At 41.5% G+C, this 71,113-nt stretch overlaps 6 protein-coding genes across 6 annotated transcripts; all 6 read right to left on the bottom strand.

The window, feature by feature from the left end:
• Window positions 1-15,180: 15,180 nt before the first annotated feature.
• Window positions 15,181-17,646, bottom strand: LOC146552998 (uncharacterized). The gene is made up of 2 exons (XM_085255581.1): window positions 17,389-17,646; window positions 15,181-16,686 (listed from the first exon to the last, which is right to left on the bottom strand). Exons 1-2 carry the CDS (start codon window positions 17,636-17,638, stop codon window positions 15,758-15,760), a joined length of 1,179 nt encoding a protein of 392 aa, XP_085111707.1. The 5' UTR covers window positions 17,639-17,646; the 3' UTR covers window positions 15,181-15,757.
• Window positions 17,647-19,756: 2,110 nt separating this feature from the next.
• On the bottom strand, window positions 19,757-22,114 carry LOC146552997 (tripartite motif-containing protein 16-like). The gene has a single exon (XM_085255447.1). The coding sequence runs from the start codon at window positions 22,102-22,104 to the stop codon at window positions 20,434-20,436; it is 1,671 nt and encodes a 556-aa protein (XP_085111573.1). The 5' UTR covers window positions 22,105-22,114; the 3' UTR covers window positions 19,757-20,433.
• Window positions 22,115-37,368: 15,254 nt separating this feature from the next.
• LOC146552996 (uncharacterized) lies at window positions 37,369-39,469 on the bottom strand. Its single transcript, XM_085255588.1, has 2 exons — window positions 39,212-39,469; window positions 37,369-38,509 (listed from the first exon to the last, which is right to left on the bottom strand). The coding sequence occupies exons 1-2, from the start codon at window positions 39,459-39,461 to the stop codon at window positions 37,665-37,667; spliced, it is 1,095 nt and encodes a 364-aa protein (XP_085111714.1). The 5' UTR covers window positions 39,462-39,469; the 3' UTR covers window positions 37,369-37,664.
• Window positions 39,470-42,256: 2,787 nt separating this feature from the next.
• Window positions 42,257-45,644, bottom strand: LOC146552995 (tripartite motif-containing protein 16-like). Its single transcript, XM_085255526.1, has 2 exons — window positions 44,111-45,644; window positions 42,257-42,393 (listed from the first exon to the last, which is right to left on the bottom strand). Exons 1-2 carry the CDS (start codon window positions 45,642-45,644, stop codon window positions 42,257-42,259), a joined length of 1,671 nt encoding a protein of 556 aa, XP_085111652.1.
• A 17,494-nt stretch (window positions 45,645-63,138) lies between these two features.
• On the bottom strand, window positions 63,139-65,605 carry LOC146552994 (uncharacterized). Its single transcript, XM_085255565.1, has 2 exons — window positions 65,348-65,605; window positions 63,139-64,645 (listed from the first exon to the last, which is right to left on the bottom strand). Exons 1-2 carry the CDS (start codon window positions 65,595-65,597, stop codon window positions 63,717-63,719), a joined length of 1,179 nt encoding a protein of 392 aa, XP_085111691.1. The 5' UTR covers window positions 65,598-65,605; the 3' UTR covers window positions 63,139-63,716.
• Window positions 65,606-67,715: 2,110 nt separating this feature from the next.
• On the bottom strand, window positions 67,716-70,831 carry LOC146552993 (tripartite motif-containing protein 16-like). The gene has a single exon (XM_085255427.1). The coding sequence runs from the start codon at window positions 70,070-70,072 to the stop codon at window positions 68,393-68,395; it is 1,680 nt and encodes a 559-aa protein (XP_085111553.1). The 5' UTR covers window positions 70,073-70,831; the 3' UTR covers window positions 67,716-68,392.
• Between the last annotated feature and the right edge of the window lie 282 nt (window positions 70,832-71,113).

The following is a 71,113-nucleotide window of genomic DNA, read 5'->3' as shown; positions in this document are numbered from 1 at the left end:
AAAAAAAAAACAATTTATATCCAGTGGTGGGAGTACACATTCGCTCAGGCTTAAGTCCGGAGACCCTGAGAACATCGCTTAACCCTCACAACCCGACCAGACACAGTTCAACCAGATATATCCTTCAAGAGGAAGTGGGTGAGGGAAACAATCAATAACAAGCCTAATACAAAACACCACAGAGAAACAACCATTCTAGAAGCATTTAAACAAGAGAAAGACGATAATGTTCGTCACCCTCACGATCAGAGTTTTCATCATCCGTTGGCGAGGAGGTAACCGTGTCTCGTTTCTTTCTAAATGGATCGGGCGTGGGCAAAACTGGAGAGGAAGTGGTGGGCAAGACCCTAGGGGCTACATTTGTCAGATTGGGACTGTCAGAAGGGGGCGAAGCTTTTGAACTTGAAGGTGTCAGAAGTGTCGGGGGCCCTTCACAGATCAGGATTATGCCAATGGGAATGAGACCCAGGGCCAGGAAGCAAACAAAGACGCAACATCTTTGCCTGCCTGTCATTTCAGGGGGAAAGGGCCAAGACATGTTTACTTAGCTTGGATGTCTTCTAATAGAGGATGATGGGGCAGAGAAAGGTGGTCCAGTTCCCCCCACCTCGCCAAGGGCGTGTTCTAGGAGTTAAAGAGCAACAACCTGCAATCTGTACCAAAAAATCTTCATAGTCCCACCGGAAAATCATAAGAGTAATAAACGATTCAGCTCAACAGACAAGTATCATGTTCAGGTTTCTCCAATCATTAAATCACTATTATTGCCACAATTTGCTTTATTCACCCTTTGGGCAATGTTATTCCAAGAGAGAGAGAGAGAGAGAGAGAGAGAGAGAGAGAGAGAGAGAGAGAGAGAGAGAGAGAGAGAGAGAGCCCCTAATGGCCAGTTAGTGGGCTCTAGGTCAAACTGTCCCCAAATTTGTTATTTGTTATTATTACTTGTTTTCATGTCACTTGTCTGTTTTCTACTGCACCCCTCTCACCAAAGCAAAGCAAACATTAGCAGCACATTGACCGTAGTCAGGCATCCTCATTCCATAGGTGCTATAAAACATTTCCTGTAAAAGAATCACAGTTTTCAAGACAGGGTGTGTCTCCCCCAACACTCTCACCAGAATACAGTGTAATAGCATCCCCAACTCCTAACCCATAAACACCGTTTCTTCACACATCCGCCCAGAAATCCTGTAATAGAAAAACATTAAAACTGTAACCCTGTAGGGAAGAAAATGTAAATGGTAACGCTGCGCAGTTACCTCTGTAAGCAACACAAGACACAAAAATGGCATTTACAGGTTCACTCATCCTCGAATATTTTGTCATCCTTCTACTCCTGTAAAAGAAACCCACATAAATTCATCCACCCTTTTATCCTATCTAGGTGGAGGTGGTTAACCTTGAGTCATGGTCAAGTCTTGTCATCTTTTACCAGTCAGTCCGTTTGTTTTTATTCCCAGTCTTTCATCCATTCATCCGTTCTTTGCTGATAGTGAAACCTGTCGTCGCATCTAGTTTCCACACTCAGCAAAATGACGTCATCTCAAAAAGAAACAAGAACTTGAGTTTGGATTACCTCGCTGAATCCTTTTTTAAACAGGGATTCTCGTTTCTAATTGTCCCCACAAGTGTTTCCTCCAGAACCCATTTCAATGCGGAGAAACTCACTTACAACAATTTTCTCGCCGACGTGTAATGCTTGTAATTTCCGATGTGCAGATCTGCTTAAAGAAAAGATTCACAAACAAAAATCAGTAAATATAAAACAAAATAAAATGAAAAATAACAAAAACAAAATGCAGACGCCCGGGTCTTAGGACTTGTCACTGAATATTCTTCCCATCAATAAAAATACCAACCTAAACCTACACAGAGTCAAATCAACACCACCTCAACCTTTTCATATTCATAAACCTATATGTTTTGCGTTCGTGAAACAAAATTGAACCATTAAGTAAGTTGAGCTCTTGAAATGTTTTAATTCTCTTAATTCTGCCAGTTTATTTCAACACTTATTCAATGACTTTTATTCAACTGCTACTTGGTCACTCGACTTTTACCTGTTCAAATTGCCTAGGGTTCAACAAAGTCTAGATCCCCGTTATCATGAAACTTGAACGGTGTACGATGATTTACTTACAGTAATTTAGAATCATCACTCAACCTAGCTCTACTACTGGCACTGCGTGACTTTTCTCACACTGGAAACCAGAATTTAGTACAGAACTTTAATGCCTCAGGCAATCGCGTTCAAGGGCTGCCCCCCCTTCTCTTCTTCTTTGTCCGTGTGTTCCTCCTTTATTAAATCTCCATCACAATGACGTGGCGCTCTGAAATAAAACTCACACTGTTAATTCCTCGTTTTCACTCTGCACCACTGCTCAGAGTGTTTTCTTTTCTTTTTAGTGTAGAGTAAACAATTAAGTCGAGGCCTTAAGCCCCAGATATCTCGCACGGGCATCATTTTCATAACCAAACCGCTCCGGACTCTGCTCCCCAGACCACACAAATGCCCTCTGGGCTTATTATTATAGCAAATTCTGTATTTGACTTTGTTGTGTGCAGCATTGAGCCTTTGTCAGTAAAGCATTCTTCATTGCAGCAGCTGGAGCATTGTGTGTCACTTCTTAGTGAATTGAATCAACATTTTGATTTTAGTGCATGGGTATGTATCAGTTTTTACTCCCTCAACAAGTGCATAAGTGTTCATGTGTGTGTTTCCCTTCATTCTAAGTAGGCGCATGCAGAAGTGTGTGTTCGTGTGTTGGTATATGTTTGTGTTCATCACCTTCCTGTTCTGTAGTTTAGGTAAACCAGCGGCCTGACGCATGGCCTAGGGTCCTCCCCTCCTCTTTGGGTCTGTTTTCATCCGTTGTTGCAGCTGCCTGCATCTTCTCCTTGTACCTTGACCCTTTTGCTTCTGTATGGTCTTTCAGGGTTTACTCCTGCTGTTGGAGCTTTGCGTCAAGTCTGACGACCTCCTGCTCCAGCAAGCTTCCGCCTGATTACAAGTCCTGTACGTGAAGCTCCAAGTCTGACTGATGAGTTCCATTAGCAGCCAGCTCCTCCGGAGCCATGCTCAGTTTCTGCTCTGATGCCTTAAGCTCTTACTGAGGGCAAAAACCTCAGAGTCTTTCCTTCCACGTCAGATTGGAGTCTGTTTATGTTGTCCTTACTTTGCTCCACGGCCTTCTGCAGCTCTGCTGTTCGGCTCTTCTCAGAGGTCAGCATCCTTCTGCTCACCGTCCCTTTTCCTCCGGGCTTAATGCGCGTCTCGTCACAGCTCTGTCAGCTGACGCAGCCTGGGAATTTCCCCCGTGTAGTGAAACGGGCTTTAGGTTTAGTGCTCTCCGTCTCTGCTGCATGAGATCACTCTTTTGCAGCACTGTTGACATCCTCAAGTTGTTGTTGTGAGTCCAGCTGCTGTGGCCTTCAGGGGTCAAAGGGTCAAAGATGGTCGCGGAGAGGGCAACGATGGTAGAGGGGAGGGTAGGAGTCCAGGTCAGCTTCGGCTCTCAGAAAAAACAAAAACAAAACAAAACAGGCGAACAGGAAAATGATGTTGTGTTGGCTGTGCTGTGTTGGCTGTGTTATCCCGAGAGGGGAGAAACAACGAGATCTCGTCTCCCCCCTTTTTTGTTTTTGTTTTTTTTTTTTCACCATATAATCAACTCATAACCCCTCAAGTTGACAGGACAACACAGGTACGTGTTAAAATTCTTAAGATCCTGTTTAGAAACCTAAAAAGGAATTTCCTATCATTCAGTAGTCATTTGTCTTAAACAATCAACAAAAACATGTCCCAAGTCGACCCTTTTAACCACTAAATTTGTCGTGTCCTCACTTAATCCTCAGACCAGTGTCTTTGTCTTTTGACGTTACGTTGTTGTCCTGCAACCCAAAGCGTTTAATTGTCAGTAATGTATAAACTATATCATTTAAAAACAGGTGTATGTTAAGTGTCGCTACTTTAACCTTGCATGTACGTGCACATGTATGTAAGCTGTTTCTTCATTGCATGTATGGGTGCGTCTGTATATGGGTTACTTTAACTTTTTCTCAAACGAGGCATTTCTCTAACACGCACATGTGTCTGTTCCTCACCCTTCTCATATCTTTCTCTGGTTGTGTGTGGTTTTATTTGTTTCAGTGATTTACCAGGAACATCTTTTCCTTTTCTCCATGTCTTCCGCCAGAGGTTAACACTGGTGAGATTCAGGGACACAGCACCCAGAGCAGTTCAGCGAGAAAAACCTGCCTCAAACTACATTCTCTCTTTTTTGTTTTACCGGGAGGGGTGAGGACAACTCTGGTGTCCAGCCGTGAATTTTAGCCAAAGCTTGGCCTGTCTTCTGCTGCCGTACTCAGGCTTCCAGGTTAAGAAAAAACACCTGTATGAAGACACTAAACATACATTTAGTATTTGTATAAACATAACTGCCTAAATCATTGAACTCTTGAGGAGGGTGTATTTCAGAATCAGAATCAAAATCAAAAACTTTATTGTCATTGTCATGAGACCGACGACATTAAGAATGGTCCCCGATCATTGCATCATCCCTAGTAATATCAAATATAAAAAACAATAAAATTCAATCAATAAAATAGATAGAATACTTAAAATACTAAGTATTCCCACCGTCATGCTTCAGACCGTGCATAGATTAACACAAGAGTGGCATGGTGGACATTTTTGTAGTATTCAGATGTGTTATTGCAGTTGGATAACAGCTGTGTTTGAGTCTATTAGTCCTTGCTCTGATTGCCCTGTACCGTCTGCCTTAGGGCAACAGTTCGAACAGGGAGTGGCCAGGATGTGAGGTGTCTTTTATGATGTTTTGGGCCTTTTTAAAACAGTGGGCGTTGTTTGACTCTTTACTAACTTTAAAACCCCACCATAACAATTTCTCACTGACAAACTTCTATGCATCCATTTAAACATGCGAAGCCAGCACAAAATCACACACATACCCCTACAGCAAAGCTTTAACATAACCACAATGCAACTCCTCCCTTAAACGGGAGAAATCACCCTGAATCAACCAACTCTATATAAAACGTCAAACAAAGATAAACCACAAACATTTCTACACTTCTGTGTCTTCCACGCAGCACAATAGGCAGAAAAATACCGATTACTCACAGTCTACAACAAAAGAAAAACCTGCTCTTTTCACAACTCTCACAGCTAAAGTCAAAACTCTTACCCAGTGCCTCTGAAATAATAAAAAAATCACCAAATACTCGATTACTCTTTTCACTCGCTCCCTCTCACTCCCTTCTTCCTCATACAGCATACACGCTCGCTCCCGCGGACCCGCTCGGCCCCGCGGGCTCACTCGGCCCCCACCTTTTTCCTCTCACAGAGACAGAGAGAGAGACCCTTTTCCTTTTTTTTATTTCTCCAGCACACATACACACACAGAATCCCAACTGAGAGAAAGAGGGAGAGAAGAGAAAAGAGTTGTAGAGAGGAAGTTTTTTAGCAGGAGTTTCAGATCTAACAGATTTATACAACTTATTTACACACACCGGTAATTTATGTTCTATTTATTGATTTTAAAGGAGAATTTGGGCCAGCTGGGTTTCTGCCTCTGTTAGGCACTAACAGCTGGGGCGCTGCTTTAAAGGTGAGTCAGCACTGAAATATCCCTTCAGGTGTTACCAGGCTTCTACCAAACCGGAGTCTGGCGGGTAACCTTGCCTAGAGCTTCCTGATAGGGGTGCTAGTTGGTTGTCACCTTGTTCACACGTCTCATTCACACTTCATACATTACCTGCAGTCACTCATTACCCTCCTTATGTATGTAATAAATGTGTAAAAAAAATTCTATGTGTGGTGTATTATTTTAACCAAAAGAGGAACCTAGTTCCTTTAATTGTGTAATCTGTGAACAACGGAGAACCAAACTGTCCTGCCCAGTGTTCCACAGCAAGCATTCAGCGTGTATTTATGTGTGTCCAATATCAAACAGAACATCAAAACATTTAAAACACTAAAATCATCGGGGTTTTAAGAAGAGATCCGTTTTCTCCTATTGATCAAAGGGACCCCTCCTTTGGACTCCAACCAGTACTTCTCCTTTTTAAGTTTTAGAGGATCTTTTCTAATAAAGTCCTCTGGGCCTTCCTAACCCTTCTGTAGTTTAGAGAATATTACTAAAAAATATTCTCAAGGCCTTTAACCTTTTAATTTGTTTAGAAAGGCGTTACTAATAAACCCTTTCAAGGTCCCAGACCTGCACTGAGGTATGTATCCGACACCGGAGAGCAACCCGTCGGCTGCAACCGTGGTCAGACCTCAGTTCACTCTTATCTTTATTCACTTATTCACTTATTTCTTATTCACTTATCTCTTATTCACTTGTCTGATTCTCAACAAGCCTTAAGTAAGCCAGACAATTTTGGTTATGAATTACTAGGAGTTTGGACACTAAGTATTTTTATAATGTTCAATATAGCAGAAATAAAAGGTCTGCTTACCTTGTTTTTGTGTGCACACAGCTTTTGTCCAAACTCCGTTCACTCAGACCACGGCCGATTTCCTCCCATCCGTTCCAGTTGACCTGGAGCGCATCCTGTTCGTGACGCCAATTGAAGGATATAAAAAAAACAACAACAGCAATAGAATAATATTAAACACAAAGTGAACCCGTCTTCCTTCATTAAATAGGTTCTTTTAGATGTTAAGGAGGAATTGACTTAACCAGGCTGGCGGAGAATGAAGACAACCGGACACCTGCGGCAGATGGGGAATCAGTGAACTTTTATTGAGACAGAGACAACCTCTCAACACAGCTCACATCAGGAGATTCCTCATATTTGCTGTGAGGATGGGTATATATTCTCTAAAACTTACAGGAGGGGGTTGTGAGGAAAGTGCTGCATTAGCAGAAAAACAACTCCATAAAAGGAAAGCGGCCTTGGGTGTTCTAGTCTCTTCGCTTGCAGATATCTTTCACCTGCAGGATGAGGCGATCGCTTCTTATCGCTCTCAAGGCCAAAGTCGTGAGCACATTTTTATTACACAGTTGCACAGTAACTTTAAAGCTGAACAATATTTAAAGCTGAATAATGTTTGATCAGATTATATTTTCTTCAGTTTGTAAGCAAGTCTGAGACCAGAAGTTTTGGTCTAAGTTAGCTGATAAATCCGCTTCCCATTTTGCAATAGGAAGTGATATTGATTCATCTGTTTTAGAAAGCATTCTGTATATTTTGGAAAGTAATTTGGGGGTTTTAAGAGTAAGAAATTGAACCACACTTGGTGGTGTTTGTAGTTCAACTTGACCCGGTTTAAATTTCTTTTTTACTATGGATTTAATTTGTTGATATTCTAAAAATCTTTTCTTGTTGATCCCATATTGTGTAACTAGTCCGTCAAATGAAATAAATTCTGTTCCTTCTAGTATATGTTCTAAATATTTGATTCCTTTACCACTCCAATCTGAAAAGTTTATCATATTATTGTTTTGTAATATGTCAGGGTTGTTCCAGATAGGTGTACGTTTGCATGGGATTAATGAAGACTCCGTGAATTTTAGAAACTCCCACCATGCTGTCAGAGAAGAGCTGATGTTGACGCTTTTAAAGCATTCATGTCGTTGGATGTTTGAGCTGATAAATGGTAGATCTGAAATCTCTAGATTATTGCAAAGTGCTTGTTCTACATCTAGCCAAGGTTCATCTAAGACGGTATGTTTTAGCCATCCTGAGATAAACTGAAGCCTGTTGGCTAAGAAGTAGTGCTGAAAGTTAGGTAGTTCTAATCCTCCTTTATCCTTGGTCTTTTGTAGTGTTTTTAAGCTTATACGTGGGGGTTTATTTTTCCAAAGCAATTTGGACATACATGAATCTAGAGATCTGAACCAATCTTGTGGCGGTTTAGTTGGGATCATTGAGAATAAATCATTTATTTTTGGTAAGACCATCATTTTTTATAGCGGCAACCCTTCCCATGAGTGATATGGGTAGACATTTCCACCTAGCCAGATCGCCTTCTACCTTCTTTAAAAGTGGGATGTGGTTTAATTTAGTTAGATCTGCAAGCTTGGGAGAAACATTAATACCTAAATATTTTATATTTCCCGATTGCAGTGGTGTTGAAGAGGAATTATGGAGGGAGCAATTAATCGGTAGGACTGTAGATTTTGACCAGTTAATTGAGTAATCTGATATTCTTGCAAAAGAGTTTATCAATTCAATCACCACAGAGATATTGGTTTGTGAATTTTGGAGAAAAAGTAACACATCATCCGCATAAAGGCTGATTTTATGTTCCATGTTCTTGCATTTTATGCCCTTAATTACTGAATTCTGTCTAATTGCTGCTGCTAGTGGTTCAATAAAAATTGCAAACAGTGAAGGGGAGAGTGGGCATCCCTGCCTGGTGCCCCTCAAGAGACAGAAGCTGGAGGATGTCTGGTCATTTGTTCTGACACAAGCTGTTGGGGAATTATATAATATTTTTAACCAGTTTATGAAAGAGGATCCAAAACCAAATTTGTGTAAAGTTGCAAATAGAAATTTCCAGTTAACTCTGTCAAATGCTTTTTCTGCGTCTAAAGAGAATATTGTAGTTTCTAGGTTTTTACTGTATGAGTAGTCTATCAAATTAAGTAATCTACGTGTATTTGTTGATGAGTGCCTACCTTTTATGAAACCAGTTTGGTCAGGATGAATTAAGAGGGGGGTTATTTTCTCCAGTCTTTTTGAGAGAGCTTTGCAGATTATTTTAAGGTCTACATTTATAAGGGATATTGGACGATAGCTTGAGGGATATACAGGGTCTTTGCCTGGTTTTAGCAGGAGATTAATGTTTGCAGAATTCATATTTGGTGGAAGTCTGCCCTTTTCTTTGATTTCCAACAACGTTCTGTAGAAAACTGGTGCTAGAATCGACCAGAATTCTTTGTAGAATTCTGCAGGAAAGCCGTCTGGACCTGGAGCCTTATTATTGTGCATACTTATCAGGGCTTCCTGGAGTTCACCTGGTGTCAGTGGTGAATCCAGTGCCATTGCTTGAGTGTCTAATAATTTTGGAAGAGTTATGTTGTCCAAAAACTGATCAATTTCTTTTTTAGATGGGTTTATTTGTGGTGAATACAACGTGTTATAGAAATCCCTGAAAATGTTGTTTATTTGTATCGGTTCATATATTGTGTTCCCAGATGAATCTTGAACAGCACATATAGTTGTTTTTTCTTTATTTATTTTTAGCTGGTTTGCTAGAAATTGACCGGATTTATTACCATGTTCATAATTTTGTAAGCGTAGTCTTTGTACTAAGAATTTTGTTTTTTTATCAATTATCTCATTTAATTCTAGTTTTGTTTTGCGTATTTTGTTCAATGTTTCCTGATCTTGGTGGGACGCGTAGGCTTCTTCTAGTGATTTGATGTTTTTTTCTAATTCCTGAATATTTTTGTTTTCTTTTTTCTTTTTATGTGATGAGAAAGAAATTATTTTACCTCTCATCACAGCTTTCCCTGCTTCCCATAGAACAGAAGCTGATGTTTCGGGAGTGTCATTATAGTCTAAATATGAAGTCCACTCTTTTTTAAAATATTTAATAAAGTCTTCATCTTTAAGTAGTGATGTATTAAATCTCCAGTTTTTACTTGGCGTAGTATTATTCTTGTGCATTAGTTTTAAAGATACAGGAGCATGATCGCTGACAGCTATAGGGTGAATCTCAGTGTCTGAAATGTCACTCAGCAGTGAGCTGCTGACCAAAAAATAATCCAGATGAGAGTAGGAGTGATGGACATGTGAGAAAAAAGTATATTCCTTACTGGTGGGGTGAAGGGAGCGCCATGCATCGCAAAGACCAAAGTCGCTCATATACTGTTTGATTATATTTGTGGACTGCCAATTACGCTGAGTTCCCGCTGTATTGAGCCTATCCATGTCTTCATTTAGTCCAAGGTTGAGGTCGCCTCCAAGAACAAGTGTGCCATCTAAGTGTTCAGAGAGTGCACTGAAAAAACCGTGAAAGAATGAGGGATCATCAACATTTGGACCATATACACTTGCAATACATAGCTTTTTATCACGTATAGATAGTTTAATGATTAAGAATCTGCCCTCTGGATCTATAACTGTATCGAGTACTGTGAAATTAATATTTTTATGTATTAAAATTGCTACTCCCCTTTGTCTAGAATTATAACAAGCTGAGAACATATTAGGAAACTCAGGTGTTTTAAGTTCGTTCGAACCTCTAAGAGGTCTGTGGATCTCTTGTAAAAGGACAACATCTGCCTGTAGTTTTTTGAGTTGGTTAAATATTTTTAACCTCTTTTCTCTGGAGCCAGCTCCATTTATATTCCATGTAATGAACCTCAGTGTACCCATAGATGTTTGTGTATAGGGATGTATGCTGTGTGCGTCGCTTAGACAGGTGGAGAGAATACGTCACTTGTTCATAAATAAAAAGAAGGAGAGAGAGAAAAAATGTGTGGCGAGATGCTCCCTGAGTCTGACTATGTGTTTGCATAGTTACTAATATGAGTAGGCTTGGCTTAAGTGTGTGTATCCTAAACGACTGTGTGCGCTGTCTGACTGATGTAAATGTGCTGCCGTTGAGCGCATGGTGTGTATGTGTCGAAATAAAGGGTGTTGTTTGTGGATGAGTGTCGAAGCAGGTGATCGAGGCAGTGAAAGGAATAAAGAAAGAAACCAAGGACAGGGGTGAGCAGCATAAAAGCAAGAGGGGGAAAAGAGAGAGAGAAAAAAAACGAGAAGAAAAAAAAACAAACAAAACGTAAACATTCCAATTAAATCACTGACGGAGAGTGACGGTGTTAATTCTGCTATGAAAGCACACTTTAAGATGCGATTTGATACTAGTAAGTTAAACAGATGTTAATGCAAGTTAGTGTGAGTGGATAGGGAAATGGTGTAGCTGATTCTTATCTGGTGTGAGGTTAATACAGCCACGGAGTGATGTTGGGGTCGCGGTGGAGCTGTCCGTCCACGTACAGCCGGTCCACAGCGATGACAGCGCGGGAGCCCTTCTGGATGAAGCCGCGTCGGATTGGGAAGAGGACCCTGCGTCGTTCCAAGATCTCTTTGGGGAACTGGTCGTTCACGCTGAAGTCCGTTCCTTTTAATTCCCTGCCGCGGCTTTTCACCTGTTGTTTTTGTTTGAAGTGGCCGAATTTGGCCACGATAGGACGTGGTCTCCCGGCCGTAGCCCGAATGGGGCCGAGGCGATGTACCCGATCGAAGACGATGTTCTTCACAGTGTCCTCCGGCAGCTTCAGGTGGATTTTGATGAAGCTTTTTACCGTGGTCTCCGCGTCCTCTCCAGCGGCTTCTGGAATACCAGAAAATACCAGATTATCACGCATGCTACGAGCTTGTAGATCAATAACTGTTTCTTTTATTTTTTTATTTTCTCTATTGAGCTGGGTAACATTTTCTGTGAGACATTTCACCGACTCCCTTAGCGTGGCATTTTCAGCAGCAAGCGTTTCCACCTGCTGCTGGCTGTACTCCAGGGATTCTCGCAAGCATTTAAATTCTCGGTGAAGAATCTCCACCAAGGACAGCCTTGCGTCGAAACTGGACAATCGCTTGTCGATTGACTCCAGTATGTCGGCAATATCTTTGCCGGCTGGCGATGTTGAGCCGGGGGAATCTGCCGGGCGTTGTCTTTTCGACGACGGCGTCTCAGCTTTGGCCGGGGAAGCTGCACACTGGGCCTTCTTCATCACCAGATCCTGAAAGCACTGATCAATATAATCTTGGAGAGTCTCTAAACTCTCCCCGTTGTTCTCCAGGGTGTTGGAGATTATTTAGACAAATATTGTTAGTTATAAGACAATTGATAAGTGTATTTGGTAATAGGGGGAGACCGGGGATAGTTGTAACGTGGGTCAGTTGTAACACTTCCAATTTCTCCAATCAAGGCTAAGTTTCAAATGATGTGACTCATCCTGTGCATGCCCAATTCAGTTCTGCTATCACATGTGAAAAATCAGCACATTTTGTCAAACACAGACAATTTAACATGAAAAAAAGTAAGTTTTTCTACTTTATTTCAATTTCTAATAGCATTATCTGCTTTGCAGTTAAACTCATCAAACTTAAATTATGTTATTTGTATGTCTATGGGGATATATTCTGTGTAAGTCTTTAGTGCTAATGTTTTAGCCGTTGGCTGTAATGTTAGCTAGTTCATGGCTATAGGAGTCTGGGTCAGTTGTAACAGCAACAGTCTGGGTTAGTTGTAACAATAATGCAGATGTTACAACTTACCACACTTTTACTTTAACTTATATTAAACAAGTTGGGGCAACGACATCAGCAGAGAGAGGTTCACTGGTCGCTTTTGTATATGCGGTTAATGCCATTGGCAACACAATTCCTCCACTGTTTGTGTTCCCACACATACATTATGCAGACCACTGTGTCAGAGATGGACCAGTAGGAAGTACTGGTAGTGGAAATAAGTCAGGATGGGTGCAAGAAACAGATTTCCTCATCTTTCTGAAGCACTTTGCAAACCACACCAAGGTAAGCCATGATAAAAAGTAATGGAATTGCGATGCTGGTGAACAACTACATTTTTTCAGCTTCATTGTTATGTTCAAAATTGGTGCAAGAGTTGTAGGTTATAATGCCCACTGAGCCAATGAGGCCAAACTCAAGGAAGACCAACCAAAATTAATGAAATATTCAGTTGCAGAAAATTCCATAATTTGTCTTTTTTGGGGGGTTGGAATATGTTCAAAAGCTGGATTTCTGCATTCTGTCACACACACACATAATTACATAAATGGCTCTAAGTGCATTCATGTGTTGAATAAACAAAGATTATTGTTAGTACCCTTATTTCATTGTGTTACATTTCACCCCAGGATATGTTACAACTAACCCAGACTAGGGGGTTAATTGTAACATTTCACTCTTCGTGTTTGAGACCATACCATGCAATGAGTAATTGTGCTGCAGAGAAAATAGCTGCACTATTTAATAGCAGAGACATGTAAATACTTTGCATTACATTTTGAATCCACTACCTTAAAAGAGCTCCAATTTACAGACAGAAATGTCAAAAATGTTACAACTATCCCCGGTCTCCCCTACTGAAGCTTAAATGAATTTGTTCAAATCTAAACTACCATTTGCTTTAATTTTCTGCCAACAATCTCCGGCGTCTGACGTCAGTTACAACATGAGTCGCTTACCTTGTCCGTCACTTGTCCTTTTTTCAGACTAAAATCAAATTAACAAACTAAAATCAAAGCATTCTTTGATTTTAGTCTGTTAGCCCACAAGCTGAGTTTTTATCAGAGTCCTGCATGAGTCAGTGTTATTTCACTGACACCATCACAGTTTTACACACCTGTTCTGTATGACTTTGTCTCAGGTTTGCGGTGATATCCAGCACTCTGAGCTGATGGCAGATCTGGTCAGTCCACAGTAGCTTCAACCACTAAATTATCTCTAACACATCACCAAACCAAAGTCTTCCAGCTAAGAGTACATCAAAGGTGAAAAGCGAGCCTAGAATGTCATCATTTCTGCTCTCCTCTTTCTTCTTCTTCTACTTCTGGACCGCACACATCTGTCGCTGCCCTACTCAGGTCGATCTAATGAAAATCAGCCAGAAATAATAATCAGAAATCCAAATGTAGAATTTATAGTTCCCCATTGATGCAATTTGGTTATTAAATTTAAGAAGCAGTCTGTAATGCTCACCCCAGCATAGTTGAAGCAGATCATCAAAGCATGCTGAACACTTTCTACCATTCCACATGTGCATTTTCTATCCAGGTACTCAACAGCACCAAACCATAATTGTGAATCCATGGCTTTGATCTGGTGAAAATCACCCTACCCCTACTGTTCATCTTTACACACAACAGATGGTGTTTCTGTATCTTAATATATGACTGAATGAAAAGTAATGACAACCGTTATTTTCAATCTTCCATTGCTTCTACCTGTTGTTTCTCTGTATTATTGTCGGATCTTTACCTTCAAATAAAGTGCCTTCAATATAAACTGCCTTGAGGTAACTTGTTGTAATTTGGTGTTTTATTAAGAAAATTGAACTATTGTGGCAGAAAAGTTGGATGCAAACCAAGACTAAAAGTCCTCAGGCAGGAGTCATAGCTGGGCTTTAGCATCTGGGTCACCCACTTTACCCAGGGAGCTAAACCAGCATCTCCAACAGGTGATTTGTTTGTCTGGCAGTTTCAGGCTGGGAAAGCTTGTTAAACTTTAACAAAACATTATTTGGCACCAACGTGAATGATTTGGGTCATGTTTATCACGTCTGAGTCAGGGAGCAAAGGTCACCTCCTTTATGCAGGATTTCACCTTATGCCAACAGGGGAAAAAAATCACGAGTTCTTAAACAAGCTGTAGGTCATGTTACTACACACATTTCAATATGTAAGCATTTCATCATGTTTTAGAGTCTCAGAGTTATTTCAGCCTCATCTTCACATATTTTCACAAATATTCACATTATCTCCGAGATCCAGTTGTGAAATTTTTTCCCTCAGTGTAACCGATTGCAACACAACAAATGACTGACCAGTGATTAGTGTTTTACAGTGATTACGACAGACAGCCTGTTTCTGCCACTGCTGCCAAGCATTTGCTCTTTTCAGCTTGTTCAATTGTGGAGGTTTTTACATTCTTTACCTTACAATATAAAGCACCTTGAGGCAACTGTTGTTTTTTGGCACTATATAAATATAAATGAATTGAACTGGTAGCAACTTTATGAATGAGAAAATGAAAACAAGTGTCAGTCAGCTGGTTCATGTCCAGCAGGTGGGGAGGAATCAGTGAGTCTGTTACTCCAGTTACTTACTGAGAGGTAAAGTTAAAGAAAACGAGTTTCCTTCATCGCACTAAACCTGCCCACTAAACATGACCCTGAATGAACCCATATGTAAAGGACTGTAGGTTTTAAGCAGGATCACGTAATGGCAACACAATAGATGAGGAAAGTGGGGGAACTCTGACGACATCTAGTGGACATCTTGAAGATGACGGGTCTGAACAGAGAGCAATGCAGGTCTGTGGAGAAGATTGCAGCACACTGTGAAATATGAACTATGAATAATATCTACATCTGTAATGATGTAATCAAAATAGGCTCCATGTAGTTTAAGTTCTGTTACTGTACTTATGAAGCAAACTGCACACACAGAGTTGGCAAACATTGAGTTTACTTGCATTTAGGCAAAATGATATAAACACTTATCATGAGCCAATATAGCACATTTAACTGCTTTTATTTAGCAGGGATTACACAATACACAAAATTAGTCACAAACATTTTAATCAAATCTTGCAACATGTTGCTAAGAAGAACCAGGACAACCAGGTCAAAGCCATACTGAAGTATAACCTTCATTAACATAAATCACAAAGAAAACATATTTAAATAAAAATTGTATACTTGTCTTGAACTTTTTTAAATCTTTAGTCCTGTGTATCAAAACTTATTTATTGGCTGATAAAAAGGAATCACATCATGGTTGTTACAAGGAACAAGTGATGAAAAACTCATTTTCATGTTTGTTTTCTTCTATACTGAAGAAGAAATACAAGTTTCTGTGGTAAATATTAAAAGAGCATCCATGTTCAATAAATATTTGTGTCACCTTTAAAGACCAATAAAAAAAATATCAAACTTAGAGAAACATAAAGTCAGGGCTGGAACAAACAACATAGAGTGCCCTTCACTGCTGTGGACAGGAAATGTACCGTGACTTGGAGCATGAGGTCATTTTCTACCTCGGGTGCTGCAGTGATTTGGTTTGTCACTCAGGTGGATCCTTAGATGAAAATTCAGTCCTGATTTCCAACTGAATCTTTCCCCACAGGAGCTACAAATATATGGTTTCTCACCTGTGTGGATCCTTCTGTGACTTTTCATAGTCGACAAGTCTCTAAACTCTTTCCTACAGACGTTGCAAGAATACGCTTTCTCACCGGTGTGGATTCTCAAATGAGTTTCTAGTCCTGATTTCTTACCAAATCTTTTCCCACATGTGCTACAGAAATACGGCTTCTCGCCTGTGTGGATTCTCACGTGACTTTCAAATCCGGATTTCTTATTAAATCTTTTCCCACAGGTGATGCAAAAATATGGCTTCTCGCCTGTGTGGATCCTTACGTGAGTTTCCAATCCTGATTTCCAAATGAATCTTTTCCCACAGGTGCTACAAGAATGTGGCTTCTCACTTGTGTGAACTCTCATGTGTCTCGTCAGGTTGGATTTACACTGAAAAGTTTTTCCACAAGTGTCACAGCTTACAGATTTTTTACTTGTATCAGTTTCACTCCGAGACTTATCTGTTCGGTTTTTGTGACGTCTCCTTTTCTTCAGCTCCGCATTTCTAGTTGATCCCGAGTCCACATGCTGGTTTTCTTCCTGTTCCTCAAGCTCTGGTTCAGGAAAGTTAAGAGCAAGGAGCTGGTCATCGTTTGGTTCTGATTCACTGAGGTCACTTTCCTCAAAACTAGAAGTCACCATAAAACTATTGATCTCCTGCTTCAGTACAATCTCCTCCAGCTCCTGACTGGTGCAGAGTTCCTCCTGTTCCTCTTTAATCTGTGGAGGATCTGGGTCCTCCTGGTCCAGACTTGAGTTCCTCTCCTGCTGATTGGCGACAAACTCCTCCTCCTTACAGGCAGTTTGCTGGTGGAGGTCTAAACGAACAATAAAAAAAATGTAATTATAGAAAAACACTTCTGAGAAGATAAAGTTTTAGTTAAAGTCTGTAATGAGGGCATGTTGCTCACATTTGCAGGTGAAATTAAAAGTGTGTAAAAATGAAGTTATTTGTGCACTCTGATGCAAATGAGAACTTGAGTTCTGACATTTTTCAGCAACATTAAGAGTAAAAAAAACCTTTCAAACAAAAAAGAACTCACTTATTACTGACTGACTGATGATCTATTTTGGAGTTGATCTCGAAACTGATCTACATCTTGATATTTTTCAAAATAATCTTCACTATTGGGGGTGGCTGTAGCTCAGGCGGTAGAGCAGATCATCTACTGATCGGTTCGATTCCCGGCTTCACCTAGTCTGCATTTCAAATATCCTTGGGCAAGATACTAACTCCAAGTTGCCTCAAGTTGCTCTTTGATCTGTGGAATGTGTGTCTGAATGTTGGTAGAAAGCACTAAGAAAAATGTGCTTGTGCGAATGGGAGTGAGTGGGTGAATGCACAAGTTTTGTAAAGCGCTTTGAGTGCTCAAGATTGAGTAGAAAAGCGCTATATAAGAACCAGTCCATTTAAAACTCCCTGTCATGTTTTCACGAATACACATTAAATAGATCTGACTGATACAAACTGTAGGTTTAATATTAATGTTAACACTTCAGAAAAGCCATTACAGTTTTACCGCTGGTCTGTAAATCTTTCTCAGGTTTCCAGATGTTACGCAGCTGTCTGAGCCGCTCTTCCCCGCTCCAGACGACGATGCCTTCATCCTCGTGTTTCACTACAAGCTGTTCTCCCTCTTGACTGATGCAGAGTTCCTCCTGTTCCTCTTTGATCTGTGGGGGATCTGTGTCCTCCTGGTCCAGATTGAAGTTCCTCTCCTGCTTCCAGACCTGCTGGCCAGCCAGATCTTCCTCCTCCTTACACTTCATGTTGATGTGGGACTTGAGGAACAAAGTAAAAAGAAAAAGATTAGACAGGTAAAGGTGCAGCCTCAGTCAGCAGGGCTGTACACTGTGAGCATGTTGCTCACATATGTGAGAGAGGTTTGTACAAATGTTTCAGAAGCACCATGTGACTCCCTCTCTTTGTTGGAAAGTCTTATTAATTCACTTTATAACTATTACTTTGAAGATAAATTTCTACCATCACAAAAATATTATGACCTCTTTAAAAACAAACAACGGCAACTACATGACTTAAATTCCATGTTTAGATGAAGGTAATGGTCAATGCCTTTTGACAGGGGAAAAACCTCCACACAGAAGAATCTTACTTGGCTGAATCATAAATTATTCACCATGATTAAAACTGCAGATGAGCAATAATCTGCATTTTATTTTAGCCAAAGAGGAATGTTTCTGTTTGTCTGTGATCTGACTTTTTCTGCTGGCTCCAAATTTCATTTTATCCTGTGTAAGTTTGTTTCTCTTCCTGTTAACTAGCAAAGTCAAAATCACCTTGATTCATTTAACTTTAATTCAATTATAAATGTAATCATTTTATTGAACAATTAATTTCATTTCAATGAAAAACAATTACTTAAAAGAAAGAGATTAAGTTGGAGAGAGACATGTGGCCATCTTTTAGTGAGTTAGACCCTGATTAAGGGCTATTTTTAAAAGTAAAGCCCATCTCTCAAAGTCCCTGCCGGCCTGCCTCCACCTCGGGAAGTCTGTGGGTGCAGACGGAGGTGAGGAGCACCACAGGCGGCAGAGAACTGTCTGTAGCCCCGGAGTGAGGCGTCGTGAACCGAAGCAGACAGCGAACTGTGGCACAGTGCAGAAAACCGAAGCTTTCCCTCCCTGTTTGGTTTTGATGTGTCTCATGAAAGTCTATTGTTAAAAGTTTACCTTTAAAAAAAACGGACGCACTTGTTTGATTAGCTGCTCTCTGATTTTAGCCTGTTAGCTTACAGACTGAGCTCAGATCGTTCCTGTGTTAGTTCATTGAGAACATCACAGTTTTACATACCTGCTGCGTGACTTCATCTCGGGTCTCCGGCTGATATACAGCAGTCTGAGCCAGTGGCGGATCTCATCATCCTGGACGACTGTTTTTAATGTTTTTAACCACGGAGATTTCTTCTGCATCATCAGTCTCTCATTGTTAAACTCTCCCAGAAACTGAAGACAGTTGTGCCATTTCCGCGCTTCTTGTTCTTCTATTGAGTAGACGGCAGACTACACATGTCCAAGGGTAATACTGTCCTCCTCAGGCCATTGGCATCAAGTCAAAGCCTTAAAGTCTGGTACTTTGCGCATGGTCATTTTTTACGAACAGCAGAATCACAAGACAAAGCGTGCCAATGTTTATACTTTTCACTGTGACTGCCAAATAGATGAAAAAGTAGATGTTAAAAAACAACTTATAGTTTTGTCATTGGGCTGGTAGAAAGCTATGAGTTTCTGTCCCTTTGTCTGACCTTAGAGACTTATTTTAAAAGGAAACATTACAATCCTTTAAAGCAAGTATTTTCACCTCTGTTCCCCCCTCTGTACTTAGCTTTTTTGTTGTCATGTCAGTAATTGTCCAGTTGATGGCTCCCTTGGATCACAAGCCTGTCTCATGAGTCCAAGTGAATATATTCTTAATAAACAGCTTTGAAGAATTTGTGACCAACTTTGTTTCATTCGGAACATCATCATCATGAGTCAAACTCACTCTTGGATCTACAAAATATTTAACAAAAACAAACATCACTGAATCATAAGGTATTTGCTCCAACTCTTAGTCCAGAAACACATGAGTGAACTAGATCAGCTGCTCCTCCAGTTCAGCTGTGGATTTATATCATTATTTATATTTGTAAAGTGGATATGCAGTTTTTCAGTACTAATATAAGCATTTTATATCATTGCTTTATTGACAGATGTTTGGTGTTCAAGGTCAGGCATCAGTTTGAAAAAAACAAACAAACACACTGAGTTGAACTTGAACTTCCTACTGACAAAAACTAAAATTGGTGCAAAAATAACCAGAAACATATAAGAAGCATCCTGGAGGTGCTGCAGACAAGATAGGACCAATAACATGTCAACAGGAAATCCTTTTTACTAATTTGTTTATTTCTTTTTAGATTTTTACTCTCCATTTTAAGCCATGATGTTTGCTGATACTGTGTTCCTACTGTTTGTTCTCATTAATAGTTCTGTTTTTAACATTCTGTGCTGAAGCTGGAGGAAATGTTTCTACAGTGTCAGATGATACAGCTCCAAACTAAATAAGTGACTAACTAACGATGCTTTAATACACTTTACTATAAATTATGATATAGTGCACTTTCTTAAAATTTCTTATTGCTCTGTAATTAATTGTTTTCTTTATAAATGTACAAATGAGAATAAAATCTGTGTGATAAAGGAAGGTCTGTAGACTTCTCTGTTAAGATCAGTGAAGAGAAACAACAACATACAAATACCTAAGAAAAATATTCAGTAAACATTTAGAAGATAGAGAAGTTTATGTTGTCATGTGGAGAAATTTTTCAAATAAAAATATCCATAAGCATTGATAGTCTCCATGGCTGAACAGACACAGGAAAGAGCTCCACCTATAAAACGTAAAAACATCAAGACAACATGTTGAAGATGTCGAGGTACTGCCCATAATGTTTGACTGACATCTGATTTATGTGCAGCACATAAATACCACAATAATGATGGAGAGAAACTAAAAGGGAACTAAAATACAGATTTAAACTTACAACAATATGAAAGACTTCAGTCTATTTCACTTTAATCAACTCAGCAGTGTCTCCATTTTGCCAAAGCCTCAGTCCAGCATAGAGCGGCTGAGTGAATGTGGTCTGGACTCTGTGGAGGAGAGTCATGGTTTCAGAGACGCTGTAGAAGGACAAAATACCTGCTCTGTGATCCAGGTACACTCCTACTCTGGAGGAACGAGGACCTGAGACACGAGTTTCAATGTTGTTGTACCGAAATGTAAAACTGTTGTTGTTACAATCTAATGACCAAGATTTGTCATTATGTCCAAATCCACATTCATAACCCCATCCTTCTCTGCTGATATTCTTGTATGCGACTGCTACATAAACTCTCCCTCTCCACTCCACCTCCCAGTAACAACGTTCAGTCAGACTCTCTCGACTCAGGACCTGAAACCATCTAGTGAATCTGTCTGGATGATCAGAATAAGACTGTTGTTGATCCATAAATGTTACTTTTCTGTTCCCCTCTGATAATAACAGCCATGTGTTTGCTGTGTTTGGATCCAGTGTGATTTCACATGAATATTTTAAGAATCCAGCTCTGGTCTTTGGCTCTGGTTGTGACAGTGAAACATCCACTTCAGTGACTGTCAGTGAGATGTTTGTCCATTGCTCTCTCAGAATGTCCTGTAGTTTATCTCTGACCTCTGACACAGCTGCTGTCACATCCTCAAAGTAGCTCAGAGGACGGATATTGATGCTGGATGAGTCTGTAGACTCACTGAGTGCTGACAGTGAGGGGTAGTTGTGTAGAAACTGGATGTGATCCTCTGTGTGTGAGAGCTGCTTCAGCTCAGCATCTTTCCTCTTCAGCTCAGTGATCTCCTGCTCCAGCTTCTCCTCAAGCTCTTTGACTCGACTCACTTCAGTTTCCTGCTGGGATCTGATCTGCTGCTTCACATCAGAGCTTCTTTTCTGGATGAGATGGATCAGCTCAGTGAAGATCTTCTCACTGTGCTCCACTGTTTGATCAGCAGACTGATTGATGGCCTCCACCTCCTGTTGAAGCAGCTTCACATCTTTCTCTCTGTCCTGGATTCTCTGCTGGATGTTTTGTCGACTCACCTCCAGCTCTCTCTGCCTCTCAGTCCTTTCTGCTGCAGCTGAGACTGTGTCGTGGCCTTTATGTTCATCCACAGAGCAGAGATAACAGATACTCTGCTGATCAGTACGGCAGAACATCTTCATCACCTCATCATGACGAGAGCAGATGTTCTCCTGGAGCTTCTTGGAGGGCTCCACCAGCTTGTGTTTCTTGAATGTAGGTGAATCATAATGAGTCTGAAGGTGTTTCTCACAGTAAGATGCCAGACAGAATAAACAGGACTTGAAGGCTTTCATTTTTCTTCCAGTGCAGACATCACAGGCCACATCTTCAGGTCCAGCATAGCAGTGATCAGCAGGAGCAGCTTGGAGTCCAGTCTTCTTCAGCTGCTCCACTAAAACTGCTAACATGGTGTTTTTCTCCAGGACAGGCCTCGCTGTGAAAGTCCTCCGGCACTGAGGGCAGCTGTAGATTTTCTTCTTTTCCTCTTCATCCCAGAAGCTTTCAATACACTTCATGCAGTAGCTGTGTCCACAGGGAATAGCCACTGGATCCTTCAGTAGATCCAAACAGATCGAACAAGAGAAGGTTTCTCGGTCCAGCTGAACACTTTTCTGCGCCATTTCACCCAACAGTGTCAGTGACTGTGTGAGTTTCACTTCCTTATTATAGAAACTGGTCTGATCTGAACAACAAGTGTTGCTGCTGTGAATGGGGCCTGCCAGCTCTAACACACGTTGGTTACACCCATCTTCATAATGTAGATCTAAAGGGGAGGGAACACAGAACGATATGGACAGACAGGAGGTGCTGAGCTAGAGAGCAGGAAGAAGAGGAAGGGCTTTCATGCTGTGATTCATTCCAGAAAGCAGGAAGAGGCTCTGTGTTTAATTGTTTTTCTGTTCAAACCTTTAACTAAATAATATAAATGTCAATAACTGGATGCCTCTATTCTTTTTGTTAATCTGCTAAATGAATAGTTTGTTTCTTTTAACAATTCAAATAGCAGAAATGAACAGCTGACAGCTTGTCAGACTCAGACTGTAAACCATAGAGACAGTTTATATATACATTTAGTCAGGGCAGTGCAGAGATGTTTAAAGGGGCGGGTGCTCACAGTTAAAAAGGGCACATAGAAGCAGGCTGAAGAACAACAACCCACATTCATCAAGAATCTAATATGGAATCACATCACACTACATCACTGTCATCAGGTGGGCACAATGCAAAGCAAACGTAGCCCATTTTTTACCTGATGGGGTACAATGTTGCTGTTTGGGGGGTTGCTTCTGCTCTTGCTGCTGATAGTGCTGGAGGGCAGGGCTGTGTTGATCTGAGACTGTAGAGATTAAACAGTCCACAGGAGAGAGGGTAGCTGATTAAACAAGTGTTATGAGATAATAATAAAACGCAAAGATTGGTCACGGCGCTTGGAACCATAAGGCAACAAAACTGGGAAATAAACTAAGCTCTGCCTGTGAATCACTCTTTGCCTCTCTTCTTCCTTCCATCTCCTCATCTCATCTATCACATTCCACTTGCTGTCCATCTGAGAACGAGGCACAGTTTGCTATTGAATTCATCTATTATTTAATTATACATTTTAACAACTCTTGCACCTAATCCATAATAAAGCAATGATAGAAAAATGTTATAGAACAAAAACTTTGTGTTTATTATGTCTGTGAAGGTTCTCAGTCATCCAGGTCATCGTAGTCAAATCAGCTTGCAAAGAAAAGCGTCTGGACTTGTTTAAGTTGCTTGAAGACTGTTGAAATCTCCCAATTCTTTGAATCTTTGGGCTGAAGGAAGGACAATACTCGGTGTATAAATGCTCAATCAACAATCATTTATTTCCATACAATTCAACAGTCAGAGCATTACAACGTCCGGACGGGAGAGATGCCTGCAGAGGTTCGACAGCATGTCTCAAAATGGTAGCAACTTTCACAGACTTTTATAGCTAGTCACAGCCCCCCTCTTTGTCATAAAAGCTGCATCTTCACATGTTTTTCTAATTCTTAGCGAGCCTGGCTCCTGACCTTGCCTCCCTGTCTTTCTGTGTGAAGCAGGAAGGGGGGTAAGGAATGTGGTTTTATCTCTTCTGCCCAGACACCTAGTTGGTCTGTGCACAGATTTTTGCCAATTTGTTTTTAAGATTTTGGTTCATTCTTTCCACTTTTCCCTGAGATTGTGGATGGTAAACTGTACCATATCTATGTTGCAACCCCAACATACATTCCACCTCAGCGAGATCTCGATTTTTAAAGTGAGTGCCATTATCTGATCTTACCTTCTCTGGGAATCCATGCCAGGGGACATAATAATTCACCAGACATTTGATCACTGTTTTACTATCCTCTCTGCGCGTTGGCCACGCCTCTGGCCAGCCAGTCAGACCATCCACACACACCAACAGATATCTAAACCCTCGAACAGTGGTTATCATGTCAGTGTAATCAATCACAATTTCCTGGTCTGGTCTTTCTGGCAAAGGAAACTTACCCATTTCTGGTTTCACGGTGGGCTTCGGATTGTATTGTCCACAAATCAGGCAGGTTCTCACATGTTCCCTTACCAGGTTTTTCATGTAGGGATGCCACCAATGACACAAATCCCTTTCCATCTGGGCCACTCCCACATGACCTAGCCCATGAGCTTCTTTGATTTTCTCCTGGGCCACTTCTGCTGCGAGCACTGGCCGCCCATCGGGCCCTCTCCACAATCCTTCTGATTGTACGGCCCCTCTTTCCTGCCACACCGCCTTTTCCTCGGGTGAGGCTCCTCCTTGCGCCTTTTCGATGTCCTCTCGCTGTTGGGCTGGCAGGTCTCCCCATTCCATACCCATACTTACCATTTGTTTTCCTTCCTTATAGCCTGCCGCCCGTTTTGCTTCCTCGTCGGCTGCTCTGTTTCCTTTCGCCACCCAAGTGTCAGACTCGTCATGCCCTTTACACTTTATGATAGCGACCTCCAGAGGTTCTTTCAGAGCGTCCTCCAGCTGTCTCATTTCCTCCTCATGTTTGATCGGTTTATTTGTGGCTGTTCTGAATCCAGCCCTCCTCCATTGCCCCAGCTCCACATGTGCTGCTCCAAAAACATATGCTGAGTCAGTATAAATGTTAACTCTTTTTCCTTTCCCTAATCTCAGAGCTTCTATCACTGCAATAAGCTCTGCTCTCTGTGCTGACTGAGGCCCTTCTAATGTTCCTGATTTCTCCACCAGCAGCTGGTCTCCAACTCCTTTCACCACTGCATAGCCTGTTTTCAATCCTTCACTCGGATCTCTAAAACAACATCCATCTGTAAAATAATCATCTGCCTCACTCACCGGTTCTGCTCTCAAATCAGACCTTACTTTCTCTTCAACCTCTACTATTTGTGTACAGTCATGAGGTGTCGTCCCCCCCCCCCCCCCCCCCCCCCCATTTGATCTGCCATGTTAATCCCTTCATGTGTGAAGGTCAAGTTTGGAGACTCCAGAATCTTAGTCAGTCTCTGTTGTCTCAGTGGGGTCATTGTAAATACCTGTGAGTTCACATAGGCCACCACACTGTGTGTTGTGAGCACTTTCAGTGGGTGCCCTCTCACAATGTGAGCCACTTTCTGAATTATTTTTGCTACCCCTGCTGCATGTTGTGTGCACATGGGGTGTCTTTTTTCTGTGTTATCCAGGCCAATGCTGATATACATCAGCACTTGTCTCTTTCCCCCTTTTTTCTGAAACAACACACCATTTACTACTCCATTTGTTTCAGAAACATCAACTGAGAAATCAGAGTTATAATCGGGGATTGCCAAATCTGCTGCACGAGACAGGGCCTGCTTTAATTCAATGAACCGCATTTCAGCTTCAGTGGTCCAGTTGAGATTAGCTGTGAGATCTCTCATGCCGTGTTCTTTCACCAAATCCCTCAAAGGTTTGGTTTTGCCCACATAGTCAGGAATGTAGTGTCTACTGTAACCTGTGAGCCCAAGAAATGACAACATTTCTTTAACTGTACGTGGCTGGGGGTGTGACATAATTGTTTCCCTCTGGGACGCCAACATGCCCACCGTCTGCATCGCCACCACACGACCTAGAAATGTAACTTCAGTTCTGACAAGTTGGAGTTTTTCTCTACTTACTTTAAAGCCTGTTTTAGCCAGCTGACGAAGCACAGTCATTGTCGCTTGAAAACAAGCATCAGCTGTTTTAGCGGCAATCAGCAAATCGTCCACATATTGGATCAGTGTGCATCCTTCAGGTAATACACATGGAGAAAGAGCATTTTTAAGTACCTGATTGAAAATGCCAGGTGAAAGGGCAAAACCCTGCGGCAGCCGTGTGTAACGCAGCTGCTGGCCACTGTAAGTAAATGAAAAAATATCTCTTAAGGATGGATGCAGAGGGAGACAAAAGAAAGCATTTGCCAAATCTATGCATGTGAACCACCACTGATCTGGAGATAAATTAGTCAGAGCTGTGTACGGGTTTGGTACAGGTACTGTTTGTGTCTTAAGGACAGCGTTTATTGCCCTAAGGTCATGTGCCATGCGATACTTGCCCGTGCCTGACTTTTCAACTGGGAGGATCGGAGTATTCCATGCAGAGGAAGACGACTCCAGCACACCCACCTGCAGGAGCCCTGAAATAGTTTCTGCAATCCCATTATCTGCCTCTGGGCTGTGTCTGTATTGTGAACGCCAAATAGGGGTGTCATCCTTTAACTCAAATGTGACGGGTGAACAAAATGTTAAACCCACATCAGTTGGACCTTTAGACCACAGAGTGTCTGGGAGTTCTGTTAAGCCTTTAACAGCTTCCTCATGATCAGATTTCTCCCTGCCATGTGTTCGCTTTAAAAGTTTGTGTTCTAACACACTCTGATCAGTAGCAGTCACAGAAATTCGATATGTTTTACAACTGGGTGAGTATGAGACATCAGTGAGTTGTGTTTGTTGCCAATCTGTGGCCCTTGTGGCTGTTCTCACCATGGGGCCTAAATCTTTTGCTTGATGACCCTCGTGCACTGCCAAAGACACATGGGGAACCGCTTCATCCCCCATTCTATACCAACTCATTTTATCTTCAGGGAGTGGAACAAACGCTGCCACTCCAGCTGTACCAACATAAATGTCCTGAGAGTTAAGCTCCCAAGTTGTCTCATCTAAACACTCATTAAACAATTCCTCAAACCACTCAGTGCGCTCGCGATCGTAAAACAAGGTCACGTGGTAGGGGTCACGCAAGGGTGAGTAAACCGACATGGACATTATCCAGGGACGCCAGAGTTGGTACTGTGCCAGAATTCCATCTAATGTGGTCAGTCGCGCCCAGTAAATCTGCGCTGTGCGTTCACAATCCTCAGATAACAGCCACTGTCCTCTCATTCCTGATTGCAAACAGGACAGCTGTGTGCCATCTTTCAAAGTCACTGTTAATCCATCAGCTCCACACATGATAGTAGCTCCAAGCTTAATGAGCAGGTCCCTGCCCAACAGATTAACTGGAACTTGTGATGAAATCATGTATGAATGTGTTAAGGACTGGCGTCCTAACTCCGTCTTTAGAGGGACGGTCACTGGCAAGGTCATAGGTACCCCAGAGAAGCCGATAACACTGATTTTTGTGTCTGTGAGTGGGATGTCGTCAGGAGCCGTACGAATGGTGGAATACGTCGCTCCTGTGTCCACTAAAAAGGGCAGGTTACGTCCTTGAACCCTCAGTGGCACCAGGGGGTCTGCCCCTCCCCCTATGCCCAGGCCTCTCTGTGGGGTGTGTCAGTATTGTCCCTGCTGCCAGTATTCCACTGAATACTGGCCTGGAGGAGCCATCTGTGAGTTGGGGGCCGACCATTGTCCACGCCCCCTTCTGGCCGAACGTGGCATGTTGGTATTGAACTGCTGAGGTGGTTCTGGGCACTCTCGAACCCAATGTCCAGTCTGACCACAGTTGAAACACACAGTACCTGGCACGTACGGACCTCTAAGCGCACCCCTTTGTCTACCCATGCCGCCGCCTCCTCCCCGTTGACCACCACGTGAACCCCAATTTCCTCTACCGACCCCACGGCCACCCCAATTTGTGCCTCGCGCGGGTCCCGGTGTGTCTACTGGCAATGCATTAGGATCAACATCAGTCCCCATTTGCTGGAAACCTTGAGCTACCATTACTTTTGCTAGTTTTTCATCCTTTTTCTTGTCATTTGCCTTTCCCCTCATTTCACCCAGCTGTAATTTCAACAATTGCTCTTTCATGTTATCTGTCTCCTCAGTTTTAGCCATAACCTCATCATGAGCTGTCTGCAGGCGATGCACCAGATGTTTCTCCCACACGTGAGACTCCGCCCCCTCCATGTCGGGATTATCAGTCATGGCCACTCTGACCCTTTCGGGCACACCTTTTAACACAGCGTCTCTAAACCACAATTGTTGCATCCCCTCTCTACCAGGATGCTGGCCAGTGTTAAGGGCCCATGTGGCTTTAGCCTGTTCTATGTACTTCCTTGGAGTTTGATCAGGCTTCCACAACAACTTCAAAATCTTAGCAGCATTTGGAGTGGGATATTTTTCACGTAATGCATGAGATATTTCATTCACAACACGGCAGAACGGGGTGCTATCAACCATCAATGCTGTACCTGCTATTTTTTCTATGTCATCCAGTGCTGTGCCTTTGACACATCTGGCCACCACAGCTCTGAAATCACCTAGGGCCAGTTGAACACCTGTTGTTGCTCTGTCAAACTCTCTCAACCACCCCGCACCTCCGTCCGTAATAGGAGGTAATAACTCAGTCAATGCAGTTACATCTCCCACCCCGTATGGTTTGTATTTCATGTGACCCCCAGCGGTCACCACCAGGGGGAATGTCCCCGGCAGAGACAAAGTGTCCCTATCTTCCTGGCTCCGACGCGTCATGGGGTGTGGTTTGTTTGCAGGTTTGGGCTTGACTACTCTGCCTCTTCCTGATTTTTCTCTAGCTCCGGCCCCGGCCCTCTAGCTCCGGCCCTGCATCTAATTTCTGCTTTTCCCAGACACTTACTGGCGTATTATCATCCAGTGTGCCGGATAACCAGCCCTCGTATGCGTCCCCATCGGGCCCGCACACCTCACCTTTCTCAACCTGTGGTGCAACAACTACTCCACTACCTGCCTCATCATCAGAAATTTGATGACGCTGCTCTAGAGTTATTATAGCTGTTTCAAGCAGCCGCACAGCCCGCTCTTCTTCAGTCTCTACCTGCTGGGGAGACTGTTTCATGGGCGGTGACTGCACTCCGCCACAAGCTCCCTCCTCATTAACAAAAGTGGAGCTTTGCTTTATTCTTTCACTCTTCGGGGCTGGAGTAGGTCGTTTGGGCTCTTTAGATATATCACAATCCACATAACCTCCTGTCACTTCTAAAACTTGGCCATTCTCACCAGAGAGACAGCCCTGCTCCACCCTCAGCACAGGGTAAAGGGGGGCGGGGGCCTGATAGGGAGGGGGAAAACCAGTGAGCGATGACTTCACCGGAGAAGCCGGCAGCATCAGCTTCTCAGGCTCCTCCCTTCTCTCCCTCATCCAGTGCTCCACCCCCTGGCATGTCACAGCCCACCTCGTTACACGGGCTTTCTCCTCCTGAATTTCCTGCAACTTTTTCCCGAGTTTCCGCCTGCTCCAGAAAGAGGCCTCCTCTAACTGTGTACTAATCTCCTGCTCTTCTTCCTGGAGCTTCTGTGCTATTCCCAGAAGCAATTTTGCCAACGAACCTCTTGTTTCTCCTCTCACTCCTTCCTTATCACACAACTTTTTAACTTTCGCTGCCACAGCTGCAGCCTTTGATTTTTTCTCACCCACGCTGCCAGGTCGCATGACCCTCAGCGCCCGCAACAACTCCTTCACCTGCTCATCAACAGTTTTCCACTCACCCTGCATCACTCCTTTTTCTATGTCAGATTTAAGACCCGACATATTCACACCACCACACACTTCTCACCCTCTCTCTCCTTTTTTTTTTTATAATACTTTTTAAATGTTTACACCACAGAGTAATACACCCAATTATGCCCGTCTATCTCTATGTGGCTCCAAATTCCCTCTTTATTCTAATTTCACACTCGTCAGGGGACAGGCACACAACAATTTTAACCACTGAAACGAGGAATTTTAACCTTTTTATTTCTTAACTAATCTAGACTCAACCTTTGTTCGCAAAATGTGTCTTGTTCTAGTCTGGAATAAATGTGAACCCGCGATTACGCTGCGGTCCCAGTGTTATTCCGTAGCTATGCGGGGGCCCTCACCTCCTCAAGTCACCACCTCGGCACCCGGACGCCGCCGGTCCTGGCCGCGCGTCCACGAACAGGAGGGTCGCCACTCCTAGGGCAAAATTATTTCCACAGGTACACTAGGCATCAACCTTTGATCCTAAAATGTGTCTTTGCTCTAATGTCCTCCTAATCAAACACATCAACCGTCACTGTCACTGTGTTCACGCTTCACACTTCACACAAAAAACACACTCAGAGCGCGCCTCACTCACACTCAAAACAACACCTAGAGCGCGCTTTACACACAAGACAGCACCCAGAGCGCGCTTCGCAGCTTCGCACACACTCTCACTCAGAGCGCGCCTTCACACACACACACAACACTTTTCTTCAGCGGGAATTTTACACAGAAACCTCTGAGCTCAACTATTAGATCTTCTTAAAGCACACTGCACCATAGACCAAAATACCCCTTTCTCTGCGCTTATGACCGCCACAACGGGGCAAAGTCGCATCATAAAAGTGATGCTTGCATCCCCGAAGTTATACCTGACATCATAAACCAGGTTTTGCTCTATGTACTTAAAATTTTACTTTGTATTATGACCGCAGCCCTTAAAACTCGACTGACGCCACAAACCACCGTCAAACCTCTATCCAATGTACTAAAACTAGCACCAACCACTACTGCACTTCACGGCCGCACCACCGGAACACGGCCGTATCATAAACCAAACCTACGGACGTGTTTCGCTCTCGCGTTGCCAGCGTTCAACTGCACCGTGAAGCCAGCATCTGCTTTTCCTTAAATCAACTTCTATTTCATAGCCGGCAAAAGCCAGGACGTCACTGACACCATAAACAAAATAAACAAACCTCGACTTCAATGTACTGGACTAATGGCCGCGTCTTCAGAAGAAATTCTAACGTATTATTGCTACAGAAGCCAGTATTAGACAAAATTAAATGTGGAAGGTAAAGTGGCTGCAACTAGCTCAACGTAGTGTCTTATTAGTTTCTCGGTAGAAGCAGTTTATTTAACACACTGGAATTCAGCCTCAACTTATGTTGTTAGTATCTTGCGCCAAAAACCAGACACCGACAAATTTACTGTGAAAATACATGTGACTCAGCGAACAGATTAATTTGGAAAGCCCAATATGCACATTTGGTATAATACAACAGGCTGTGCTTACCTTTTTGTTGTTAGACCGGTCTTCCGTTCGCCTCGCCCCACTTCCTCAGCACACCAAAGATCCGGGTCACACGGCACCAAGTTGTTGAAATCTCCCAATTCTTTGAATCTTTGGGCTGAAGGAAGGACAATACTCGGTGTATAAATGCTCAATCAACAATCATTTATTTCCATACAATTCAACAGTCAGAGCATTACAGCGTCCGGACGGGAGAGATGCCTGCAGAGGTTCGACAGCATGTCTCAAAATGGTAGCAACTTTCACAGACTTTTATAGCTAGTCACAGCCCCCCTCTTTGTCATAAAAGCTGCATCTTCACATGTTTTTCTAATTCTTAGCGAGCCTGGCTCCTGACCTTGCCTCCCTGTCTTTCTGTGTGAAGCAGGAAGGGGGGTAAGGAATGTGGTTTTATCTCTTCTGCCCAGACACCTAGTCTCCCTCTTACAGCCTTCTTCACATGATTCAGCAATAAAACATCTCAAGAAAACAGTGTCAGACATTCACAGCTGATCAAGGATACAGAGTAATGCACACTTTGTCTAATGAACTACAAATGATTATGTTTCTTTTATTCAAGAGTATAATAGAGACTAAACTACATACATAGCACACCATTAGAACTAAAGGATAATATATGGCCTACAGCTGTTAAGCTAATTTACTACATTGACTACTGGTCATAAAATGGCATATGTTTAACTACTAGTCTCAACAAGACTTTTCACCTCTCATCACCTCTCATCCGAGAAGCTTCTTCAGTTCTAAGATCAAATGGTGGGGAGTCCCAGATTTAAAACTAGTGGGAGTATCCCCCCACAGAGGGACAAAAGGACCCCCTGATGATCCTCTAATCGCCTGAGCCAAGGTATGAAAGCCAAGGTGGCTTGCCTGTTCCATTTGCCCATTAGTTTGAGATGGAAACTGGATGGTAAGCTGACTTGAGCCCCTAGTTCCTTGCAAAACTCTCTCCAAACCCAGAACGTGAACACATGCTGTGTAAGAATCTGGCTGGTGTTCAGAGCTGATGGGAGCTTAGGCAGAGCAATGAAATGCACAGCTTTGGAGAACCGATCGATGATGGTCAGAATAACTGTTACCTGAGGATGGTGGGAGACCAGTGATGAAGTCCAGTGCGATATGAGACCAGGGGCATCTAGGAACGGGCGAAGGAGGCCAGCAGGAGGTGAAACCTAAACTGGAAAAAACTAACACAACACAGAACTGAAACCTAAAATGGAGATGCAGGGAGACGACACAGAATGATGCAGGAAAAAACACAGATGAACCGGCGAGGAGCACACGAGGACACATAGTATAAATACACACAGGGGGAGACATGGAATGGCAAAGACACAGCTGATCCTAATTGACTACACGAGACAGGGGAAATGTGAACACTAGGTTTAGTTTAAACTAAACTTTAGGAACAAAAAAGTAAGAATCAACAGAATTAAACAAAGAACCAACAGCACAGGAAAGTTTAATCTTCATGAAAAACACATGCAGTGACTTCAACGTCCACAATAACACAATGTGTTTGGGCTTATGTGTGTCAGTTTCCAGCTTTAATCTTATGTAACAAGACCTCTTTATAGGTCAATAGAGGAATGAAGTCATTGTTGAACTACAGCTTGTGTGTGTGTCACCTCCACAACCTACAACAATGAAATATGATCTTTGAGTAGTGATATGGGAGTAAAATATACCATACTGATGTGAATAGGAGGTCATCTTTTCCCTCGGCTGTTAGGGTACCTGGGCCGTTGACCCAGTGTTTTGTGTTTGTGGTTTTTTGAGTCTTGTTTAATCATTATTCTGTTCTCTGTGTATCTTATGTTTCCTAGTTATCAGAATCAGAATACTTTATTAATCCTTCAGGATTAATAAAGTATTCTGATTTACTTTATTAAATCAGAATTCAAGGGCTTACGCTCTTGAATTTATTCAGTATTTGTTGTTTAGGTTGTCTTGGTTAGTATTTGGTCCCGTTCATGTCTTTGTCTCGTGTCTTCTCTCGTCCCTTGCTCTCTGTCCTTTTTGCTCTGCTGCAAACAGAAGCAGAGAAAACTGGAGCTTCTGGTCTTGGCCAGATCTCTTTTGAAAAAGACATTTCAAAGTCAATGAGACTTTTTACCAGATAAATAAATAAAGAATATAAAAGTCTTCTACTTTATGATGGAAATGTTCTTTCTGGCTCAAAATGACATCATTTATCTGAATCTGTAGAAGAAGAAACAATCTTGGAAAGTCACTTTACTCTGTGTCTCACTGGATGTTCAACGTTTTTAACAAAAGAGAAAAAGAGAAGCATTCTTTGATTTTAGTCTGTTAGCCCACAAGCTGAGTTTTTATCAGAGTCCTGCATGAGTCAGTGTTATTTCACTGAGACTGTCATGATCCAAGCCGCCAGGAACACACAGGCACAAATGTAATCTTCAAAAAAATGGGTTTTATTATACCCCAAAAAGGACAAAATGATTACAAAAATTCAAAATAACAAAAAATAAAGTTTGTAAGAACCAAGTGGGCCCATAAAAGAGGTTACCTTAACAGACCGCTACTCAAAAATCACTTAACAAAAACATAACTCAAACTGAACTGCCCAAATGAGAAACAGCTCCAGTTATATAGCAAATGAATAAACCATTATATAAACCAAAGGTGAAAACTAAAGGGATAACAGATAACCATCATTCAAGAAGAACCCCATTCCCCCTGCATGATCACAATAGATGGTCCAGTCCACTTTATTGGCTTCTGCATTTAAACCAGCTCCACCCTCAGCCTCCTCTTTCAGCCAAACCAGGAAGGACTGGAGCGGAGGTCAGGTAACTGAGAAAGAGCAGAAATATAATCAATATAACATACCTATATAAAATAACAAACAATGCAAAGCAAAGTCTATGCTAGTGATGGGCAGATGAAGCTTCGTGAAGCACTGAAGCTTTTCATCCAATTGGTTCACCCCAGCGCAAAGCTTCTTGAAGCTTCATTTGCTCTAGCAGGACACCTACTGGACATAAAAATAATAGCTGGCATGAATTTGAAGAGTGTGGCCTTTTGCACACAGCCTGTAAATGTCAACAACAAAAGGAGTGTGTAAAACATGTATATTGTAGTGATGGCAGTATACTGTGTATATTTATAGTGGCAGTATGGAAAATGATTATTTGGAAATGCTTAAAATGCAAATGATCATTTACTGTGAGGTGAGGTGTGGTTGGGGTGTGGACAGTGGTTGTGCGGTTGTAACGTTGAGGTATGGACAGCTACACAGTCCTGCCTGTTCACATTTTATTCTGTAAAAACTAAATTTTCACTGCTTTTATGACCTTTTTAGTGGGGAGAACATAGCTAGGATTTAATGATTTAACACATCTTTTGAATCCTTTGTCCTCCACAATGCTAACTGGCTGGGAGTCCTCAATCACCATGCTGACCAGGTCTTCATCTATTTGAGATTGTTCTCCTGAGGAAAGACAATAAAGATAAAGCACAAATATAAATATCACACATGTAACTTATTACAGTTGTATAATATTGTTATATCATTTAGTAACATTACTGCATGCTATATTATCATGGCATTTGATGGCTCACCTGGTCTTGCTCCACAATCGGTGTTCCCCTTATTCTCATGCAAAGCTCTGTAGTGCCTAAGCATGGATGAGGTGTTGTTGTTATATCCCAGCTCCCTGGCACATAGCAAACACTTCACCTTGTACAAAAGTCAAGACAGCTTAACATAAATTGTATTGCAGCATCAGTATCATGAAAATACATCTTCTGTAGAAATTTACATACCTTGTTGGGAGGAATAAAATCACAATGTTCCCACACAGGGGAGGACATCCTCCTCTTCTTAGCTGGCTCCATTCTCTCCTGACTTTCTCTCCTCACTCTCATAAACCTCCAAACTGTCTCCAAACTCTCACTAACCGCAACTCTCCATCAAACACCTACATTTTGAATGAAGTCTGAGGGCTTTATATCGCTGTCATATCTCGCGGCAAAGTTCGAACCACTTCATGAACCAGTCACGTGGTACAGCCGGGCAGCGAGGCTTCGGACGTCATCATTTTCAGCTCCTCCCATAAATGAAGCAAGCCTCGATACGCGCATCGCGGAAACGCCCCCTCAATTACCCGACACACGCTCCGAAGCCTCGATACAGAACGTCACACCACTACAGGTAACCTCAAAACGTCAAATTAGTTAACTTATGATCACAGAAACTTTAAAGCATAACGTAAACATAAGACAAAAGACCAAATGAATATTACTAAGTGTCTCAGTTGTGTGGTTGCATGCACCCATCACAGTGACCATCACAGTTTTACACACCTGTTCTGTATGACTTTGTCTCAGGTTTGCGGTGATATCCAGCACTCTGAGCTGATGGCAGATCTGGTCAGTCCACAGTAGCTTCAACCACTAAATTATCTCTAACACATCACCAAACCAAAGTCTTCCTGCTAAGAGTACATCAAAGGTGAAAAGCGAGCCTAGAATGTCATCATTTCTGCTCTCCTCTTTCTTCTTCTTCTACTTCTGGACCGCACACATCTGTCGCTGCCCTACTCAGGTCGATCTAATGAAAATCAGCCAGAAATAATAATCAGAAATCCAAATGTAGAATTTATAGTTCCCCATTGATGCAATTTGGTTATTAAATTTAAGAAGCAGTCTGTAATGCTCACCCCAGCATAGTTGAAGCAGATCATCAAAGCATGCTGAACACTTTCTACCATTCCACATGTGCATTTTCTATCCAGGTACTCAACAGCACCAAACCATAATTGTGAATCCATGGCTTTGATCTGGTGAAAATCACCCTACCCCTACTGTTCATCTTTACACACAACAGATGGTGTTTCTGTATCTTAATATATGACTGAATGAAAAGTAATGACAACCGTTATTTTCAATCTTCCATTGCTTCTACCTGTTGTTTCTCTGTATTATTGTCGGATCTTTACCTTCGAATAAAGTGCCTTCAATATAAACTGCCTCGAGGTAACTTGTTGTAATTTGGTGTTTTATTAAGAAAATTGAACTATTGTGGCAGAAAAGTTGGATGCAAACCAAGACTAAAAGTCCTCAGGCAGGAGTCATAGCTGGGCTTTAGCATCTGGGTCACCCACTTTACCCAGGGAGCTAAACCAGCATCTCCAACAGGTGATTTGTTTGTCTGGCAGTTTCAGGCTGGGAAAGCTTGTTAAACTTTAACAAAACATTATTTGGCACCAACGTGAATGATTTGGGTCATGTTTATCACGTCTGAGTCAGGGAGCAAAGGTCACCTCCTTTATACAGGATTTCACCTTATGCCAACAGGGGAAAAAATCACGAGTTCTTAAACAAGCTGTAGGTCATGTTACTACACACATTTCAATATGTAAGCATTTCATCATGTTTTAGAGTCTCAGAGTTATTTCAGCCTCATCTTCACATATTTTCACAAATATTCACATTATCTCCGAGATCCAGTTGTGAAATTTTTTCCCTCAGTGTAACCGATTGCAACACAACAAATGACTGACCAGTGATTAGTGTTTTACAGTGATTACGACAGACAGCCTGTTTCTGCCACTGCTGCCAAGCATTTGCTCTTTTCAGCTTGTTCAATTGTGGAGGTTTTTACATTCTTTACCTTACAATATAAAGCACCTTGAGGCAACTGTTGTTTTTTGGCACTATATATAAATATAAATGAATTGAACTGGTAGCAACTTTATGAATGAGAAAATGAAAACAAGTGTCAGTCAGCTGGTTCATGTCCAGCAGGTGGGGAGGAATCAGTGAGTCTGTTACTCCAGTTACTTACTCAGAGGTAAAGTTAAAGAAAACGAGTTTCCTTCATCGCACTAAACCTGCCCACTAAACATGACCCTGAATGAACCCATATGTAAAGGACTGTAGGTTTTAAGCAGGCTCAGGTAATGGCAACACAATAGATGAGGAAAGTGGGGGAACTCTGACGACATCTAGTGGACATCTTGAAGATGACGGGTCTGAACAGAGAGCAATGCAGGTCTGTGGAGAAGATTGCAGCACACTGTGAAATATGAACTATGAATAATATCTACATCTGTAATGATGTAATCAAAATAGGCTCCATGTAGTTCAAGTTCTGTTACTGTACTTATGAAGCAAACTGCACACACAGAGTTGGCAAACATTGAGTTTACTTGCATTTAGGCAAAATGATATAAACACTTATCATGAGCCAATATAGCACATTTAACTGCTTTTATTTAGCAGGGATTACACAATACACAAAATTAGTCACAAACATTTTTAATCAAATCTTGCAACATGTTGCTAAGAAGAACCAGGACAACCAGGTCAAAGCCATACTGAAGTATAACCTTCATTAACATAAATCACAAAGAAAACATATTTAAATAAAAATTGTATACTTGTCTTGAACTTTTTTAAATCTTTATTCCTGTGTATCAAAACTTATTTATTGGCTGATAAAAAGGAATCACATCATGGTTGTTACAAGGAACAAGTGATGAAAAACTCATTTTCATGTTTGTTTTCTTCTATACTGAAGAAGAAATACAAGTTTCTGTGGTAAATATTAAAAGAGCATCCATGTTCAATAAATATTTGTGTCACCTTTAAAGACCAATAAAAAAAATATCAAACTTAGAGAAACATAAAGTCAGGGCTGGAACAAACAACATAGAGTGCCCTTCACTGCTGTGGACAGGAAATGTACCGTGACTTGGAGCATGAGGTCATTTTCTACCTCGGGTGCTGCAGTGATTTGGTTTGTCACTCAGGTGGATCCTTAGATGAAAATTCAGTCCTGATTTCCAACTGAATCTTTCCCCACAGGAGCTACAAATATATGGTTTCTCACCTGTGTGGATCCTTCTGTGACTTTTCATAGTCGACAAGTCTCTAAACTCTTTCCTACAGACGTTGCAAGAATACGCTTTCTCACCGGTGTGGATTCTCAAATGAGTTTCTAGTCCTGATTTCTTACCAAATCTTTTCCCACATGTGCTACAGAAATACGGCTTCTCGCCTGTGTGGATTCTCACGTGACTTTCAAATCCGGATTTCCAAATGAATCTTTTCCCACAGGTGCTACAAGAATGTGGCTTCTCACTTGTGTGAACTCTCATGTGTCTCGTCAGGTTGGATTTACACTGAAAAGTTTTTCCACAAGTGTCACAGCTTACAGATTTTTTACTTGTATCAGTTTCACTCCGAGACTTATCTGTTCGGTTTTTGTGACGTCTCCTTTTCTTCAGCTCCGCATTTCTAGTTGATCCCGAGTCCACATGCTGGTTTTCTTCCTGTTCCTCAAGCTCTGGTTCAGGAAAGTTAAGAGCAAGGAGCTGGTCATCGTTTGGTTCTGATTCACTGAGGTCACTTTCCTCAAAACTAGAAGTCACCATAAAACTATTGATCTCCTGCTTCAGTACAATCTCCTCCAGCTCCTGACTGGTGCAGAGTTCCTCCTGTTCCTCTTTAATCTGTGGAGGATCTGGGTCCTCCTGGTCCAGACTTGAGTTCCTCTCCTGCTGATTGGCGACAAACTCCTCCTCCTTACAGGCAGTTTGCTGGTGGAGGTCTAAACGAACAATAAAAAAAATGTAATTATAGAAAAACACTTCTGAGAAGATAAAGTTTTAGTTAAAGTCTGTAATGAGGGCATGTTGCTCACATTTGCAGGTGAAATTAAAAGTGTGTAAAAATGAAGTTATTTGTGCACTCTGATGCAAATGAGAACTTGAGTTCTGACATTTTTCAGCAACATTAAGAGTAAAAAAAACCTTTCAAACAAAAAAGAACTCACTTATTACTGACTGACTGATGATCTATTTTGGAGTTGATCTCGAAACTGATCTACATCTTGATATTTTTCAAAATAATCTTCACTATTGGGGGTGGCTGTAGCTCAGGCGGTAGAGCAGATCATCTACTGATCGGTTCGATTCCCGGCTTCACCTAGTCTGCATTTCAAATATCCTTGGGCAAGATACTAACTCCAAGTTGCCTCAAGTTGCTCTTTGATCTGTGGAATGTGTGTCTGAATGTTGGTAGAAAGCACTAAGAAAAATGTGCTTGTGCGAATGGGAGTGAGTGGGTGAATGCACAAGTTTTGTAAAGCGCTTTGAGTGCTCAAGATTGAGTAGAAAAGCGCTATATAAGAACCAGTCCATTTAAAACTCCCTGTCATGTTTTCACGAATACACATTAAATAGATCTGACTGATACAAACTGTAGGTTTAATATTAATGTTAACACTTCAGAAAAGCCATTACAGTTTTACCGCTGGTCTGTAAATCTTTCTCAGGTTTCCAGATGTTATGCAGCTGTCTGAGCCGCTCTTCCCCGCTCCAGACGACGATGCCTTCATCCTCGTGTTTCACTACAAGCTGTTCTCCCTCTTGACTGATGCAGAGTTCCTCCTGTTCCTCTTTGATCTGTGGGGGATCTGTGTCCTCCTGGTCCAGATTGAAGTTCCTCTCCTGCTTCCAGACCTGCTGGCCAGCCAGATCTTCCTCCTCCTTACACTTCATGTTGATGTGGGACTTGAGGAACAAAGTAAAAAGAAAAAGATTAGACAGGTAAAGGTGCAGCCTCAGTCAGCAGGGCTGTACACTGTGAGCATGTTGCTCACATATGTGAGAGAGGTTTGTACAAATGTTTCAGAAGCACCATGTGACTCCCTCTCTTTGTTGGAAAGTCTTATTAATTCACTTTATAACTATTACTTTGAAGATAAATTTCTACCATCACAAAAATATTATGACCTCTTTAAAAACAAACAACGGCAACTACATGACTTAAATTCCATGTTTAGATGAAGGTAATGGTCAATGCCTTTTGACAGGGGAAAAACCTCCACACAGAAGAATCTTACTTGGCTGAATCATAAATTATTCACCATGATTAAAACTGCAGATGAGCAATAATCTGCATTTTATTTTAGCCAAAGAGGAATGTTTCTGTTTGTCTGTGATCTGACTTTTTCTGCTGGGTCCAAATTTCATTTTATCCTGTGTAAGTTTGTTTCTCTTCCTGTTAACTAGCAAAGTCAAAATCACCTTGATTCATTTAACTTTAATTCAATTATAAATGTAATCATTTTATTGAACAATTCATTTCATTTCAATGAAAAACAATTACTTAAAAGAAAGAGATTAAGTTGGAGAGAGACATGTGGCCATCTTTTAGTGAGTTAGACCCTGATTAAGGGGTATTTTTAAAAGTAAAGCCCATCTCTCAAAGTCCCTGCCGGCCTGCCTCCACCTCGGGAAGTCTGTGGGTGCAGACGGAGGTGAGGAGCACCACAGGCGGCAGAGAACTGTCTGTAGCCCCGGAGTGAGGCGTCGTGAACCGAAGCAGACAGCGAACTGTGGCACAGTGCAGAAAACCGAAGCTTTCCCTCCCTGTTTGGTTTTGATGTGTCTCATGAAAGTCTATTGTTAAAAGTTGACCTTTAAAAAAAACGGACGCACTTGTTTGATTAGCTGCTCTCTGATTTTAGCCTGTTAGCTTACAGACTGAGCTCAGATCGTTCCTGTGTTAGTTCATTGAGAACATCACAGTTTTACATACCTGCTGCGTGACTTCATCTCGGGTCTCCGGCTGATATACAGCAGTCTGAGCCAGTGGCGGATCTCATCATCCTGGACGACTGTTTTTAATGTTTTTAACCACGGAGATTTCTTCTGCATCATCAGTCTCTCATTGTTAAACTCTCCCAGAAACTGAAGACAGTTGTGCCATTTCCGCGCTTCTTGTTCTTCTATTGAGTAGACGGCAGACTACACATGTCCAAGGGTAATACTGTCCTCCTCAGGCCATTGGCATCAAGTCAAAGCCTTAAAGTCTGGTACTTTGCGCATGGTCATTTTTTACGAACAGCAGAATCACAAGACAAAGCGTGCCAATGTTTATACTTTTCACTGTGACTGCCAAATAGATGAAAAAGTAGATGTTAAAAAACAACTTATAGTTTTGTCATTGGGCTGGTAGAAAGCTATGAGTTTCTGTCCCTTTGTCTGACCTTAGAGACTTATTTTAAAAGGAAACATTACAATCCTTTAAAGCAAGTATTTTCACCTCTGTTCCCCCCTCTGTACTTAGCTTTTTTGTTGTCATGTCAGTAATTGTCCAGTTGATGGCTCCCTTGGATCACAAGCCTGTCTCATGAGTCCAAGTGAATATATTCTTAATAAACAGCTTTGAAGAATTTGTGACCAACTTTGTTTAATTCGGAACATCATCCTCATGAGTCAAACTCACTCTTGGATCTACAAAATATTTAACAAAAACAAACATCACTGAATCATAAGGTATTTGCTCCAACTCTTAGTCCAGAAACACATGAGTGAACTAGATCAGCTGCTCCTCCAGTTCAGCTGTGGATTTATATCATTATTTATATTTGTAAAGTGGATATGCAGTTTTTCAGTACTAATATAAGCATTTTATATCATTGCTTTATTGACAGATGTTTGGTGTTCAAGGTCAGGCATCAGTTTGAAAAAAACAAACAAACACACTGAGTTGAACTTGAACTTCCTACTGACAAAAACTAAAATTGGTGCAAAAATAACCAGAAACATATAAGAAGCATCCTGGAGGTGCTGCAGACAAGATAGGACCAATAACATGTCAACAGGAAATCCTTTTTACTAATTTGTTTATTTCTTTTTAGATTTTTACTCTCCATTTTAAGCCATGATGTTTGCTGATACTGTGTTCCTACTGTTTGTTCTCATTAATAGTTCTGTTTTTAACATTCTGTGCTGAAGCTGGAGGAAATGTTTCTACAGTGTCAGATGATACAGCTCCAAACTAAATAAGTGACTAACTAACGATGCTTTAATACACTTTACTATAAATTATGATATAGTGCACTTTCTTAAAATTTCTTATTGCTCTGTAATTAATTGTTTTCTTTATAAATGTACAAATGAGAATAAAATCTGTGTGATAAAGGAAGGTCTGTAGACTTCTCTGTTAAGATCAGTGAAGAGAAACAACAACATACAAATACCTAAGAAAAATATTCAGTAAACATTTAGAAGATAGAGAAGTTTATGTTGTCATGTGGAGAAATTTTTCAAATAAAAATATCCATAAGCATTGATAGTCTCCATGGCTGAACAGACACAGGAAAGAGCTCCACCTATAAAACGTAAAAACATCAAGACAACATGTTGAAGATGTCGAGGTACTGCCCATAATGTTTGACTGACATCTGATTTATGTGCAGCACATAAATACCACAATAATGATGGAGAGAAACTAAAAGGGAACTAAAATACAGATTTAAACTTACAACAATATGAAAGACTTCAGTCTATTTCACTTTAATCAACTCAGCAGTGGCTCCATAATAGTAAAGCATCAGTCCAGCATAGAGCGGCTGAGTGAATGTGGTCTGGACTCTGTGGAGGAGAGTCATGGTTTCAGAGACGCTGTAGAAGGACAAAATACCTGCTCTGTGATCCAGGTACACTCACATTAAACCCATAGCATATACTTATCAGCTTGTCAGTGACCCTCTTCAGACCACTCCTATTAGAAGTGTATCACCCCAGGATAAAAGTCATAACAGCTTTGTATTGTTTTGCAGTGATTTTTCTCATTGACAAAAGGACCCAAACAAAGGCAGAAAAGTACCACAGTGCAACAGAATCACTGGATTCCTCCTCAGAGAAGGGATCAAGGGTTCATATTATTCCTTTAATTTCTTCCTTGTTATAAATAAAACTCAAAAATAAACCTTGCTTACATTTTAATATATTTTTTAAAGGAAAGTAGCCAAATTTAAAGAAGTTCTACATGGATGGAAGATCACCATTTCTCAGGATCTCAGCTTTCTTCAGAAAAGGGGCCTTCTCATCTCTTTTTGTCTACAAACTAAATGTTGGTTGATGTAGACACGCAGGTACTCCTCCACCACATCAACATCCTGTATCAGGATAGACAGAGATCTTTTAGCTGTCCTCGTCCTTCTGAAGTTGATTCCTGTCTCTCTGACCTGATCCACATTCAGAAGTAGATGATTTCTCCCAGAGCACTCCACAAAATTATCCACTAGTGCTCTGTACTTTAGTTGTGTACTTTAGCAAAGCTAAAAACATATTCATGAATTTAGAAAATGACATCTTTCTGTTGAACCCAAATGGTGAAATAGATAATCTTTGCACAAAAATATCACCCAGTGTCTATCTAGTCATAAAATGGGCAAAAGTCAAAAGAGTAAAGTCTACATACACTGCAACCAAATAAAATGATATTTTTTTCTTTCAGATGTTAGTGTTTACTCATCTGGATTCTGTCTATAAAACACTGTGACGCTAAAGTACAAAAGTACAGAAGTACAGAAGTACAGAAGTACAGAAGTACCAACCCATTCTGAAGTTTAATCTTTATTGAAAACTGTCAAAATACAAAAATGTTCCCAAGACTGAAATATTTAAATGTATTTATTTAAACACAAACTTCATATCATTGGTTTCCAGTAGCCTTTAATCCTGTCAATGAATTATTTTTAGTCACAAGGAGAACAAAATAAATCGTGTAATTAAAAAGCAAACAAATGACAATCTCCACTTTTTATCTTAAAGCAAATGTTTTTAGTTAAGAAAGGTAAAAGAGTTTAAAATAACATTAAAAATAACAAAAATAAAATGTTAATGCAGAGAATTGTGACTGAAGCACATCAGTCCCAATTCTAATGACTAATCAGTCTGCTGTCATTGTGGAGGAAAGGTGTGTTATAGAGGTGTTACAAACACAACACACAGTGTTCCACTCCTGTAAAGGTGGAAGGGGCCATCCCCCCCCAAAGAGCTGCACATTTTTCTTCCACAGTGGTGACATTAACACAAAATCTCTCCCAACAGACATAAACACATTCCAACTGCTATTTGTGAAAAAAAAAACTTGCTGCACTAGATTTATACTGGATCATTTTTGCCAAAATGTCATACACAAACAAAAAGACTCAAAAATTTAAAATTAATACCAACCTCACCCTTGCAGCTGATAATTATCTCCATTTATTTCAGTTTGCAGAATTCAACACTTGTTCCAAACACAAACCATCCACTAAGATAAACTCCAGCATAGAGCGGCTGAGTGAATGTGGTCTGGACTCTGTGGAGGAGAGTCATGGTTTCAGAGACGCTGTAGAAGGACAAAATACCTGCTCTGTGATCCAGGTACACTCCTACTCTGGAGGAACGAGGACCTGAGACAGGAGTTTGGATGTTGTTGTACCAAAATGTATAACTAGTTTTCAAACAATCTAATGCCCAAGATTTATAATTTCGTCCAAATCTACATTCATTCCCCTCTCTGTTGATATTTTTGTATGTCACTGCTACATCAACTCCTATCCCATTCCACTCCATCTCCCAGTAACAACGTCCAGTCAGACTTTCTCTACTCAGGACCTGCTCATATCCAGTGAATCTGTCTGGATGATGAGAATAAGGCTGATCCTGAAAAATAAATGTTGATTTTCTGTGTCCTTCTGATAATACAAGATTTTTGTGTACTGTGTTTGGATCAAATGTGATTTCACATGAATATTTTAAGAATTCAGCTCTGGTCTTTGGCTCTGCTGGTGGATCCGACAGTAAAACATCCACTTCAGTGACTGTCAGTGAGATGTTTGTCCGTTCCTCTCTCAGAATGTCCTGTAGTTTATCTCTGACCTCTGACACAGCTGCTGTCACATCCTCAAAGTAGCTCAGAGGACGGATATTGATGCTGGATGAGTCTGTAGACTCACTGAGTGCTGACAGTGAGGGGTAGTTGTGTAGAAACTGGATGTGATCCTCTGTGTGTGAGAGCTGCTTCAGCTCAGCATCTTTCCTCTTCAGCTCAGTGATCTCCTGCTCCAGCTTCTCCTGAAGCTCTTTGACTCGACTCACTTCAGTTTCCTGCTGGGATCTGATCTGCTGCTTCACATCAGAGCTTCTTTTCTGGATGAGATGGATCAGCTCAGTGAAGATCTTCTCACTGTGCTCCACTGTTTGATCAGCAGACTGATTGATGGCCTCCACCTCCTGTTGAAGCAGCTTCACATCTTTCTCTCTGTCCTGGATTCTCTGCTGGATGTTTTGTTGACTCACCTCCAGCTCTCTCTGCCTCTCAGTCCTTTCTGCTGCAGCTGAGACTGTGTCGTGGCCTTTATGTTCATCCACAGAGCAGAGATAACAGATACTCTGCTGATCAGTACGGCAGAACATCTTCATCACCTCATCATGACGAGAGCAGATGTTCTCCTGGAGCTTCTTGGAGGGCTCCACCAGCTTGTGTTTCTTTAATGGAGCCACATCATAATGAGGCTGAAGGTGTTTCTCACAGTAAGATGCCAGACAGACTAAACAGGACTTGAAGGCTTTCATTTTTCTTCCAGTGCAGACATCACAGGCCACATCTTCAGGTCCAGCATAGCAGTGATCAGCAGGAGCAGCTTGGAGTCCAGTCTTCTTCAGCTCCTCCACTAAAACTGCTAACATGGTGCTTTTCACCAGGACAGGCCTCGCTGTGAAAGTCTGTCTGCACTGAGGGCAGCTGTAGATTTTCTTCTTTTCCTCTTCATCCCAGAAGCTTTCAATACACTTCATGCAGTAGCTGTGTCCACAGGGAAGAGTCACCGGATCCTTCAGTAGATCCAAACAGATCGAACAAGAGGTTTCTCGATCCAGCTGAACTCCTTTCTGCGCCATTTCTCCTCTCAGTGTCAGTGACTGTGTGACTTTCACTTCCTTATTATAGAAACTGGTCTGACCTCTGATCTGAACAACATGTGTTGCTGCTGTGAATGGGGCCTGCCAGCTCTAACACATGTTGGTTACACCCATCTTCATAATGTAGATCTAAAGGGGAGGGAACACAGAACGATATGGACAGACAGGAGGTGCTGAGCTAGAGAGCAGGAAGAAGAGGAAGGGTTTTCATGCTGTGATTCATTCCAGAAAGCAGGAAGAGGCTCTGTGTTTAATTGTTTTTTGTTCAAACCTTTAACTAAATAATATAAATGTCAATAACTGGATGCCTCTCTATTCTTTTTGTTAATCTGCTAAATGAATAGTTTGTTTCTTTTAACAATTCAAATAGCAGAAATGAACAGCTGACAGCTTGTCAGACTCAGACTGTAAACCATAGAGACAGTTTATATATACATTTAGTCAGGGCAGTGCAGAGATGTTTAAAGGGGCGGGTGCTCACAGTTAAAAAGGGCACATAGAAGCAGGCTGAAGAACAACAACCCACATTCATCAAGAATCTAATATGGAATCACATCACACTACATCACTGTCATCAGGTGGGCACAATGCAAAGCAAACGTAGCCCATTTTTTACCTGATGGGGTACAATGTTGCTGTTTGGGGGGTTGCTTCTGCTCTTGCTGCTGATAGTGCTGAGGGTTAGGGCACCTAGAACCTGTTAGATCAGTGAGGGGAGACGCCCTGGCAGAGAAATGAGGGATAAATCTGTGGTAGAACCCTGCCATGCCAAGAAATGATCTAAGTTGTTTCCTTGTCTGTGGCAAACTGCAGGATTCAATGGCGCTGATTTTGCTCACTTGTGGTTTTATCACCCCATTACCTATGACAAATCCCAGGTATTCAGTTTCAGCCTTGGCAAAAACACATTTTGCCGAATTAGCAGTCAGCCCAGCTTCTCTGAGACGCTCTAGTACCTTTTCTAGATGTTTGAGGTGCTCCTCCCAGGTTTGGCTGTAAATCACAATATCGTCCAGATATGCTGCCGCGAACTCTGACAAACCACACAGTACCCGATCCATCAGCCTCTGAAAGGTTGCAGGGGCTCCATGCAAACCAAAAGGCAGGACTGTGAATTGGAATAGCCCCCATGGTGTCCGGAAGGCAGTCAGTTCCCTTGAGCGCTGAGTAAGTGGCACCTGCCAATAGCCTTTGCAGAGATCTAGAGTCGTCAGGTACTGGGCTTTCCCAAGTCGCTCAATCAGATCATCAACCCTAGGTGTAGGGTATGAATCGAACTTTGAGATGGCATTCAAGTACTTGAAATCAATACAAAACCGCAGGCTACTATCCTTCTTTGGGACCAAAACCACTGGGTTGCACCACTCGCTCTTAGATGGTTCAATGATCCCTAGAGACAACATTAAATCCACCTCCTTCCTCAAAGATGTTAACAGCCGCTCTGGAATCCTATAACTCATACGTCTCACAGACGCTCCATCCTTTAATATAATGTCATGTTCAATAACATCCGTCCCCCCAGGATTCTCCTGAAACACCCCAGAGCTGCATAACTCTTTCACCTGAAGCTGTTTTTCTTCTTGTTCCAGGAAAAATGATTCTATGTTTCTTTACCTTCTTTTAAATGTGCAAGCATGCCCTTTTGTCTATGGTTAGATTAATTTAGAATTATCTTTTTAGACTTTCTCAGCAAAGACATACTGTTTTGGGACATATTGTTTTAGATTGTTTTATCTCTCCCAGCTCTCTGCTGACGAGACTAGCGCCACATATGGAGTTGTTTATTTTATTTGTTTTGTATTTTCTTATCCTGTTCTCACTGTCTTTCCTATAAAAAGTGCCCAGCCTCTGTACACGTTGTGAGTTGTTCTGAACAGCTTACCCGTGTGCACGTTAAAGCATAAAAAGTGATCTTGTCTCATTGTGTCTTTATTTCTCCTGGGTCTTTTACAGAGTTTTCCCCCGACACTTCTTGGTCCTTCGGAGCCGGAGCGCCTCCATCGTGTCCCATCTCCGTGACCAGTCCACGTTGTTCGTCTGTCGACAGCCCACACACTAGGTGTGTGGTCAAAGACCAAGGGCGTTAAATTCGAGTCTTGGCCAACGTTCTAGAAAGCGACCCACGGTGGTGGGGCCCGATCGAGGTGGACCAGACCCGGCGACACTGACCAGGTAGATACAGACACACTGACACAATTTTGCGTAAAAGCGTATTTTAAATTCAGGAAATTTTAAATTCAGGGAGTTTTGAATTCAGGGAATTTAAAATAGCGAAAGTAGCTCGTCGACTGGAAGCTCCCCACCTCTGTGGGTTAGGTTTAAAGTAGCTCGTCGGCTGGTAGCTTGGAGCTCGTCGACTGGAAGCTCCCCACTCTTGTGGGTTAGGTTTGGAGCTCTGGGTAGCTCCCCCAGCTGGGTCTAGACAGGGTCTAGGGAATAAGTAGCTCGTCTACAGAAAGACTGGCAGCTCCCCTTATGATAAGGGTTCCGATCGCGCGAATAGGTGTGAATGTGAATGTGTGTGTGTGTATTGTTTTAATTAACGGAGCAAGCTGAATTTTCACGGTCCAATAAGAGACTGAGCTGCTCCTACTGTGTTTTTCTTTTACTGCTATTCACTGACGTGCTGGTGAGTTGAGAGAACGGTCGAGTTCCGTCTCGTAAAGTTCACACCGCTTTTGGAAATAGTCCGAAAGTAGAAGGGCGTGTGAGCAACCACTCTCGTCTCTAATACCAGCGAAGGTGATAGCAGCTGTATCGTGTATATATTACTTAAACAAAAATAAGTAAATACATAAGATGGGTAATCAAGCAAGTGAAATTAAAACTCATTCCTGCTGACGAGCAGTGGTGAGAAAAGAAAAGTCCAGACGCCGGACAAAAACACAGAGATTTAAGAAAACAAAATATAAACAGTCAGAAGACCAGAACTCAACTGCCAGTTTAGTAAAACCAGAAGACGAGACACTGTGCAGTGTCCACAATCCTTTTAGTAAACCATCACTCATTCCTGCAGCCGCATGTGCAGCAACACCCATATCAGGAAGAACATAATAATCCCTTATTAAGTGAAAACTAGAGATCAAAGCAGTTTGAGGTAGTTTAAAAGGGTTGAAAACAGACCCCACTGAGTAGATATAAATATAAAAAGTACGAAATAAAGATGAACAAAGGGAAAGTTACAGTAGAAATTATCTTTAGAGTATTTGAAATTAATAATAGCAAGGATAACAACCTGTAAAGTGATATTAACAATGAAACACAGTTGGCATGATGACCATGCCCAGCATGTATAAAATGAATATAAAGCAAATAATTCACACGAAAATATTTTAATAAAATAAATAAGGTATATTAAGGCTGTGTCATTGTTCAGCCAAGGACAGTGTGTGAAAAGGTAACTGTCTCCACCTTGGGAAAAGGATGATTCTGCAGGTCATCTGAAGCCCTTGATGGATACAAAATAAAATATAAATAATATATTATAATAGAACTGCCTGGTCCGCCATGCAACAGAGAGAACAAATGTGACCGCAGATTGGATGAATTCTAAATTATCTGTTTGCTGAATAAGATGATCCTAACTAACAAATTGGCTCAGTAGTAGTATAATGGTACACACTAATAAAATATTATAATATGCTATTGCTGTTATATAAGACAAAGAGGATAATATTAACAATGACAGAATATTAATATGAAGAGGCACCTTAATCGGTTATGATGTGAGGTGGATAATTGTTAAGCAGTAGTCTGCATCAAGCTTAAGGTTTGCTGAAACTCAGTGTAATGACATGTGAGATGAAGACAATACGGAGAATAACTAAACTAATGAAGTGCATAGAGGCACTTGACCAGCTTGAAACTTATCATTCTAGAATGACACATTGCTGAGATATAGAGCACACCTATAATAACAACCAATAAGCAAAACCCTGTAGACAACAGCTACAACTACAGGATTGAGAAGCTGAATTAAATATGTAGACACTGCTAAGCTGATGAGCATGTTACACATTTTCTTTTCTTTTTATTTATTTGTTTCTTTTAGAGCAGAAGCTGCTGTAACACACCCAAAGAAAGACTCTAGGTCTGACCAACCGTCTCAGTCGTGGGCAAAAAGATGTCAGTCAATAACATTCTAAAAGATAATTTATTGACGAAAAATATATCAAGAGATAAAAGATAAAACAGTCCAGTGTCCCACTTATGAATTGTATAAAAACACACAGTCCCAAGGCCAGAGCCAGCTATGCCACACGGCCAAGTTGCACTCCACATGTTGCCTTTAACAGGGTTAGAAGTTGTCCTTGGAGACCCACCACCCTGCAAGCATATAGTCAGTGGTCACTCAAGCCTCTGCAACCCAGCTGCCTTTAGGCTGTGGCATATAATAGGCCCTGGACTGCACAGAGAGACAAAACGACACACTTAATATAAAATTCATAGGGCAAAACCCATCCATCCCAAACATACCTGATTTCATCACATTACATACCTGCACAGAGAGACAAAACGACACAGCAGTGTTTGTAGTGTGGGCTATAAGTAGACCAGTGTATCAGTGCAATCAAGTACACCTGCCTCTAATTAGTCCAACCCCATTCCAGCCATTGGCTCACCAAAAATGTGACAACCACAAAACCACTCCCAACCCAGTGCAACTTCACACAATAATATGGAGCTGAATTAACACAGGCACATTAGTCTACCATGTTACAAGCTGCATGCTATTAAAAGCCAACATATGCAGACTTCTGCCTTGTTCGGGTGGCAGCATTTTTCTTTTTTTCTTTTGTGTCCTGACACGTTTATGTTTTTTGTTTTTGTTTGATTATTTTGTTGGTTTTGGAAACGAATTTAAACGAACTTGTGACCATACTTGAGAATCACAGTGACACATAGTGATTAGGCATATGATTGAAAAATGCCTAGGTTTAGAGCTGTGAGCTATGAGCTGTGAGCAATGCAAAGTTAAATATATATATATTTGTATAAATGGGAAACAACCCTAACTTGAAAGTTTGAAATGTGTGAGATCCATGAATTGTTTGAAGAACTAGAAATTATCTAAAACTGCCTTAAGTGAAAATGTAGAGTTGCATCTATTCTCCCAAACAAAAACAAAAAAAAAAAAAAAAAAGGAGAAGAAGCATTCTGTAACTTCAAAATAAGGCTGACGTGTTGACAACAGACTAAAACACTAATTCGCAGGTGGCTATCAGGAACAGAGAGGCGAGCAAAGTCACAAACACCAAGGCTGCAGACAGCCATGCAGAAACAGCAGATAACATAGAGACAACGCCTGCTAGAACCGTGGAGAGGAAGGTCACTTCACACGAGATTGTAGGAGTAAGCCACAGAGAAATAATGCAAAACAGTTTTGAGGCAGCCACTTAAACTGACAGTTTTCAAAGGACAAATTAGTTGTAAAGTCAGCTTCAGGCCACACAACTGTACAACAATTAACTGCCCCTTTAGAACTAGTACATACAGCAAGTGGCCGCAGGTGCTTTATTAAATGCATATATGACCCGTCGTGTCCAGTAAATTTGCTAGGTAGAGACGCTCTGACAAAACTTAAGATAGCAGTCATGCCATTCTTTTCTGGTATTACACCTGAGTGCATGCTAAATGACACCCGCCACATCCACTTTCCAGAAACCGACCGAGTATCACAACATTCTGAGATTTAAACAAACCCCAGGCCCAGATCCACCTTATGATCAGCAAGTGTGGAAGCTAGGAGAACAGCATTTGACCTTACAGCACAGGCCTAAATTGTGTAGGTTACGCAGTAACCACAGATAGTAAAATAATAGAAGCAAAACCCCTTTCTTCTTCATGTTCTGCACAGAGCGCTGAGCTGATAGCTGTGATTTGCGCATGTGAAATACACAAAGATAAACAAATAACCATTTATATAGACAGCCAGTATGTTTTCTCTGCTGTGCATCATTTTGCAAAAAATCTGGAAAACCAGAGGAATGATTACACCAACCGGAAAACCAGTTCAGCATGCCAACCTCTTACAACGCCTCTTTCATTGCTACAGGCAATAACTTTGCTGACAGAGCAGCAAAACAGGCGGCACAAAAGACAAACATCACATTGATGGCAGTGAACACACATCAGATTCCACTGGATGTGTTGAAAAATGAACAAAAGCAGCAAGCACAGCAGAGCAGGCAAAATGGCTAAAACACGGTGCAGTTCTGACAAACGACTTAATGATGTGTTATGGCAAGCCAGTGTTGCCAAAATTCCTCCACAAAATGGCGGCATTAGTGACTCATGGCTGTACGCATTTGTCAACGGGGGGACTGACCAGTATTGTCAACTCTCATTTCTACACTGTAAATTCTACACTGTAAATTTTGAAACCTCAGCAAAACAATTTGTCAGAACGTGCATGACGTGTCAAAAATATAATGCTCAGGGAAACCTGAGACCACACAATCCATATGGACTTTATTGAGCTAAATGAATGCCAAGGGTAAAAATACACCCTAGTGGTTATAGATGTATTCTCAAAGTGGCCAGAAATCTACCCAGTGAAAAAGGCAGATACAATTTCAGTAGCAAAATGTATGTCTAAGTTGTAGGAAAATAAAGAGATGATTGTAAATGACGAAGAATGTAATGATGTCTATCAAGTGTCTTGCAGATCACAGCCCGGTGACTGGGTTCTGATCAAAGTGCTCCAAAGGAAAAACTGGAGCTTGCAAAATAGCGGAACGACCATCTTGCATCCATCAGAGCCAGTAAGTGAAGCCATCTAAACACAGCTGACGGCAGGCTTGCCCACTTGTTGTGATCTCGCCCGGTGGAGGGGTCAGCTTTCCTGGCCGGGGGGTCTATTCGCAACAGGAGGGTGTGTCCCGTCGTCATGAGGTGGTGGCTCTTAATAACTGCAGCGGCCCTGACCATGGCCGGGCTCCTCATCTTTGCTTCCGTGAGGGACAATAAGTCACGCTATATGAAGAAAAGGCAGACACTGTATGACAAAGGAAAGTACACCAAGTTTCCCCATGGCTATGCCACTAATTTCTGGTGGCAGTTTATGAACACTACAGCTTACTTGAATAATAAAACTGACTGCTATGCAAATACATATACACTTTCTGCCCACCGAGGAACGAGAGGAAGTGTATGGACTGTTCACTCAACGAAACCTGTGCCAGTAACGCGACACTGATGAGCCTCAACTGTCGCTCCAACTACAGCTACCGAATGATACTACAAACAAAGACTCATTACCAGACAGGATGTGCACGGACGGCACCAAGCAGTAAAGGAACCAGAGTTTCGCATCTGAGGAGGAGTGAAATTCTTACAGAGCTTGATCCCCGGCATTGGAGTTGCCGAGGTGCGGGATCACGTGGAAATCAACCGATATGCTCTGCTACGACACATCAACTTGACTAAGACCCTGGGAACGGCCTTAGCAGGAGAACAGCAGGCCATCAGAACGATGGTGCTGCAGAACAGACTGACACTAGACCTGCTAACAGCATCACAAGGAGGAGTTTGCAAGCTGATCGGGGAAACATGTTGCACTTTTATCCCTGATGGATACGAAACTGGAGGAGACATTTATGAAGCTTTGCAGAATTTGACCGCTCTGCAAAAATATGTCACTGACCACACACCTGGAGCAGCTACAGCACAAGGCTGGCTGGACTGGCTGTTCGGCGGTTCATGGCTGGCTGCTGTAGCAAAGCCGTTTGTCCTTCTAGGTCTCATCATGATAGCACTGCTCGTATTAGTGTTGTGTGTGTTGCCATGTCTAAGAGTAATGATTTCAAAGATGATAACAACTACAATGACTGCTTATGTTGCCGTGCCTCAAGAAGAACAGCATCCCGTTGCAATTCTGTTAGAGGAGAACTTGTAATAACTGCTAATGAATGACGTGGTGATTAAAAATGACTTCTGCCTTTTTCAAGTGATCATGCACTGATTAACACATTAGTAGTTTATGCAGGTACAATATAAGGTTTTCATCATTTTATTTTTTGAAGTTTTCATTTTAAATATAAGGTTTTTATCCTTTATTTTTTGTAGTTTAGTTTTATTATTTTTTCTTGTTTATTCCACTTGTTATTTCATTTACTATGATTTTCTTTTTTCTTTTTATTATTTTATTTTGTTTTATTCTTTAGACCAAATGACTTCCATTTCTGCTATGCTGACATTTTGAAAATTAAAAAATTGCTTAAGATACTTAATAAATAACCTTCACAGACAATTGTTGTATACATTTAAAATAAGTTAAAACAGGAGGGAATGTTACAGGAAAAATGATTCTGTTTCTTTACCTTCTTTTAAATGTGCAAGCATGCCCTTTTGTCTATGGTTAGATTAATTTAGAATTATCTTTTTAGACTTTCTCAGCAAAGACATACTGTTTTGGGACATATTGTTTTAGATTGTTTTATCTCTCCCAGCTCTCTGCTGACGAGACTAGCGCCACATATGGAGTTGTTTATTTTATTTGTTTTGTATTTTCTTATCCTGTTCTCACTGTCTTTCCTATAAAAAGTGCCCAGCCTCTGTACACGTTGTGAGTTGTTCTGAACAGCTTACCCGTGTGCACGTTAAAGCATAAAAAGTGATCTTGTCTCATTGTGTCTTTATTTCTCCTGGGTCTTTTACAGAGTTTTCCCCCGACACTTCTGAAAGGTGATTAAGGTCCACCTGCTGGAGCACCCCTGAAGGAAGATACTGCTCCTCTACCTCTTCCTCCTCATGAATCTCCCTTATCAAAAGAACTTCTGCTCTCTTTGGCCTCTCCACCCACTCCTTCAGGAGATTTACATGCAAAACTCTACTGGAGCGAGAGTGACCCGGAGTTGCCAGCCGATAGGTGGTTTCTGCTGAATCTGAAAAGGTCCCTGCCATTTAGCTAACAGCTTACGGTCATCACTCGGAAGGAGTACAAGTACCTTTTGTCCAGGTTCAAATGACCTCTCCCGAGCTGACCGATCATACCAGACCTTCTGATGTTGCTGGGCAGCTCCCATATGAGCTTGGGCTAGCTCAGTCATCTTCTCAAGTCGCTCCCTCATCTGTATTACCTATGAGATGACATTAGTAGCCCCTGCCCCACTTCGGTCACCCTCCCACATTTCTTTCAGCAAAGAGAGGGGCCCCCTTACTTCGTGACCATATAACAGTTCAAAAGGTGAGAAGCCAGTAGAAGCTTGGGGTACTTCTCTATACGCAAAGAGCAGATAAGGCAGCCACTGATCCCAGTCAGTACCAGTGTCATTCACAAACTTGCGCAACATCTGCTTCAGGGTCTGGTTAAAGCGCTCCGTCAGGCCATCCGTTTGAGGATGGTATGGAGTAGTCCTTAGCCCTTTGATGCCAAGAAGCTGGTGGACCTGCTTTAATAAAGTTGACATAAAATTAGTCCCACGGTCTGTCAGGATCTCACGAGGGAATCCCACCCTTGAGAAAAATTGCACCAGACAAAAAGCCACAGACTTGGCCTTTACAGATTTCAGAGGAAAAACTTCAGGGTACTTTGTGGCATAATCAGTTATTACCAGCATGTAACGGTTCCCTGCCCTGCTTTTCTCAACAGGTCCGACAACATCCATCCCCAACCGTTCAAATGGGGTGCTAATAACTGGCAAAGGCTGAAGTGGAGCCCTGGAGGGGGTTTTGATGGAAGTCTTTTGGCACTGAGGGCAGCTTTTACAAAATTGGGCCACGTCAGCACGCAGGCCCGGCCAGTGGAAATACTTCCTAATGCGAGCCATGGTTTTATGCTTCCCTAAATGTCCTGCCCACGGCACAGAGTGCCCCAAATTCAGTGCCACCTCCCTGACTCCACTAGGAACCATCAGCTGTACCTGTGATCTTTGCCGGCGATAAAGAATGCCATCTTTCAGAAAAAATTCCTCACTGCTGTTAATATCTGGTTCCATCTCATGTCCTTGTTTTTTGGCTTTCTGAAAAAAGGGTGCTAATACTGGATCATTGTGTTGCATCTCAGTGATATTAGCTGGGACTTTAAAGTCCAAAGGCATCTCAGGTTCACAGACGGGAGATGCTTTCACAATAGTATGATGAAACTTCTCTCGCCTCCTCTCCCTGCGGGACTTGCGCAATTTCCCGGGTGCCGTCTCTAATTCTGCCTCATAAAATGGCAGAGCACTAAGGGTCTGAGTGGCATCTGCTGGCTTCCTAGCTTGAGCCCTAGTTACTGCAACATTGCATGTGTGGCTATAATCCAAAAGGTCAAACAGCACAGGTAGATCTCGGCCTAATATAACAGGGAATGGCAAATTATCCGCAACCCCAATATTCAGGAGATAAACCTGTCCTTGCACCTTGATGTATAGATCCGCTGTTGGATAAGGCTTTTCATCTCCATGAACACAACAAACAGGAATCGTTTCAGTCATATTAATACTATTTAAGGGGACAAACTGTCTGTGTACAAGAGTCTGTGTACTACCTGTATCAATTAGTGCCTTTAATGTATCACCATTAATCTCAACTGATGTCATCTTTAACCCTCTGTCTAATTTTATCTCAGAGTTATCATGGCTTCGGGGCACAAAGCACATTTGGGTTAATTTAGCTGAGTTTTCAGGGCACATGGGCTTTGTATGACCTTCCATACCACAAAGATAGCATACCAAGGTTTTGGCCGGGGACTTCAAAGACCCATCGGGTGAATGGCTATATGAAGCCCTACTCACATTGGCAGCTCGTCTCTGCGGGAGTGATTTCCGGCTGTCCTTCGTTTTCCAAGTCATAAAGCTCCAAGGCTGTCCCTTTTTCCGTGCCGCCACAAAAACGTCAGCCAGCTTTGCAGCCTCTGCAGCAGAGGGTGAATTATGCTCTTTTATCCACACCTGCAACTCAGGAGATAGCATTCGTAAATATTGCTCAAGAATGATGATTTCCCCAATGTCCTGAACGGTTTTATCTTCAGGGTGGACCCATTTTACATAAAGCTCCTTCAGCCGTGCATACAACTCTTTAGGGCTTTCTGCAGGGTTTACATCAAGAGATCGAAATCTCTGCCTATAGGTCTCAGGATTGATATCATGTTTATAAAGAATAGCTGCCTTAACCTTATCATAATCCAAAGAATCATCAACATCCATATGTACATATGCACCTCTTGCTTTGCCCGTAAGCAGCGGTACAAGGTGAAAAACCCAATCATGTCTCCGCCACCGACAGGCCAGTGCAATGCGTTCGAAGGTAATCAAAAAATGTTCAATATCATCCTCGTTGGTAAGTTTTTGCAACTTAGGCTCCAGAAAATGGGACTGACCTGATAAACCAGTAGCTGATATACTAGGACCAGCTTGAGGAACAATGTCGTCATCTAGAGATTCTGGATCAGGTGATTCAGCTGCCTGACCTTCAGGCACTGGAGAAGTGCGGGCTTGTACTTCTACCTGTAACAACTGAAACTGGTGTTGAAGTGCTTTAAAATGTTCTTCTTGCTTTGCACTTTCCTCCTTCTGTTTAACCTCTCTGGCCTCCTGCTGCCCCATATGTGAACGGAGAAGAGAGATCAGATCCGATATCGTTGGTTCCCTACCTCGGCCCTCAGTGCTGTCTACCCCTCCAGAAGTTCCATTCTCCTCCTGTTCTCCATCGACTTGTCCTTCTGAGCCCATTTGCTGGCTTGGTACATCTCCTCGGACTGCTCTCGCACTCCGTGCTCCTCTGCGTGGTTTGATAAGGAGTGGGGGGGAAAGAGAAAAAAAAACAAAAAAAACCTGTGCCTTTTTTGTGTGTGTATTTTTTCTTTTACACTGGCTGAATCCCACTGCTGCCACCAATTGTCATGATCCAAGCCGCCAGGAACACACAGGCACAAATGTAATCTTCAAAAAAAAAGGGTTTTATTATACCCCAAAAAGGACAAAATGATTACAAAAATTCAAAATAACAAAAAATAAAGTTTGTAAGAACCAAGTGGGCCCATAAAAGAGGTTACCTTAACAGACTGCTACTCAAAAATCACTTAACAAAAACATAACTCAAACTGACCTGCCCAAATGAGAAACAGCTCCAGTTATATAGCAAATGAATAAACCATTATATAAACCAAAGGTGAAAACTAAAGGGATAACAGATAACCATTATTCAAGAAGAACCCCATTCCCCCTGCATGATCACAATAGATGGTCCAGTCCACTTTATTGGCTTCTGCATTTAAACCAGCTCCACCCTCAGCCTCCTCTTTCAGCCAAACCAGGAAGGACTGGAGCGGAGGTCAGGTAACTGAGAAAGAGCAGAAATATAATCAATATAACATACCTATATAAAATAACAAACAATGCAAAGCAAAGTCTATGCTAGTGATGGGCAGATGAAGCTTCGTGAAGCACTGAAGCTTTTCATCCAATTGGTTCACCCCAGCGCATATGGCGTTATTTTTGTGCCACTATTCTGAGCGCACGTAAAAAAAATTTGCAGGTGCAAGTGTTGCATTTTGAGGAGAAATTTATTTTGAGCGAAGAAAAGCTGAATTTGAGTGAACAAAATTCATTGCTGCATGCAAAAAATGTATATCCGTGTTTGCTATTATCCATATACACACGCACAATAGCAGCCCCTCTCGCTCAGTTTTTGCACTTGCGCTCGCTCGCAATGTGTCGCTCGCGCTCTCAACATTTCAGCCCGTGCGCGCTCAACTCGTTCTGTACACCGTTATATTTGTGCCACAAAACCAGCCAATCACAGACTTGGATGCAAAAAAAATCTGATTGGCTGTTTTCGTCTCCAACCTGCTCGAAATGACGAAATGCAATATCCCAGAATCCATTTCGTCCAAAACTCAAACGAGGCAGTGGCGGAGGAACACAGAGTGGCGGAGTTTGAAATATTACTCTTTGTGGGTCACAAAATAAACTTTTAAGATATTTTCATGCGAGAATGGTGCTGTGTAAACTTCTAATATCTGCTCGATTTATCAAGACATCACATATTTGCATAAGTGCTCTAACGTTTTTGGAGATGCCTGTTACCCACCAGCTGACCGAATACCTGGACTGGCCATTGGGCATTTACCCGGCATTTTCCCGGTGGGCCAATGGTGATTTTTCATTTTTATGTTAGTTTGTTTGTTTTTGTAATGGTATAAACAATGAAAGGTGGTGGATTAGCCAACTGGTAATAATCAACTCTGGGCTGGACCAATTACAATACATCCGTATTGAGGGGAAAAGACTTCAGCGAGAATAAAAAAGACACAAAGCTGGAGTTATTCTGTGTCTTAGCTGCCTCTTCTCTCCTCATTCTCCCTCCCTCTCCTGTTGCTACTTCAATCATGAAACTGATCAATGATCAGCTGATCGTCTCTCTTGTTTGTTTATCTCCCACTTTGCGCCAGAAACAGGAAACCAGCGGATGTTGCGCTAAACAACAACAGCAGCACGTTCAAAATTGATCAGCTGTTGTTAGAATTTATTTAAAATTAATTTCTAGTATCAGCTGATGTTTGCTGGAGCCACAGCTGGAAAGCTGGAAACATGAAGGTGATACAAATCATACATATATACCAACAAAACAGTGTACATCACTGTCACAACAGCGTTTGTTTTCGTTCAAAGGCTTTATGGTTTTTCCAATAATACCTGGTGGTGTAGTCGGTGATTTTTTTGTCAGTTCAGCCTTATATATTATGTTTAACCCGAGTTCCCACCCGGTCAGCTGGTGGGTAACAGGCATCTCCGAAAACGTTGGAGCACTTATGCAAATATGTGATGTCTTGATAAATCGAGCAGATATTTGAAGTTCACACAGCTACATTCTAACATGAAAATATCTTAAAAGTTTATTTTGTGTCCCAGAAAGAGTAATATTTCAAACTCCGCCACTCTGTGTTCCTCCGCCACTGCCTCGTTTGAGCTTTGGACGAAATGGATTCTGGGATATTGCATTTCGTCCTTTCGAGCTGATTGGAGACAAAAACAGCCAATCAGATTTTTTTGCATCCAAGTCTGTGATTGGCTGGTTTTGTGGCACAAATATAACGGTGTACAGAAAGAGTTGAGCGTGCACGGGCAGAAATGTTGAGAGCGTGAGCGACACATTGCGAGCGCAAGTGCAAAAACTGAGCGAGAGGGGCTGCTATTGTGCGTGTGTATATGGATAATAGCAAACACGGATATACATTTTTTGCATGCAGCAATGAATTTTGTTCACTCAAATTCAGCTTTTCTTCGCTCAAAATAAATTTCTCCTCAAAATGCAACACTTGCACCTGCAAACCTTTTTTACGTGCGCTCAGAATAGTGGCACAAAAATAACGCCATAAGCGCAAAGCTTCTTGAAGCTTCATTTGCTCTAGTAGGACACCTACTGGACGTAAAAATAATAGCTGGCATGAATTTGAAGAGTGTGGCCTTTTGCACACAGCCTGTAAATGTCAACAACAAAAGGAGTGTGTAAAACATGTATATTGTAGTGATGGCAGTATACTGTGTATATTTATACTGGCAGTATGGAAAATGATCATTTACTGTGAGGTGAGGTGTGGTTGGGGTGTGGACAGTGGTTGTGCGGTTGTAACGTTGAGGTATGGACAGCTACACAGTCCTGCCTGTTCACATTTTATTCTGTAAAAACTAAATTTTCACTGCTTTTATGACCTTTTTAGTGGGGAGAACATAGCTAGGATTTAATGATTTAACAAATCTTTTGAATCCTTTGTCCTCCACAATGCTAACTGGCTGGGAGTCCTCAATCACCATGCTGACCAGGTCTTCATCTATTTGAGATTGTTCTCCTGAGGAAAGACAATAAAGACAAAGCACAAATATAAATATCACACACGTAACTTATTACAATTGTATAATATTGTTATATCATTTAGTAACATTACTGCATGCTATATTATCATGGCATTTGATGGCTCACCTGGTCTTGCTCCACAATCGGTGTTCCCCTTATTCTCATGCAAAGCTCTGTAGTGCCTAAGCATGGATGAGGTGTTGTTGTTATATCCCAGCTCCCTGGCACATAGCAAACACTTCACCTTGTACAAAAGTCAAGACAGCTTAACATAAATTGTATTGCAGCATCAGTATTATGAAAATACATCTTCTGTAGAAATTTACATAGCTTGTTGGGAGGAATAAAATCACAATGTTCCCACACAGGGGAGGACATCCTCCTCTTCTTAGCTGGCTCCATTCTCTCCTGACTTTCTCTCCTCACTCTCATAAACCTCCAAACTGTCTCCAAACTCTCACTAACCGCAACTCTCCATCAAACACCCACATTTTGAATGAAGTCTGAGGGCTTTATATCGCTGTCATATCTCGCGGCAAAGTTCGAACCACTTCATGAACCAGTCACGTGGTACAGCCGGGCAGCGAGGCTTCGGACGTCATCATTTTCAGCTCCTCCCATAAATGAAGCAAGCCTCGATACGCGCATCGCGGAAACGCCCCCTCCATTACCCGACACACGCTCCGAAGCCTCGATACAGAACGTCCCATCACTACAGGTAACCTCAAAACGTCAAATTAGTTAACTTATGATCACAGAAACTTTAAAGCATAACGTAAACATAAGACAAAAGACCAAATGAATATTACTAAGTGTCTCAGTTGTGTGGTTGCATGCACCCATCACAGTGACCATCACAGTTTTACACACCTGTTCTGTATGACTTTGTCTCAGGTTTGCGGTGATATCCAGCACTCTGAGCTGATGGCAGATCTGGTCAGTCCACAGTAGCTTCAACCACTAAATTATCTCTAACACATCACCAAACCAAAGTCTTCCTGCTAAGAGTACATCAAAGGTGAAAAGCGAGCCTAGAATGTCATCATTTCTGCTCTCCTCTTTCTTCTTCTTCTTCTACTTCTGGACCGCACACATCTGTCGCTGCCCTACTCAGGTCGATCTAATGAAAATCAGCCAGAAATAATAATCAGAAATCCAAATGTAGAATTTATAGTTCCCCATTGATGCAATTTGGTTATTAAATTTAAGAAGCAGTCTGTAATGCTCACCCCAGCATAGTTGAAGCAGATCATCAAAGCATGCTGAACACTTTCTACCATTCCACATGTGCATTTTCTATCCAGGTACTCAACAGCACCAAACCATAATTGTGAATCCATGGCTTTGATCTGGTGAAAATCACCCTACCCCTACTGTTCATCTTTACACACAACAGATGGTGTTTCTGTATCTTATGACTGAATGAAAAGTAATGACAACCGTTATTTTCAATCTTCCATTGCTTCTACCTGTTGTTTCTCTGTATTATTGTCGGATCTTTACCTTCGAATAAAGTGCCTTCAATATAAACTGCCTCGAGGTAACTTGTTGTAATTTGGTGTTTTATTAAGAAAATTGAACTATTGTGGCAGAAAAGTTGGATGCAAACCAAGACTAAAAGTCCTCAGGCAGGAGTCATAGCTGGGCTTTAGCATCTGGGTCACCCACTTTACCCAGGGAGCTAAACCAGCATCTCCAACAGGTGATTTGTTTGTCTGGCAGTTTCAGGCTGGGAAAGCTTGTTAAACTTTAACAAAACATTATTTGGCACCAACGTGAATGATTTGGGTCATGTTTATCACGTCTGAGTCAGGGAGCAAAGGTCACCTCCTTTATGCAGGATTTCACCTTATGCCAACAGGGGAAAAAATCACGAGTTCTTAAACAAGCTGTAGGTCATGTTACTACACACATTTCAATATGTAAGCATTTCATCATGTTTTAGAGTCTCAGAGTTATTTCAGCCTCATCTTCACATATTTTCACAAATATTCACATTATCTCCGAGATCCAGTTGTGAAATTTTTTCCCTCAGTGTAACCGATTGCAACACAACAAATGACTGACCAGTGATTAGTGTTTTACAGTGATTACGACAGACAGCCTGTTTCTGCCACTGCTGCCAAGCATTTGCTCTTTTCAGCTTGTTCAATTGTGGAGGTTTTTACATTCTTTACCTTACAATATAAAGCACCTTGAGGCAACTGTTGTTTTTTGGCACTATATATAAATATAAATGAATTGAACTGGTAGCAACTTTATGAATGAGAAAATGAAAACAAGTGTCAGTCAGCTGGTTCATGTCCAGCAGGTGGGGAGGAATCAGTGAGTCTGTTACTCCAGTTACTTACTCAGAGGTAAAGTTAAAGAAAACGAGTTTCCTTCATCGCACTAAACCTGCCCACTAAACATGACCCTGAATGAACCCATATGTAAAGGACTGTAGGTTTTAAGCAGGCTCAGGTAATGGCAACACAATAGATGAGGAAAGTGGGGGAACTCTGACGACATCTAGTGGACATCTTGAAGATGACGGGTCTGAACAGAGAGCAATGCAGGTCTGTGGAGAAGATTGCAGCACACTGTGAAATATGAACTATGAATAATATCTACATCTGTAATGATGTAATCAAAATAGGCTCCATGTAGTTCAAGTTCTGTTACTGTACTTATGAAGCAAACTGCACACACAGAGTTGGCAAACATTGAGTTTACTTGCATTTAGGCAAAATGATATAAACACTTATCATGAGCCAATATAGCACATTTAACTGCTTTTATTTAGCAGGGATTACACAATACACAAAATTAGTCACAAACATTTTTAATCAAATCTTGCAACATGTTGCTAAGAAGAACCAGGACAACCAGGTCAAAGCCATACTGAAGTATAACCTTCATTAACATAAATCACAAAGAAAACATATTTAAATAAAAATTGTATACTTGTCTTGAACTTTTTTAAATCTTTAGTCCTGTGTATCAAAACGTATTTATTGGCTGATAAAAAGGAATCACATCATGGTTGTTACAAGGAACAAGTGATGAAAAACTCATTTTCATGTTTGTTTTCTTCTATACTGAAGAAGAAATACAAGTTTCTGTGGTAAATATTAAAAGAGCATCCATGTTCAATAAATATTTGTGTCACCTTTAAAGACCAATAAAAAAAATATCAAACTTAGAGAAACATAAAGTCAGGGCTGGAACAAACAACATAGAGTGCCCTTCACTGCTGTGGACAGGAAATGTACCGTGACTTGGAGCATGAGGTCATTTTCTACCTCGGGTGCTGCAGTGATTTGGTTTGTCACTCAGGTGGATCCTTAGATGAAAATTCAGTCCTGATTTCCAACTGAATCTTTCCCCACAGGAGCTACAAATATATGGTTTCTCACCTGTGTGGATCCTTCTGTGACTTTTCATAGTCGACAAGTCTCTAAACTCTTTCCTACAGACGTTGCAAGAATACGCTTTCTCACCGGTGTGGATTCTCAAATGAGTTTCTAGTCCTGATTTCTTACCAAATCTTTTCCCACATGTGCTACAGAAATACGGCTTCTCGCCTGTGTGGATTCTCACGTGACTTTCAAATCCGGATTTCTTATTAAATCTTTTCCCACAGGTGATGCAAAAATATGGCTTCTCGCCTGTGTGGATCCTTACGTGAGTTTCCAATCCTGATTTCCAAATGAATCTTTTCCCACAGGTGCTACAAGAATGTGGCTTCTCACTTGTGTGAACTCTCATGTGTCTCGTCAGGTTGGATTTACACTGAAAAGTTTTTCCACAAGTGTCACAGCTTACAGATTTTTTACTTGTATCAGTTTCACTCCGAGACTTATCTGTTCGGTTTTTGTGACGTCTCCTTTTCTTCAGCTCCGCATTTCTAGTTGATCCCGAGTCCACATGCTGGTTTTCTTCCTGTTCCTCAAGCTCTGGTTCAGGAAAGTTAAGAGCAAGGAGCTGGTCATCGTTTGGTTCTGATTCACTGAGGTCACTTTCCTCAAAACTAGAAGTCACCATAAAACTATTGATCTCCTGCTTCAGTACAATCTCCTCCAGCTCCTGACTGGTGCAGAGTTCCTCCTGTTCCTCTTTAATCTGTGGAGGATCTGGGTCCTCCTGGTCCAGACTTGAGTTCCTCTCCTGCTGATTGGCGACAAACTCCTCCTCCTTACAGGCAGTTTGCTGGTGGAGGTCTAAACGAACAATAAAAAAAATGTAATTATAGAAAAACACTTCTGAGAAGATAAAGTTTTAGTTAAAGTCTGTAATGAGGGCATGTTGCTCACATTTGCAGGTGAAATTAAAAGTGTGTAAAAATGAAGTTATTTGTGCACTCTGATGCAAATGAGAACTTGAGTTCTGACATTTTTCAGCAACATTAAGAGTAAAAAAAACCTTTCAAACAAAAAAGAACTCACTTATTACTGACTGACTGATGATCTATTTTGGAGTTGATCTCGAAACTGATCTACATCTTGATATTTTTCAAAATAATCTTCACTATTGGGGGTGGCTGTAGCTCAGGCGGTAGAGCAGATCATCTACTGATCGGTTCGATTCCCGGCTTCACCTAGTCTGCATTTCAAATATCCTTGGGCAAGATACTAACTCCAAGTTGCCTCAAGTTGCTCTTTGATCTGTGGAATGTGTGTCTGAATGTTGGTAGAAAGCACTAAGAAAAATGTGCTTGTGCGAATGGGAGTGAGTGGGTGAATGCACAAGTTTTGTAAAGCGCTTTGAGTGCTCAAGATTGAGTAGAAAAGCGCTATATAAGAACCAGTCCATTTAAAACTCCCTGTCATGTTTTCACGAATACACATTAAATAGATCTGACTGATACAAACTGTAGGTTTAATATTAATGTTAACACTTCAGAAAAGCGATTACAGTTTTACCGCTGGTCTGTAAATCTTTCTCAGGTTTCCAGATGTTATGCAGCTGTCTGAGCCGCTCTTCCCCGCTCCAGACGACGATGCCTTCATCCTCGTGTTTCACTACAAGCTGTTCTCCCTCTTGACTGATGCAGAGTTCCTCCTGTTCCTCTTTGATCTGTGGGGGATCTGTGTCCTCCTGGTCCAGATTGAAGTTCCTCTCCTGCTTCCAGACCTGCTGGCCAGCCAGATCTTCCTCCTCCTTACACTTCATGTTGATGTGGGACTTGAGGAACAAAGTAAAAAGAAAAAGATTAGACAGGTAAAGGTGCAGCCTCAGTCAGCAGGGCTGTACACTGTGAGCATGTTGCTCACATATGTGAGAGAGGTTTGTACAAATGTTTCAGAAGCACCATGTGACTCCCTCTCTTTGTTGGAAAGTCTTATTAATTCACTTTATAACTATTACTTTGAAGATAAATTTCTACCATCACAAAAATATTATGACCTCTTTAAAAACAAACAACGGCAACTACATGACTTAAATTCCATGTTTAGATGAAGGTAATGGTCAATGCCTTTTGACAGGGGAAAAACCTCCACACAGAAGAATCTTACTTGGCTGAATCATAAATTATTCACCATGATTAAAACTGCAGATGAGCAATAATCTGCATTTTATTTTAGCCAAAGAGGAATGTTTCTGTTTGTCTGTGATCTGACTTTTTCTGCTGGGTCCAAATTTCATTTTATCCTGTGTAAGTTTGTTTCTCTTCCTGTTAACTAGCAAAGTCAAAATCACCTTGATTCATTTAACTTTAATTCAATTATAAATGTAATCATTTTATTGAACAATTAATTTCATTTCAATGAAAAACAATTACTTAAAAGAAAGAGATTAAGTTGGAGAGAGACATGTGGCCATCTTTTAGTGAGTTAGACCCTGATTAAGGGCTATTTTTAAAAGTAAAGCCCATCTCTCAAAGTCCCTGCCGGCCTGCCTCCACCTCGGGAAGTCTGTGGGTGCAGACGGAGGTGAGGAGCACCACAGGCGGCAGAGAACTGTCTGTAGCCCCGGAGTGAGGCGTCGTGAACCGAAGCAGACAGCGAACTGTGGCACAGTGCAGAAAACCGAAGCTTTCCCTCCCTGTTTGGTTTTGATATGTCTCATGAAAGTCTATTGTTAAAAGTTTACCTTTAAAAAAAACGGACGCACTTGTTTGATTAGCTGCTCTCTGATTTTAGCCTGTTAGCTTACAGACTGAGCTCAGATCGTTCCTGTGTTAGTTCATTGAGAACATCACAGTTTTACATACCTGCTGCGTGACTTCATCTCGGGTCTCCGGCTGATATACAGCAGTCTGAGCCAGTGGCGGATCTCATCATCCTGGACGACTGTTTTTAATGTTTTTAACCACGGAGATTTCTTCTGCATCATCAGTCTCTCATTGTTAAACTCTCCCAGAAACTGAAGACAGTTGTGCCATTTCCGCGCTTCTTCTTCTTCTATTGAGTAGACGGCAGACTACACATGTCCAAGGGTAATACTGTCCTCCTCAGGCCATTGGCATCAAGTCAAAGCCTTAAAGTCTGGTACTTTGCGCATGGTCATTTTTTACGAACAGCAGAATCACAAGACAAAGCGTGCCAATGTTTATACTTTTCACTGTGACTGCCAAATAGATGAAAAAGTAGATGTTAAAAAACAACTTATAGTTTTGTCATTGGGCTGGTAGAAAGCTATGAGTTTCTGTCCCTTTGTCTGACCTTAGAGACTTATTTTAAAAGGAAACATTACAATCCTTTAAAGCAAGTATTTTCACCTCTGTTCCCCCCTCTGTACTTAGCTTTTTTGTTGTCATGTCAGTAATTGTCCAGTTGATGGCTCCCTTGGATCACAAGCCTGTCTCATGAGTCCAAGTGAATATATTCTTAATAAACAGCTTTGAAGAATTTGTGACCAACTTTGTTTCATTCGGAACATCATCATCATGAGTCAAACTCACTCTTGGATCTACAAAATATTTAACAAAAACAAACATCACTGAATCATAAGGTATTTGCTCCAACTCTTAGTCCAGAAACACATGAGTGAACTAGATCAGCTGCTCCTCCAGTTCAGCTGTGGATTTATATCATTATTTATATTTGTAAAGTGGATATGCAGTTTTTCAGTACTAATATAAGCATTTTATATCATTGCTTTATTGACAGATGTTTGGTGTTCAAGGTCAGGCATCAGTTTGAAAAAAACAAACAAACACACTGAGTTGAACTTGAACTTCCTACTGACAAAAACTAAAATTGGTGCAAAAATAACCAGAAACATATAAGAAGCATCCTGGAGGTGCTGCAGACAAGATAGGACCAATAACATGTCAACAGGAAATCCTTTTTACTAATTTGTTTATTTCTTTTTAGATTTTTACTCTCCATTTTAAGCCATGATGTTTGCTGATACTGTGTTCCTACTGTTTGTTCTCATTAATAGTTCTGTTTTTAACATTCTGTGCTGAAGCTGGAGGAAATGTTTCTACAGTGTCAGATGATACAGCTCCAAACTAAATAAGTGACTAACTAACGATGCTTTAATACACTTTACTATAAATTATGATATAGTGCACTTTCTTAAAATTTCTTATTGCTCTGTAATTAATTGTTTTCTTTATAAATGTACAAATGAGAATAAAATCTGTGTGATAAAGGAAGGTCTGTAGACTTCTCTGTTAAGATCAGTGAAGAGAAACAACAACATACAAATACCTAAGAAAAATATTCAGTAAACATTTAGAAGATAGAGAAGTTTATGTTGTCATGTGGAGAAATTTTTCAAATAAAAATATCCATAAGCATTGATAGTCTCCATGGCTGAACAGACACAGGAAAGAGCTCCACCTATAAAACGTAAAAACATCAAGACAACATGTTGAAGATGTCGAGGTACTGCCCATAATGTTTGACTGACATCTGATTTATGTGCAGCACATAAATACCACAATAATGATGGAGAGAAACTAAAAGGGAACTAAAATACAGATTTAAACTTACAACAATATGAAAGACTTCAGTCTATTTCACTTTAATCAACTCAGCAGTGGTTCCATAACCATAATTATAGTAAAGCCTCAGTCCAGCATAGAGCGGCTGAGTGAATGTGGTCTGGACTCTGTGGAGGAGAGTCATGGTTTCAGAGACGCTGTAGAAGGACAAAATACCTGCTCTGTGATCCAGGTACACTCCTACTCTGGAGGAACGAGGACCTGAGACAGGAGTTTCAATGTTGTTGTACCGAAATATAAAACTGTTGTTGTTACAATCTAATGACCAAGATTTGTCATTACGTCCAAATAAACATTCATTACCCAATCCTTTTCTGCTGATATTCTTGTATGCGACTGCTACATAAACTCCCCCTCTCCACTCCACCTCCCAGTAACAACGTCCAGTCAGACTCTCTCTACTCAGGACCTGCAACCTGTTAGTGAATTTGTCTGGATGATCAGAATAAGACTGTTGTTGATCCACTGCTGTTGCTTTTCTGTTCCCCTCTGATAATAACAGATGTTTGTTTGCTGTGTTTGGATCCAGTGTGATTTCACATGAATATTTTAAGAATTCAGCTCTGGTCTTTGGCTCTGGTTGTGACAGTAAAACATCCACTTCAGTGACTGTCAGTGAGATGTTTGTCCGTTCCTCTCTCAGAATGTCCTGTAGTTTATCTCTGACCTCTGACACAGCTGCTGTCACATCCTCAAAGTAGCTCAGAGGACGGATATTGATGCTGGATGAGTCTGTAGACTCACTGAGTGCTGACAGTGAGGGGTAGTTGTGTAGAAACTGGATGTGATCCTCTGTGTGTGAGAGCTGCTTCAGCTCAGCATCTTTCCTCTTCAGCTCAGTGATCTCCTGCTCCAGCTTCTCCTGAAGCTCTTTGACTCGACTCACTTCAGTTTCCTGCTGGGATCTGATCTGCTGCTTCACATCAGAGCTTCTTTTCTGGATGAGATGGATCAGCTCAGTGAAGATCTTCTCACTGTGCTCCACTGTTTGATCAGCAGACTGATTGATGGCCTCCACCTCCTGTTGAAGCAGCTTCACATCTTTCTCTCTGTCCTGGATTCTCTGCTGGATGTTTTGTCGACTCACCTCCAGCTCTCTCTGCCTCTCAGTCCTTTCTGCTGCAGCTGAGACTGTGTCGTGGCCTTTATGTTCATCCACAGGGCAGAGATAACAGATACTCTGCTGATCAGTACGGCAGAACATCTTCATCACCTCATCATGACGAGAGCAGATGTTCTCCTGGAGCTTCTTGGAGGGCTCCACCAGCTTATGTTTCTTGAATGTAGGTGAATCATAATGAGGCTGAAGGTGTTTCTCACAGTAAGATGCCAGACAGAATAAACAGGACTTGAAGGCTTTCATTTTTCTTCCAGTGCAGAAATCACAGGCCACATCTTCAGGTCCAGCATAGCAGTGATCAGCAGGAGCAGCTTGGAGTCCAGTCTTCTTCAGCTGCTCCACTAAAACTGCTAACATGGTGTTTTTCACCAGGACAGGCCTCGCTGTGAAGGTCTGTCTGCACTGAGGGCAGCTGTAGATTTTCTTCTTTTCCTCTTCATCCCAGAAGCTTTCAATACAGTTCATGCAGTAGCTGTGTCCACAGGGAATAGCCACCGGATTCTTCAGTAGATCCAAACAGATCGAACAAGAGAAGGTTTCTCGGTCCAGCTGAACACTTTTCTGCGCCATTTCACCCAACAGTGTCAGTGACTGTGTGAGTTTCACTTCCTCAGAACTGAAACTGCTCTGATCTAAACAACATAGGTTTCTGTAGCGAATGGGATCTGTCAGCTCTTATACGTCACCACATGTTGGTTGCACCCATCTTCAAACTGCAGATCAGAAGGGGAGGGAACAAGGGAACATGTGGACAGAGAGGAGGTGCTGAGTTAGAGAGCAGGAAGAGGGAGGGTTATCAGACACTAATTCAATCCTGGAACATGTGAGCCTGTGAGTTTTTCATTTAAAAATAGCACTGCTCAGCCTTTAAAGTTGTTAAATAAACGTAACATTTAAAAGACAATCTTTTTATGTAAATTAGTTTAAATTATCATTTTAGTCATTACAGGATATCAAATACTGCAGCTGAACTAAGAAATTGTTGTAGAAAAAAGCAATAAAAGGTCGTTCCCCCTCTGTCCCCTCCTGGTCACCTGTGCCTCAATTTTATGAGATGAGATGGATCAGCTCAGTGAAGATCTTCTCACTGTGCTCACTGTTTTATCAGCAGACTGATTTTATTCCACAACCTAGACATCCACATTACTCACACTCTCATAACACATACATATAGGGCCTTGGGATCGGGCATGTTATACGGTGTCCAGAGGACAGTCTTTGTATTCAACCTCACCTCTGGCGCCGGTGCCCACCTCTCAGTTTTAAATGCATGTAGACATTGAGGGTTCTCAGGAGGGGCCGTGCTGTACAGTACATGTACAGTGTCCATTTGTGTCTGTATCTAGGTTGGATGAGCGCCGAGTATTTGTATATGTGTGTGTAACAGGGCAGCCCTTAGCGGCTGGAAACGCAGTGAGACAGACCAAGGCAAGTGTAGTGGAACAAAGTATTTATTTGCTCTATGGCTCTCCTTACAACAATTAACTTGTCGAGCTTCTTCACAGCACAAAAAAATCCATCCTCTAATGACAACTGGCAGCCTTAAATATGTTCAGCTGTCACAGACTTAACCATTATTCCACTCTCAGGTAAATTCTTAAATCCCAACCT

This window comes from Mchenga conophoros, linkage group LG18 (assembly GCF_057382185.1).
Source record: "Mchenga conophoros isolate Kocher_MC1m ecotype Shallow Benthic linkage group LG18, M_conophoros_male_GT1.1, whole genome shotgun sequence".
In the NCBI taxonomy this organism is placed as follows: domain Eukaryota; kingdom Metazoa; phylum Chordata; class Actinopteri; order Cichliformes; family Cichlidae; genus Mchenga; species Mchenga conophoros.
Note: the sequence above shows the minus strand (reverse complement) of the source record. Positions and strands in the feature narration are given on the sequence as shown.

What these genes read in the sequence shown, in the direction of transcription:
- LOC146552998 (XM_085255581.1), bottom strand. Translation starts at nt 17,638, where the DNA reads ATGAAGTGTAAGGAGGAGGAAGATCTGGCTGGCCAGCAGGTCTGGAAG. An exon ending in GAAAGATTTACAGACCAGCG is followed by an intron (nt 16,687 to 17,388) that starts GTAAAACTGTAA and finishes TTGTTCGTTTAG; the next exon opens with ACCTCCACCAGCAAACTGCC.
- LOC146552997 (XM_085255447.1), bottom strand. Translation starts at nt 22,104, where the DNA reads ATGGCGCAGAAAAGTGTTCAGCTGGACCGAGAAACCTTCTCTTGTTCG.
- LOC146552996 (XM_085255588.1), bottom strand. Translation starts at nt 39,461, where the DNA reads ATGAAGTGTAAGGAGGAGGAAGATCTGGCTGGCCAGCAGGTCTGGAAG. An exon ending in GAAAGATTTACAGACCAGCG is followed by an intron (nt 38,510 to 39,211) that starts GTAAAACTGTAA and finishes TTGTTCGTTTAG; the next exon opens with ACCTCCACCAGCAAACTGCC.
- LOC146552995 (XM_085255526.1), bottom strand. Translation starts at nt 45,644, where the DNA reads ATGGCGCAGAAAGGAGTTCAGCTGGATCGAGAAACCTCTTGTTCGATC. An exon ending in GTACCTGGATCACAGAGCAG is followed by an intron (nt 42,394 to 44,110) that starts GTATTTTGTCCT and finishes ATCACAGAGCAG; the next exon opens with GTATTTTGTCCTTCTACAGC.
- LOC146552994 (XM_085255565.1), bottom strand. Translation starts at nt 65,597, where the DNA reads ATGAAGTGTAAGGAGGAGGAAGATCTGGCTGGCCAGCAGGTCTGGAAG. An exon ending in GAAAGATTTACAGACCAGCG is followed by an intron (nt 64,646 to 65,347) that starts GTAAAACTGTAA and finishes TTGTTCGTTTAG; the next exon opens with ACCTCCACCAGCAAACTGCC.
- LOC146552993 (XM_085255427.1), bottom strand. Translation starts at nt 70,072, where the DNA reads ATGGCGCAGAAAAGTGTTCAGCTGGACCGAGAAACCTTCTCTTGTTCG.